Here is a 72,089-nt window from a genome sequence, read left to right on the forward strand (position 1 = left end):
GGGAAAACTTTGAAAGTGTCCCCAAGTGCAGTCACAAAAACCATCAAGTGCTACAAAGAAACTGGCTCACATGCGGACCCCCCCAGGAAAAAAAGACCAAGAGTCACCTCTGCTGCGGAGGATAAGTTCATCCGAGTCACCAGCCTCAGAAATCGCAGGTTAACAGCAGCTCAGATTAGAGACCAGGTCAATGCCACACAGAGTTCTAGCAGCAGACACATCTCTAGAACAACTGTTAAGAGGAGACTGTGAATCAGGCCTTCATGGTAGACTATCTGCTAGGAAACCACTGCTAAGGACAGGCAACAAGCAGAAGAGACCGGCCCTGGCAAGCGCGGCTAACTACTCCCGTCGGGATACACAGCGCGTGGGCACCAGCGGACAGGTAGATCTCTTATACCGAACATCCATCCAATCACCGCGCCTATGCACTGTGGGGGTAGGGAGATCTGATGGCCATTTGTTCTCTTAAATCTCCCTACCACTCACTGCTCACGCGCGATGTCTGATCATCTGGAGCCATCGTCGTTGTGCGCCGGCGCGGCACACCTTTTTCCAAAGCTGGGAACATTATGTCCGGTGCGGCTGCGTCACAACAGGAAGTGGCGAGGGTAGGGAAATTTCACGGGTAGGGGAAATATCACGGAACACCGGATCCGCATTAAGCGTTCCGGCAAAACGGATCCGGCTTTCCGGTCTGCGCATGCGCTGACTGAAAAAAGTGCAAACTTTTTTTATACCGGATCCGTTTTTCCGGATGACACTGGAGAGACTTATCCGGCATTTCAATGCATTTGTCAGACGGATCCGTCTGACAAATGCCATCAGTTTGCTTACGTTTGGCCGGGAACGGAACTGCCTGCTGGAATCCTCTGCCGCAAGTGTGAAAGTACCCTAAGGTGTTATGAAGGGTGATGCTGTAACTTATCTTGCACAGAGCCCGTCCATGAGGTACCCGCTGGTTTTAGGTTAATGCATCAGATGATTCATAGGTGTTTGCTATTCTGATTTAGGACTTTGAGTGCAAGATGTCACCCAGCCCTTCTAAATCAGCTTGTTTTAACTGATTCTTGCACTCTTTTTTTTTTTTCATAGTATGGTTCCTCTTCACCTGTGTGAAGTTGGCACCCCATGTTCTTAAATTTCAAAAAGAAATACACCATTCGTTTGTGCTGCGTTTGTGCTGGTTTGTGCCGCAAAAATGAACGTTTGTGCCGGTTCGGTTCCTGAGATATTGCGCGTTAGATTTTTATGAAGCCCCGCCCATTTTCCACCCCATGTTCTTAAATTTCAAAAAGAAATACACCATTCGTTTGTGCTGCGTTTGTGCTGGTTTGTGCTGCAAAAATGAACGTTTGCGCCGCTTTGGTTTCCGAGATATTGCGCGTTTGATTTGCTGAAACCCCGCCCACTTTCCACCCCATGTTCTTAAATTTCAAAAAGAAATACACCATTTGTTTGTGCTGCGTTTGTGCTGGTTTGTGCCGCAAAAATGAACGTTTGTGCCGGTTCGGTTCCTGAGATATTGCGCGTTAGATTTTTATGAAGCCCCGCCCATTTTCCACCCCATGTTCTTAAATTTCAAAAAGAAATACACCATTCGTTTGTGCTGCGTTTGTGCTGGTTTGTGCAGCAAAAATTAACGTTTGCGCCGCTTTGGTTTCCGAGATATTGCGCTCGATTTGCTGAAACCCCGCCCACTTTCCACCCCATGTTCTTAAATTTCAAAAAGAAATACACCATTCGTTTGTGCTGCGCTTGTGCTGGTTTGTGCTGCAAAAATTAACGTTTGCGCCGCTTTCGTTTCCGAGATATTGCACGCTTGACTTGCTGAAACCCCGCCCACTTTCCACCCCATGTTTTAAAATTTCAAAAAGAAATACACCATTCGTTTGTGCTGCATTTGTGCTGGTTTGTGCTGCAAAAATTAACGTTTGCGCCACTTTGGTTTCCGAGATATTGCGCGCTTGATTTGCTGAAACTCCGCCCACTTTCCACCCCATGTTTTTAAATTTCAAAAAACAATACACCATTCGTTTGTGCTGCGTTTGTGCTGGTTTGTGCAGCAAAAATTAACGTTTGCGCCGCTTTGGTTTCTGAGATATTGCGCTCGATTTGCTGAAACCCCGCCCACTTTCCACCCCATGTTTTTAAATTTCAAAAATAAATACACCGTTCGTTTGTGCTGCGTTTGTGCTGCAAAAATTAACGTTTGCGCCGCTTTCGTTTCCGAGATATTGCACGCTTGATTTGCTGAAACCCCGCCCACTTTCCACCCCATGTTTTAAAATTTCAAAAAGAAATACACCATTCGTTTGTGCTGCGTTTGTGCTGGTTTGAGCTGCAAAAATGAACGCTTGCGCCGCTTTGGTTTCCGAGATATTGCGTGCTTGATTTGATGAAACCCCGCCCACTTTCCACCCCATGTTTTTAACCCTGACTCTAGACCCCCCAGGTGTGCTGCAGCTTGCCCCCCTCCCGCCCCCTTTCACAACTTTTTTTGGGGCACAAGCATATTATATATTTTTTTCTGCGTACGCTGACTGTGGCCGGGATTCTTAGCGTCACTGTTAGCGCATCGCACGCCCCACCGCTGATCAACTTCGGACGGTTGATCAGCGAGTTTGAATTAAAAAAAAAATCGAATTTTTGGGCCTTTTTTATTTTTTGGTCTGTAAGGTTTAGGGTAAGTTCCCGAACACTCGTCCCCACACACACCAAATAAAGTTTATCACACACACTCCCCTATGGCCTGCCGGATGTTCTAGGCGGCATATGTAGTGTACGGGAGAGTAATACCCCGTCACTACTGAAGGGTCACTTGGGTACTGTCGTTTCCCCTGTATTTTTGGGGAGGTTGGTATAGAATATCTTATAATGTCATGCTATGTATTTTCCTGTTACTGTGAAACGTGCATTTGCAGGCCGGCTAGGGTGTAGTTCCAGCTCTGAGTCACTAGAGGGAGCTAGGGAACCCTAGGTTATATAAGGCCCAGTCAGGAAGTAATAGCAGGAGACAGACTGTGGGAGCAGAGGTCAGAAATGATCCTGTGTCTGAGAGAAGGCCAGGCTATGGGCCTGTGAGAGCATAGCAGGCCTGAAGCCTGCCGGCTAGGAGAGGGTAGTAAAGGCCCTGTAACCGGGTTCCGGATCCAAGGAAAAGGTTCCCCTCCTGAGTCACCATCCGTTCAGCTGAAGCAGCATAAGCGAGCCACAAGCCAAGACACAGAATACCACAGGGGCCGATCAGATAAAGCGAGAGGTACTCAAGATAACAGAGGAGGTACTAGATAAGGACAGCTTCAAGGGTACGCCAGATAAAGGGCATTAGACCTTGGAGGAAATTCACATGTAGCGGGACCAGTCAGGAATAGTGTGCAAGCCGCCTGTACTGCATCTCCTGTAATTAACACTCTGTATAATTCATCGCTAAGACCGGCCTTTCTGTAATGTCAAGAACCATCTGTATTCTTCTAAAACCAACCGTCTTTTATGGAACTGTGTACTACCAGTGTCCGTGTATTATCCTGACTGATATTCAGTAAAAGTTCCAGTTTTTGTTGGCTATCCTGTGCTTGCTCATTCTTCCACCATACTTTACACGGCGTGTCACCGTTTAATTGACACTGGCGTCACGAACTGTTAAATACCTGCCTGTTCCAGTATTTGCCCCCATTGAAGACGACAGTGGATCCCAGGTTAGTGGTCAATCTGCACTACAAAGCCCAGCATACACTACGGACCCCCTGGGACACTGCTTCGCTCTTTTTGGCGTCACGAACAGGATTAGCATACTTCTGAAGTGCAGAGAAGTGTGAACTGTGTGCTTTAATTACTCCACCACCGTATTACAAAGACTGCAACCTTTATTCCTAACTTGTGGATTGCAATTGTGCCTGGGAGGAATTGGAGGCGCTGTACTGTGTTGCGCTACCCCCAGAGAGAAAAATCGCATTTGTGGACTGTGTTTTACTGGACTTTTCATCATCCTGCTTGCTGTCAGTGAATTGCAGCATCAGGAAACCTAAAATGGCCGCCGTCGCCATGAGGCTTTTTACTGCGCCATCAGGATGTGCAGAGGCGCGAAAATTTGGCGCCGAAAGCTTCCCAGAAGAAGGAGGAGACGATTGCCCTGGAGCGCCACCCACCTTGAGGAGTGACGACGCGGCTGACTACTTTGAAGAGCTACGCCTGGGAGGCGGGGCTCAGATGGAGATAGACTGGCCCAGTGCGTGGGAGGAGTCAGAGTCGATGCAGCAACCAGGAAGAGAAGAGATGGCGTGCGCTGCAGAGAGAGAGGCTGAGACCACGTGCGAGTGGGGCGCCACTCCACCGGACTTTCCGGAGTTGGGGCCGTGGGATCCTCTAGCCTGGACGGCCACCCCCTGGGCCCAGGCCATGGATCTAAGCATCACCCGACCTGAGTCCCCACCGATCCGTCGCCGGCACGCAGAATGGCCGGCTATTATGGAGGAGTTGAGAGCCGCGGTGGCGAAAAAGAACACCAGCCGGAAGAAGCGGTTCGAGGAGATGGCTAAGTCCATACAGGGAGACTCCTTTCCGGGTAAGCCCCAGCTAGAAAGGCGCCGCGGGATCGTGGTGTCCTTTGATAAAGAGAAAGGCTATGGGTTTATCCAGGAGTTGGGGACTGGCCGGGACTTCTATGTCAACCGGCGATCGGTAAAACGGCACTACCTCCCAGAGCATCTCCACAATCTAACTATGGGGGAGATCATAGAATACACCCCTGCTGAAAGTCTAAGGGGCCCCTACGCCACCGCAGTGACTCGCCCGAAGGCGCCGGCTGAGAACTGGGACTCGGAGAAAGAGAGGTCAGAGCCAGTTGCGACAGGGAGAGCGCATGTGGAAAAGGCCCGGACCACCCATCTACAGAATCAGACCTACCTCAGCCCCGACGTTTTCTGGGAGCCCATCGTGCTGCAGGGGCTGGAGGAGCGGTATCCCCCTCCGGATGCAGTGAGACGAGAGGAGGAGAAGGAGCGACAGGACAGCTGCCGGAGAGCAGAGGAATGGGCTGAGGCCCGGCGCCAAACCGCAGCTGCCATTGTTACCCCAGCGGCCGGACCCCCTGGACCTCCGGTAGATCCGACCACCTGCACTAAAGCGGAACTAGAGGCCCTGCGCAAGCGGGTGTACTGGGTGGCGGACCTTGGCTGCGCTGGAGGAGTGCAGTGGTTTCCATTCCCGAGGACGGAGGCTGAAATGGAGGCCGTGAAAGATAAACCTCCCCCTCTAAAAATTGTCAGGGGAGACGGGTTTCAAATGTGGCCGTCCTTGCCGGAACAACTGCTGCAGGTTCCCTATGTCGACTCGTCATCTGAGGAAGAACATGATACTCGTCTGTGAGTACTTTTGCCCTCTTGTTCATCTCCTTAATGGCCGTTTGTCCCTCCAGTTGGCAGAGCTGGTGAAGCTCGCTGCCAGTTACCCACGGCCGGTGGCCTCCTAGTTGAATGATGTGCCACTGTGTATCAATGCTTCCAGCTGCCTTTGTTTTGTTTGGGACATCCGGTTTGCTGCTGAATTCCCGGTTGTGCCTTGAAGTTTTTGCACAAATTTTATCCCTTTTCACCCCCATTTCAGGTTGAAAAGACATTTTTATGTCAGCAATATTTTAAAGGGTAAGCAGGACTTGCCAGGATAACATGGCCCTGGTATTGTCAGAGTCCTGTATTGTCATTTTATATATGTGCTGCTGACAGTATTTAATAACCGGTTTTCTTATTCAAGTATATGTGCCCAGAGATGGACTTCCTATGTGCGAGCCTCTGAGAGGTTAATTTATTGTGGACTTATTTATTGTCATGGACTATCCTGGTTCTTTCAACATCCGCTGTGCCAGGTCAGCGCCCCCGTTCCACTCATTATCCTGAGAAGAAGAGAACGACGCCCCTTGTCACCGCACTTCACCATTTCCAATTGGGTCTGATAAGAGTGTAATTGACATATATGTATGCATGCATGTGTCTTTCTCTATTTCAGGTCATGATTCCAGTTGGGCGGGCCCTGATGGAGTACGAGGTCGTACTCAGCTTAAAGCAGCGGGGTATGTAGTGTACGGGAGAGTAATACCCCGTCACTACTGAAGGGTCACTTGGGTACTGTCGTTTCCCCTGTATTTTTGGGGAGGTTGGTATAGAATATCTTATAATGTCATGCTATGTATTTTCCTGTTACTGTGAAACGTGCATTTGCAGGCCGGCTAGGGTGTAGTTCCAGCTCTGAGTCACTAGAGGGAGCTAGGGAACCCTAGGTTATATAAGGCCCAGTCAGGAAGTAATAGCAGGAGACAGACTGTGGGAGCAGAGGTCAGAAATGATCCTGTGTCTGAGAGAAGGCCAGGCTATGGGCCTGTGAGAGCATAGCAGGCCTGAAGCCTGCCGGCTAGGAGAGGGTAGTAAAGGCCCTGTAACCGGGTTCCGGATCCAAGGAAAAGGTTCCCCTCCTGAGTCACCATCCGTTCAGCTGAAGCAGCATAAGCGAGCCACAAGCCAAGACACAGAATACCACAGGGGCCGATCAGATAAAGCGAGAGGTACTCAAGATAACAGAGGAGGTACTAGATAAGGACAGCTTCAAGGGTACGCCAGATAAAGGGCATTAGACCTTGGAGGAAATTCACATGTAGCGGGACCAGTCAGGAATAGTGTGCAAGCCGCCTGTACTGCATCTCCTGTAATTAACACTCTGTATAATTCATCGCTAAGACAGGCCTTTCTGTAATGTCAAGAACCATCTGTATTCTTCTAAAACCAACCGTCTTTTATGGAACTGTGCACTACCAGTGTCCGTGTATTATCCTGACTGATATTCAGTAAAAGTTCCAGTTTTTGTTGGCTATCCTGTGCTTGCTTCATTCTTCCACCATACTTTACACGGCGTGTCACCGTTTAATTGACACTGGCGTCACGAACTGTTAAATACCTGCCTGTTCCAGTATTTGCCCCCATTGAAGACGACAGTGGATCCCAGGTTAGTGGTCAATCTGCACTACAAAGCCCAGCATACACTACGGACCCCCTGGGACACTGCACATATGCCCAGCTTGCCTCCGAGAGCCCCAGTGAGGACGAGGATAACCCCACTTTCCTTTTGTCATCCGCGTCCTCCTCTTCATCTAGCAATGATGATGAGCCCCCAAGGCGGCGGAGACGCCGCCAGGTGGAGCAAGGAGACTGCCATGCTAGGGACCCTGTGGCCCACACTAGTACGAGAAGGTCTGGGGCTCGTACTAGTTTTCCGGCCCACCAGTTAAGTCCACTGGAGCCCCCTACCGGTGAACTTGCATGGTGTACCCCAGAGCGTTTTGAGCCCGTGATTCCTGATTTTGTAGGCCAACCAGGAATCCAGATTTCCACAGTGGGCTTCACTGAATGCGACTACTTTAGTCTTTTTTTCAGTGACTCCTTTGTGAATCTGATGTTGGAGCAGACGAACCTGTACGCCCCACAGTTCATTGCTCAACATCCGGGCTCCTTTTTGGCTAGGCCCGGTGGCTGGACTCCGGTCTGTGCAGCCAAGATGAGGACGTTTTGGGGCCTCGTGCTGCATATGGGCCTAGTCAAGAAACCTAGTGTCAGGCATTACTGGAGTGCGGACATCCTCTACCAGACCCCACTTTACAATTATGCAGATAATGCAGCATGTCCCCCCCAAGGTGATCCTGCCTATGGCCGCCTGTACCAAATCAGGTCGGTCATCGATCACTTTGGGGCCAAATTTGTGCAGGTTTATGTACCTGGAAGGGAAGTCGCGGTTGATGAGTCTCTCATTGCTTTCAAGGGGAGACTCATTATCCGCCAGTATGTTCCCTCTAAGCGGGCGAGGTATGGTGTGAAGCTGTACAAACTTTGTGAGAGTACCTCAGGGTGCACTTACAAGTTTCGTGTGTACGAGGGGCGAGATTCCCGTATTTAACCCCCAGAAGGTTCCCCCACTCTGGGTGTTAGCGGGAAACTTGTGTGGGACCTTATGCACCCACTGCTAGATAAGGGTTACCACCTTTGTGTGGATAACTTTTATACTAGTATCCCCTTGTTCCAGTCTCTCGCCGCCAGATCCACGTTCGCTTGTGGGACTGTGCGGAAAAATCAACGCGGCCTCCCTGCCCACCCCCTCCAGGTACCTATCCCTAGGGGTGCGACCCGTGCACTTACCAGTGGAAACCTGTTGCTGGTCAGGCATAAGGACAAGAGGGATGTCCTTATGCTGTCCACAATTCACGGTAACGGCATCACCCCTGTCCCTGTGCGAGGTACCGCAGCAACGGTCCTCAAGCCTGATTGCATCGTCGACTACAATCGATATATGGGAGGAGTTGATCTCCCTGATCAAGTCCTCAAGCCATATAACGCCATGCGCAAAACCCGGGCATGGTATAAAAAAGTTGCGGTCTGCTTGGTGCAGGTTGCCTTGTACAACTCTTTTGTGCTGTCCCGGAGCGCTGGCAACATAGGGACATTCCTTCAGTTCTATGAGGCAGTCCTCAAGGACCTGATCTTTTCTGACCGGGAAAGAGCAGGTCGGAGTACCCCAGGAACTGGAGGCGCCCGGATCGTCCCTGGCCAACACTTTCCAGGTGTGGTCCCCCATACTGGAAAGAAGGGCGGACCCAAAAAAGGTGCAGAGTGTGTCACAAGAGGGGGATACGGAAGGACACCACTACTCAATGTGACACGTGACCCGATCATCCGGGCCTCTGCATTATTGGTTGCTTCAAGGAGTACCACACTTCCATGGAGTACAAAATTTATGTTCCCCTTCCCCATTTTAGCCACTGACAATCGGATATAAAACTATGGGGATACTAGTATAAAAGTTATCCATGTGCAGGTGGTAGCCCTTATCTAGCAGTGGGTGCATAAGGTCCCACACAAGTTTCCCGCTAACACCCAGAGTGGGGGAACCTTCTGGGGGTTAAATACGGGAATCTCGCCCCTCGTACACACGAAACTTGTAAGTGCACCCTGAGGTACTCTCACAAAGTTTGTACAGCTTCACGCCATACCTCGCCCGCTTAGAGGGAACATACTGGCGGATAATGAGTCTCCCCTTGAAAGCAATGAGAGACTCATCAACCGCGACTTCCCTTCCAGGTACATAGACCTGCACAAATTTGGCCCCAAAGTGATCGATGACCGACCTGATTTTGTACAGGCGGTCATAGGCAGAATCACCTTGGGGGGGACATGCTGCATTATCTGCATAATTGTAAAGTGGGGTCTGGTAGAGGATGTCCCCACTCCAGTAATGCCTGACACTAGGTTTCTTGACTAGGCCCATATGCAGCACGAGGCCCCAAAACGTCCTCATCTTGGCTGCACAGACCGGAGTCCAGCCACCAGGCCTAGCCAAAAAGGAGCCCGGATGTTGAGCAATGAACTGTGGGGCGTACAGGTTCGTCTGCTCCAACATCAGATTCACAAAGGGGTCACTGAAAAAAAGACTAAAGTAGTCGCATTCAGTGAAGCCCACTGTGGAAATCTGGATTCCTGGTTGGCCTACAAAATCAGGAATCACGGGCTCAAAACGCTCTGGGGTACACCATGCAAGTTCACCGGTAGGGGGCTCCGGTGGTCTTAACTGGTGGGCCGGAAAACTAGTACGAGCCCCAGAGCTTCTCGTACTAGTGTGGGCCACAGGGTCCCTAGCATGGCGGTCTCCTTGCTCCACCTGGCGGCGTCTCCGCCGCCTTGGGGTCTCATCATCATTGCTAGATGATGAGGAGGACGCGGATGACAAAAGGAAAGTGGGGTTATCCTCGTCCTCACTGGGGCTCTCGGAGGCAAGCTGGGCATATGCCGCCTAGAACATCCGGCAGGCCCATAGGGGAGTGTGTGTGTGATAAACTTTATTTGGTGTGTGTGAGGACGGGTGTTCGGGAACTTACCCTAAACCTTACAGACAAAAAAAAAAAAGGCCCAAAAATTTGATTTTTTTTAAAATTCAAACTCGCTGATCAACCGTCCGAAGTTGATCAGCGGTGGGGCGTGCGATGCGCTAACAGTGACGCTAAGAGTCCCGGCCACAGTCAGCGTACGCAGAAAAATATATATAATATGCTTGTGCCCCAAAAAAAGTTGTGAAAGGGGGCGGGAGGGGGGCAAGCTGCAGCACACCTGGGGGTCTAGAGTCATGGTTAAAAACATGGGGTGGAAAGTGGGCGGGGTTTCATCAAATCAAGCACGCAATATCTCGGAAACCAAAGCGGCGCAAACGTTCATTTTTGCGGCACAAACCAGCACAAACGAATGGTGTATTTCTTTTTGAAATTTAAAAACATGGGGTGGAAAGTGGGCGGGGTTTGAGCAAATCAAGCGCGCAATATCTCGGAAACCAAAGCGGCGCAAACGTTAATTTTTTCAGCACAAACCAGCACAAATGCAGCACAAGTGAATGGTGTATTTCTTTTTGAAATTTAAGAACATGGGGTGGAAAGTGGGCGGGGTTTCAGCAAATTGAGCGCAATATCTCGGAAACCAAAGCGGCGCAAACGTTAATTTTTGCAGCACAAACCAGCACAAACGCAGCACAAACGAATGGTGTATTTCTTTTTGAAATTTAAGAACATGGGGTGGAAAGTGGGCGGGGTTTCAGCAAATCGAGCGCAATATCTCAGACACCAAAGCGGCGCAAACGTTAATTTTTGCAGCACAAACCAGCACAAACGCAGCACAAACGAACGGTGTATTTCTTTTTGAAATTTAAGAACATGGGGTGGAAAATGGGCGGGGCTTCATAAAAATCTAACGCGCAATATCTCAGGAACCGAACCGGCACAAACGTTCATTTTTGCGGCACAAACCAGCACAAACGCAGCACAAACGAATGGTGTATTTATTTTTGAAATTTAAGAACATGGGGTGCCAACTTCACACAGGTTTCCTCTTCGGCTCCATGAATATGATTTGTGACTGGTCTGAGAAGAGCACAGCTACACTGCTAACAGCAATTACCATTGAAAACCACTCTATGGTTAGCAGTTAAGCCTGATGGATATATGGTATTTATAGACTGCAACATGTAGCACTTTATAGCATAGCCTATTATCCATCAACTACACAACTGTATTTTACAGTTGAGAATGTCTATAATTTGGGATTTTGCTGCACATAGGCTTTTAATAGATCTTTATGATATCCTTGGATTTTTCTATGCACATTATTTTTTTTTGTGAGAATCCAACCCAAATATCTCAAACATTACCTTATAATTTAAAATTCACTTTCTGAAATGTGTCAAGATCAACTATGTACTTAAATACACCAGCACACAAGTGTTCCCTCTAAGCTGTGTGGTCTGGAAGGAAGAGGGTTAAAACTTTTTTGCAGCAGCTGCCGTGCACCAGATGTTTACACTAGTGGTGCATCTACCGTAGGGGCAGACCAAGGGACTGCTTCCCATCACAGCTTCCCATGACCGCAGCCATCAAGAACTGAGATTCACTGCATACAGATTTTTACACTTCTATTGAGTTTAATAGTAGCTGTATGGTGAGCTCCCTCTAGTGGTGACTGCTCATAGCCAGAGTTTAAAGGGCATCTGTTGGCAGATTTGTAGCTATGACACTGGCTGACCTGTTCAATGTGCACTTGGCAGCTGAACGCATCTGTGTTGGTCCTATGTTCATATATGCCCGCGTTGCTAAGAAAAATTATGTTTTTATATATGCAAATTAGCCGTTACTCCTAGAGGCTCTTCTCTCTCTGTAACTGCCGCACCCTCTTCAGTTTGACAGGGCCAGGCAGCAAAAATGTCATCACCCCTGTCAATCAAAGTGTAGAGGGTGTGGCATTTGCAGAGAGAGCAGAGCCTCTCGGTGTAACGGAAATGCCCCTGTTTCTCCTAGAGAACCATTTGCATACATTAAAACATCACTTTTCTCAGGAATGCGGGCACATATAAACATGGGAACAACACAGATGCTGTCACGAGGCACCAGCTTCATGTTTCCCCTCCTCTGTAGCGCCGGCGCCCTGCGGCTAGTACGGAGCAAGGACGTGCGCTGTGTCCTCATCTCCACAGCAACGGGGGGCGGGGAGGACCTGGCCGCACTTACCTCCTTAGCGCGGTCGGCGTCCTCCACTCCCATGGCAACTGTAAGGAGTCCGAGTGCCGAGCTGAGCACTCGGCTGGTGGCAGGGGATTAGTCATGTGGTGCTGGCCATGTCACATGACTCCTCTTGCTGGGAATGAGTCATGTGGAGCTGGCCATGTCACATGACTCCTCTTCCCCACTATATATACAGGCAACCTGCTGACCACAGGTTGCCTGTGAATAAGGTCCTATCCAAAGTTCCTAGTGTGATTCCGTGGCTTTTGACTCCCGACTCGTTGATCGTCTCCGTCCTTGCTTGCTCCTTGTGTCTGCTTCTCTTCTCCTGGTTTTTGACTTTGGCTTGTTGCTTAACCTCTTGTACTGTAGTTACTTCCTGGTCCTGACTCGGCTTGTTGACCATTCTATGTTTGTCTGTCTTGTTTGTCCCTCCGCACTTACCAAGGCTAGGGAACGCCGCCCAGTTGCGCGCCGTTACTTAGGACGGATAGTGCAAGTAGGCAGGGACAGGGGTGTGGGTGGAGTCAGTGGTGCACCATCCCCTGCCAAGCGCACATGTAACAGGTCAGCCAGTTTCATAGGTACAAAACTGCTGACAGATGCCGTTTAAGAAGATGCAGATTTGGAGTACGGTGTGTGAATAAACTGTCTTCTGTAAGTAAAATGATGGAGTTTTTTTCTATTGAGCCTTGTGACTCCTTTGTACTCCCAGGCTTAGTAGCATGTTCAGAGTAAATATGTCTATTAAAGTAACTCATTGACCAGCTGATGATGGCATAGAAAAGGTTGTAGAAAATATAGATTTTCAAACTAGACAAACCCTATCTTAAAAGTACCTTTTTATGTGATATGTTGATATGCTGGCTGGACCATCCAAGATGGAAATGTCATCTGTGTCCTAATTTACCTTATAATGGCCCAATGCGCATTATGTTGAATTCACAGATGAGCTGGGTCCTTCAGAAGGAGTCTGCTTGCAGTGGGTCTATACTGTGGCTTATAGGGGGTGTCTCCCGAAATGGGAGTTTATAATGAAATGGCATGTCAACTCTGAAGCCAGAACAACATAGAAACACCGAGCTAGTGGTGGGTCAACACTCCAGGGGTTCACAGCGATGTCAGTTAGAACTGGTGTAAACCTCAATATTGGTATGCAGGCTACTGAATGTTTTTCAGTGCTACTCATATAAATCATGTAGGTATTATAGCATTTGTGCGCTTTCATTTCTTTATCGCTCCAATGAATGTAAAATGAAAAATGTAATGACTTAGAATTGATTAAAGGAAACCTGTCACCATGAAAATGCAAAGTAATCTGCATACAGCATGTTATGGGGCAGCTCCTGCTCTATAACTTACTGCCTGCAGCTCAGAATCCATGCTCAACCTGTCAGGTTCCCTTTAAATCATGCAGCTGGTTTGTGTATACAGCTCCCATGCAGACATCTGGGTCTATTGGCTACGATCAAGGCTTGACCAGATGTTGTCAGGAGTGCAAGTTTTCTAGACTTGGCCAGAATCTGTGTGGAGGACTTATTTTTTTATTTTTTTGTAGTTTTTGACCAACAGTTCCAACTTTTGCTGGAAGACCAACGGGATTAAATAAAAAACACCATCTGTTTGTAAGTCGATCATGAAGACTCTGTGAAAAATGGCCTGTACTACTTGGTTCAGGAGATCAGACTAGAGAAAACTGGGTTTGCAAAATCTGCAATTTTTGGCATCCAAGACTTACATCTCCAGGGGACTTATGAAGTAATCTTTGTGGATGAAGGTAGGTGCCTTCTTGTTTTTCAGTGTCTGAGAAACCATAATGATGATGTACTTCAGAGTGGTATGAAGATTTTAACTCTTTTTGGACTTCAGAAGTAGGTGTGCATGTGTATAACCCATATAGGTGTCCATAGTGTCAACTTCTTGATCCAACAATGTTAGCTTATTGTAACTTGATATTTAGTTGTAAATATGTTTGTCGGAAAACTTCAGATGGATCCCAGGTGCAAAACCCTCCAGCTTATTTCTCTGTTACTGGAAATAGGTGCTTTTGACATACAGTATGTCAGGAAACCTACATACTGTAGGAATTGCTTTGAATTGGGTCACATAAAAAAGACATTGTGAAGGGGATGGTGTATAAGAACTGTTAGGGCATTGGCCATCAAGCTAAGAATTGTCCTAAACCCAGATCCTGTGACTTGTGTGGTGCGGGGGACAATGTGTATAAAGAGTGCCCAAAGAGGTGGAAGAGAGAGAATGAGGTCAATAGAAGGAGAGCAGAAGAGAGGAAAAGGCAAAAAGAGACTGTTCAATAAAAAATGGAAAGAGAGTGTGAGGAGGAAGGTGAATACCCAAAAGCTTTGGGAAATAACTGTGACTGCAGAAGCGATTGTGGCAGAAGTCATAAGGCATCTGGAGGAGGTCATCAAGGGGTGGAAAGTCTAGTTCACCTCTCAGACCATGTCACATTAAAGTTTTTCCTCTGCCTTAGGCCTCTTTCACACGAGCGTGATGGATTAGGTCTGGATGTGTTCAGGGAAAATCGTGCAATATTGCTTGCGAGTGCTGTCCGTTTTGTATGCGATTGCATTGCGTTATTGTGTTTTTTCTGCGAGTCGGACATGCGTATTGCATGCGTTTTTAACGCTCGTGAAAAAAAACCTGAACCATTCTCTAGATTCACCTTTACTGCCAACATATATCAAAACCCCCAGCACACATTATATTTGTGGAAAGCTCCATTTTATGTGGGAGTTTTGGTTGTGTGGCTGGTTTGTGTGTTGGGTGATAGGTTTTTATTTTATAAGAATATTTTTTTATTTTAACACGGTATGTGAAATATGTACTAATACCGCATTACCGTAAAGATGAAATGTAAGCACTAATAAATGTATGCCAGTATCACCATCATAATTAATAACGTTGTAGTTGGCCTCATTATCAATTACTAACAACTATCATTACATGTGTCATGTCACTAAACCCCATCTGTATTGTCTAGACCAGTGATGGGCAAACTGCGGCTCTCCAACTGTTGTAAAACTACAAATCCCATCATGCCCTGCTGTAGGCTGATAGCTGTAGGCATACTGGGCATACTGGGAGTTGTAGTTTTACAACAGCTGGAGAGACGCAGTTTGCCCATCCCTGGTCTAGACTATCGTGTGCATAATGGACATTAAAATGTTTTAAGTTACTTTTAAAGATATGTATTATAAAATCCCAAATGTTGACTCAAGTCATTCAATTGGTTGATATTGTTTTTAATGAAATTAATATGTATGAGGATAGATGATCAGATACATACTTCAGTGGCGTTAGCGGATGATTTATTATTACTGATCACTAACCCCTCCAAGGTGTTCCCGCACTTACTTTATTTGAGACATTTGGGAAGTTCTCAAATTTTAAAGTAAATTACTCAAAATCAGAAGCCCTAAATATTTCAATTTCAAGTAAAGTAGAGACCTCACTGAAAAGGTAATTTCCATTCACGTGGTCCACTTCCCAACTGACATATTTGGGTATTCATCTCACAAAAGACCCGAGCAAGCTGTATCAAGCAAACTTTGTTCCCCTGATACAAAAAGTTAAAACACAACTAAACACATTAAATATTCTCTATGTATCTTGAATTGGGAGGAAGAATCTGCTGAAGGCATTTATTATGCCCAAGTTTCTATACCTCATGCAGATGGCCCCCATCGATCTCACCAAGACCTTTTTCACACAATTAAAATCAATGTTCTCAGCTTTTTTATTGCAAAGAAAGAGACCGCGTATTTCTTACGATAGACTAAAATTGAGATGGGAAATGGGTGGTTTCGGCCTTCCGGACATGCTAACATACTACAGAGCAGTTCAACTGCGGCGCTGGGTATACTTATGCAACACTAATATCCACATTCTGGGCACAGATATAGAGCTGAAATTGCTAAGGGGACAGCAATTGGCTAGTTTATGGGGATTAACGCAAGGGAAGAACATAACAAATTGCCTCTCTAGAGGAGTAGTGAAGACGATCCAAGCCCTAAACCATGACTTAGGTTTGATAAATAAGCCACCTTCTATGCTTCCAGCCTCTCTAATTCCTTTCTTGATTAGGCCTGAGTCAAGTAGTTGTGCCGGGATTTGGTTGAAATTAGGTGACCGAACATTGGCCTCAATCTGGCAAACACTAAGAGATGAGGGAGGAGTAACGAAATTTTGCGCTGATCTCTGTCCCACGAGTAGTTTTTTGGGACATGAGGATTTGACCTCTACCCTATCTGGGTTAATGTCAAGGTATCAAGTTCTGCCCTCTAGCACTTGGTTAGAGAAACTACTTCAGATTCCCTCACCTCCCCGAAGGTTGATCTCTAGTCTATACAATAACCTAATAACAGAAGGGAGACAGCATACATCAGGACGTGGGAGAGGGAGCTTGATAGATCCTTCAATGAGAAGGACATCATGTGGATGCACAGTAAATTGCATGGATTCTCTAGATGTGTGAGAATACAGAAACATTCCTATAAGACTCTCACACAATGGTATAAAACACTGAGCCAGCTGTACAGTAGAGGATTGGGTGACTCTGCCACTTGTTGGAGATGTGGAATGGAGGAAGGGACTTTGAGCCATATTTTCTGGCTATGCCCAATCATCCAAAAGTTTTGGAGGGACATCGGAGATGCAATAAACGCTCTCTGCACCACAGATATACACTTTAGTCTCGAATCGGTGTTGTTGTGGCCTCCAGGGTCCCCTCCAAGAAATACCTACCCACAATGTTCATACAGGCGGCAAGACCGTTGAAATGGCTCAGCAAAGATCCACCCACAATACAAAGGTGGATAGAGAAGGTAGACTTAATATGCAGACTTGAAGAGTTAGTAAGTTGGGGAAAAAAGAACACACCAGTCTTATTCCAAATTATGGGCACCTTGGAAAAATTACAGGTCAAATACTTAAATACCGTAGATCAATAGATAAAAAAAATTTGATAAGTAATATGGATGATCCTAGACCTTGATTTGGATCTAAACATATAATATAGCTGTGAAATGCTCTCGTCTTTGTTGTTGCTGTTGGAACCATTAAGACGTTTATAATTAGTGTGGTTTACAATTTTATCGGCTGTATTGCATCAGAGGTCATAGAAATTAGCTTGTAATCCTAATTAATTCCTTTCTTGTGGATTTAATGTACAATTTGTATAATTGGCGCCTCTGTTGAAGTGCTGTCATTTGGCAGTGTCAAGGCATTTATCATTGTCAACGTTAATGTGCAACACTTTGTAAAATGCATGTACATTGGCTATGTATGTTTTTTTGATGACTGCGCAATAAAAAGATTTATACCAAAATTAATATGTATGTGTGTAAATGAATTATCAATCATGTTTATATAGTTACGTGTATTTAGGTTCTATTAATTTATAGGAAACATGTACAATTGTTAATGTGTTCTATGTGTTTGTGCTACATAAATATAATTATTTTATGTGTAGAATAAAGACAGCAAACAATCAAATAAATGAAAATAAAACTCTGTTTATTTTGGCACAGAGTACTCAACAGATTTTTGTTGTAAAAAAAATTACATAAACAATAAATAGAAATTAAAAATTAAAGATTCATAAAATGGCTGGGTGAGCCTGGGGGGGCTGAAAATGTGACCCAAGGTAGGTGCTTTGGGAAAGAGGGACAGAGTGCTGGGATATGGGGCAGCTTGGGAGGAGGAGAAGGGGCCAGGCTGGCCATATGAAGGCTCGCCATACGGTTGGCTGTATGTCCTACTTTGTGGCCCATAATGTTCCCTAATTGTAGGGTTTTGGGGCGGCCCCTGTGGAACCTGGGAAATTTGCCGGGGGCCAGACATGTGCCCATGGGAGAGCCAGTTTTCCAGGGCCAAATAATTTCTGATGTATCATGAGGAGGAGGGGCTGCCTCAAGAATGATGCCAAGAGCTGCTTGAGTTCTCTGCAATTGTTTTGGCGGCACACTCCTCAAATGTTGCTTCAAACTTCGACCAAAATGGTCAATGTGGTCCTCCTGCCGGGCTCTAGCCAAGTACTCCAGGACCTGGCTATTGATTAGAGTCTCGGCAGGAGGCATGGGCCGTCTTCTTGGCTGGCTGGATATGGGTAAAGTGGGGGGGGGGATTCTGTCTTGAGGCAGCAGGACCCATGGCTGCTGATGTGGTTGGTCTCTCTGCACTCTCTGCAGGTGTGCCAGAGATAGTCTCCTCCTCACACGTGGTCGAGTGCTGTGGTGGAGATTCATCAGCTTACTCTTCAAGGCTGTCCTCCGTTCTTTAAAAAAAGAAAAAACATTAATATATGACCACTACAAAAAAAAAGTCACATCACATGTTACTATCATTGGCCAAATACATTTACCACATTGTACTACATTAACCCCTTCTACCCCAGGCCAGTTTTCACCTTCCTGCCCAGGCCATTTTTTGCAGATCTGACACTTTATGTGGTAATAACTTTGGAACGCTTTTACTTATCCAAGCCATTCTGAGATTGTTTTCTCATTACACATTGTACTTCATGACGGTCATAAATTTGAGTCAATATAGTTCACCTTTATTTATGAAAAAATCAAAAATTTACCCAAAATTTTAAAAAATTTACACTTTTCAAAATTTAAATTTTTCTGCTTTTAAAACAGAAAGTGATACCTCATAAAATATTTATTACTTAACATTCCCCTTATGTCTACTTTATGTTGGTATCATTTTGTAAATGTCATTTACATTTTTTTGGGACGTTAGAAGGCTTAGAATTTTAGAAACAATTCTAAAAATTTAAAAGACATTTTCCAAAACCCACTTTTGAAGGACCAGTTCAGGTTTGAAGTCCCTTTGTGGGGCTTACATAATAGAAACCCCCCACAAATGACCCCATTGTAGAAATTACACCCCTCAAGTTACTCAAAACTTATTTTGCAAACTTTGTTAACCCTTTAGGTGTTCCACAAGAATTAAAGGAAAATAGAGATAAAATGTAAAAATTTTACTTTTTTGGGCAAATTTTCCATTTTAATAAAAAATTTTCTTTAACATATCGAGGGTTAACAGCAAAACAAAACTCAACATTTATTACCCTGATTCTGAGGTTTACAGAAACACCCCACATGTGGTCGTAAACTGATGTAAGGGCACATGGCAGGGCGCAGAAGGAAAGGAACGCTGTATGGTTTTTTGAAAGCAGATTTTGCTGGGCTGGTTCTTAGACACCATGTCTCATTTGGAGCCCCTCTGATGCACCACTACAGTAGAAACTCCCATTTTGGAAACTAGGGAATAAGGTGACAGTTTTATTGGTACTATTTTGGGGTACATATGATTTTTAATTGCTCTATATTACGTACTTTGTTTTGGCACTGTTTTTATTTTTATTATTTACACCGTTCATCTGACAGGTTAGTTCATGCACTATTTTTATAGAGCAGGTTGTTACGGATGCGGTGATAACAAATATGTCTACTTTCTTTGTTGATTTGTTTCAGTTTTACATAATAAAGCATTTTTGAAAAAAAATATTTTGTGTTTTGTGTCTCCATTTTCTCATATTTTTTTATTTTTTTCTGTCAATCGTCTTGTGCAGGGGCTCATGTTTTGCAAGAAGAGCTGATGTTTTTATTGGTACCATTTTTGGGTACATATAATTTTTTTGTTCATTCATTATTACACTTTATGAGGCAAGGTGACCCAAAAAATGTGTTATTTTGGCACAGTTTTTATTTATTTATTTTTACAGCGTTCACCTGAGGGGTTAGGTCATGTGATATTTTTGTAGAGCAGGTCGTTATGGACGGGGCAATACCTAATATGTATACTTTTTCTTATTTAATTAAGTTTTACACCATAATAGCATTTTTTAAACAAAAAAATTTGTTTTAGTGTCTCCATAGTCTGAGAGCCATAGCTTTTTTTTTTTGACCAATTGTCTTAGGTAGCGGCTCATTTCTTGCGGGATGAGATTACTGTTTTATTGGTTCTATTTTGGGGGGCATACGCCTTTTTGATCATTTGGTGTTGCACTTTAAATGATAGGTGACAAAAAATGGCTTTTATGGCACTGTTTTTATTTATTATTTTTTACAGTGTTCACCTGAGGAGTTAGGTCATGTGATATTTTTATAAAGCAGGTTGTTACAGACACGACGATATCTAACATATCTACTTTTTAAAATTTATTTCACTTTAACACAATAGTAGCATTTTTTTAAGCAAAATTAAATAATATTTTAGTGTCTCCATTGTCTGTGAGTCATAGTTTTTTTCATTTTTTGGGAGATTGTCTTAAGTAGGGTCTAATTTTTTGCGGGATGAGGTGACGGTTTGGTACCATTTTGGGGGGCATACGCCTTTTTGATCGCTTGGTGTTGCACTTTTTGTGATGTAAGGTGACAAAAATGGCTATTTTTTAAACAGTTTTTATTTTTATTTTTTTACGATGTTTATCAGACTGGGTGGATCATGTGATATATTTATAGAGCTGGTCGTTACGGATGCGGCGATACCTAATATGTGTGTTTTTTATTTTTTCTATTTTTTTCTATAAAAACAGGTGAAAAAAACAGGTATTTTTTTTTTTTAATTTATTTTTTACTTGAAACGTTATTTTCTTTATTAAAAACTATTTTTTTCACTTTTTTTTTACTTTATTTCTGTTCCCCTCTGCAATGCATTAAAACACATCTGTATTGTAATGCATTGCCTGTTCGTGTACTACAGTGAGTAGTACACAAGCAGGTTGCCTAGGAGATGGACCTGGGCAACCGTAGAAGGCAGGTCCGTAGAAGGCAGGTCCCAATGCCGTGCAGGGCATTGGGCAGCCTCTGCACAGCATCGGGCTGCCTTGTCACCCATCGGGTCCCCACCACAGCAGCGCGGGGACTCAATGGGCTCCCTAACCCGCCTCAAATCCCTTCTATGTTGCAGTCAGCGGTGCAGTTGTGGCATAGAAGGTGTTAATCCTTTGGCATCGGCGGATACAGCAGGGGCCCGGTTATCAGGGACTGCTGGACCCCTGCAGTGATCGGGCGCGCACTGCTCCGGTGCCCGCCCAATCACCATGACGTAACAGTATGTCAAATGCAGGAACGCACCTACCGCCATGATGTACTATTACGTCATATGTCGGGAAGGGGTTAAAGGGGACCTTTCACCACTCCTGACATGCCTGTTTGAATAGCTTAATGCATTCCCCATTTAATAACGATTCAGGACCATCTATTCTTATGAATCAATGTAGTGGCGTTTCTTTATTATTCCTGCTAAAAGTTATAAGGGAGGACAGCGTATGCCATGTGCTATGCTAGGGAGGACAGCGTATGACATGTGCTATGCTAGGAAGGACAGCGTATGACATGTTTTATGCTAGGGAGGACAGCGTATGCCATGTGCTATGCTAGAGAGGACAGCGTATGCCGTGTGCTATGCTAGGGAGGACAGCGTATGCCGTGTGCTATGCTAGGGAGGACAGCGTATGACATGTGCTATGCTAGGGAGGACAGCGTATGACATGTGCTATGCTAGAGAGGACAGCGTATGCCATGTGCTATGCTAGAGAGGACAGCGTATGCCATGTGCTATGCTAGGGAGGACAGCGTATGACGTGTGCTATGCTAGGGAGGACAGCGTATGCCATGTGCTATGCTAGGGAGGACAGCGTATGCCATGTGCTATGCTAGGGAGTACAGCGTATGCCATGTGCTATGCTAGAGAGGACACCGTATGCCGTGTGCTATGCTAGGGAGGACAGCGTATGACGTGTGCTATGCTAGGGAGGACAGCGTATGCCATGTGCTATGCTAGGGAGGACAGCGAATGCCATGTGCTATGCTAGGGAGGACAGCGTATGCCGTGTGCTATGCTAGGGAGGACAGCGTATGCCGTGTGCTATGCTAGGGAGGACAGCGTATGCCGTGTGCTATGCTAGGGAGGACAGCGTATGACATGTGCTATGCTAGGGAGGACAGCGTATGACATGTGCTATGCTAGGGAGGACAGCGTATGACATGTGCTATGCTAGGGAGGACAGCGTATGCCATGTGCTATGCTAGGGAGGACAGCGTATGCCATGTGCTATGCTAGGGAGGACAGCGTATGACATGTGCTATGCTAGAGAGGACAGCGTATGCCGTGTGCTATGCTAGGGAGGACAGCGTATGCCGTGTGCTATGCTAGGGAGGACAGCGTATGCCGTGTGCTATGCTAGGGAGGACAGCGTATGCCATGTGCTATGCTAGGGAGGACAGCGTATGCCATGTGCTATGCTAGGGAGGACAGCGTATGCCATGTGCTATGCTAGGGAGGACAGCGTATGCCGTGTGCTATGCTAGGGAGGACAGCGTATGCCGTGTGCTATGCTAGGGAGGACAGCGTGAAGGGGCACAATGGGCATTACTACTGTGAAGGTGGCACAGAGGGCATTACTCCTGTAAAGCAGGTGGGCATAAGTTATGGGCACAGAGTAGTCATTGTTACTGTGAAGGGGTCACAATGGGCATTATTGCTGTTATGGGGGCACAGTGAGGGCATAACTACTGTGAGGGGGCACAAAGAGGGCACTACAAATTTGAAGGGGGCAGAGATAGGGCATTACTACTGTGAAAGTTGTACAGTGAGAACATAAATACTGTGAGGGGGCACAATATGGGCATAGCTACCGTGAGGGGGCACATATCTGGACAAAACTACTGTGAAGGTTGTACAATGAGTGCAATACTACTGTGAGGGGGTACAATTATTTTTAAGTATTGGGGGGTGCCAGAGATAGGACCCACCCCGGGTGCCAAACACCCTAGGCACGCCACTGCCAATTGGAGCCCTGCGGTTTCACTGTGGGGGCTCTGATCGGAAGGCAGAGAGAGTCTCATGCCTCTGCCTTACCTCACAGATGCCGCAATCTCCATTGCTCACGATATCTGAGGGGTTAAAGGATAGGATTTGGCATTGCAGTCGTGGGCCTGCTGTATTATATAACACTGCCACTGCTGTACAAAATCAGCTTTTTAGGAAATGTAGACAATTACTATGATGCCGGTTGCTCCCTTTTATTTTCCATATAGACTAGCACTTCAGTACAAATCAGTAATAATAATAATAAAAATAATAATAAAAAGTCACTCACCTTGTGTCCAGTAATTGACAGCAGCCGTCAAATGAGTGGGAAAGTCATGTCATCACATTTTGACCAAAAACGGAGGGTATTGGAGCTGCAATACTAGATTGATCGCCACCTGAACACATCCGGACCTAATCCGTCACGCTCATGTGAAAGAGGCCTATGGCCCCTTTCACACGGGCGAGTATTCCGCGCGGGTGCAATGGGTGAGGTGAACGCATTGCACCCGCACTGAATCCTGACCCAATTACTTCAATCAGGCTGTGTACATGAGCAATGTTTTTCACGCATCACTTGTGCATTGCGTGAAAATCGCAGCATGTTCTATATTCTGCGTTTTTCACGCAATGTAGGCCCCATAGAAATGAATAGGGCTGCGTGAAAATCGCAAGCATACGCAAGCGAGTGCGGATGCGGTGCGATTTTCATGCATGGCTGCTAAGGAGACAAGGGATGTATGACCCAGGACCCCATTTACTTTATTATTTTCCATTATAACATGATTATAATGGAAAATAATAGCATTCTTTAATACAGAATGCTAAGTATAATGTTAATTGAGGGTTACAAAATAATAAAAACATAACTCACCTCATCCACTTGATCTCGCAGCTGGGATCCTCTTATTTGTTCTTCTTGGAGGACCTGCAAAAGGACCTTCGCTGACGTCATCGCACTCACCACGTTGTGAGTGCGGTGACGTCAGTGCAGGTGTCACGGATGGTGTTGCAGAAAGCTGGAACTTATAAATAAACATCCGACTGGCTTGAGCCCAAACTAAGGAGCATATGGGTGAGCCCTATAAAACCCCTAGAGCTCTCCCTGACTGCTATGCCCATGCAAAGATCTTTATGGTAGACAATTGCATGCCCTCATACCTTATACTATGTGACACCTGAAAACCCTACAATAGTGAGGGGACACGACCACCGGCTCCCTGCACTTAATACGGACGGAGTGAGGGTCACCTACAATCAAGCCAGCAAGAAAACACAAATAAAGGAAACAGACTTATCTGCGGAATCAGGAGAAGCAGCCTCTAGCAGTGAAGACAATCCAGGAAGAAGTATAAACCGCAAAGTGAGGCAGTATGGGAGGGAATATAAAGGGAGACAATCAGTGCAAATAGGTGACAGCTGGGAGAAGGAAAGGAGATAGAAAGTGAAACCAAAACAAAGAACATCATACAACAGGTAGAGAAGAACATCTGCCAGATCTTCTCACAGAGCTGGCGGTGACAGCAGGTCCTGCTGAATGAAGATAGAAGGATCTTCTATCTTCATTCAGCAGGACCTGCGCTGACGTCACCACGTGGTGAGCTCGATGACGTCATCAAAGGTCCTTTGGCAGGTCCTGAAAGAAGAAGAAAGAAGATGATGCCGGGTGCGCGAACACGTGGATGAGGTGAGTCAATTAATTTTTTATTTTTTAACCCCTCAATCTACATTTTAGTAAGCATTCTGTATTAAGAATGCTATTATTTTCTGTTATAACCATGTTATAAGGGAAAATAATAATAATTTACAGAACACCTAACCCTAACCTCAACTTCAGTGAAGAAGTCCGGGTTCGGGTTTGGGTACCACATTCATTTTTTTTTCACGCAATGCACTTGCGCGTAAAAAAACTGATCAACGGAACGCAATCACAGCCAAAACTGACTGAAATTGCGTGCCTACTCGCACGATTTTACCTGAACGCACCTGCATCGCATCCGGCCCTCACCCGCGACGCCCGTGTGAAAGAGGCCTTACAGATTATTTTACATAGATGTGCACCTAGCCTTTCTGCTGCCTGAGGCGAAAAACTGAAACAGCGCCCCCATGCCAAATATGTAAAACAGTGATAAAATACTAGCCAAATACCAGACTGTGAATATGTGGTCGATATCCATATATAAGAGTGAAGGCAAAAGATCAAGGGACATACGATTTATTAAAATATTTTTGTGTCTTGGAGACCATTTTACTTTAAAGCAACCTGTTAAACAGAGATGGGCAAATTATTCTTATACAGTACAAAGGCTATCTGTGAGTGTTTATCCATGTACCACCTTAGTGCAATCTGAAGTTATCACATACCTGGTTATTATCTATACACACAAGACACATTTTGGGCCTAAAAAGGCATAGCAATGCCCTGGTAGATGTTCTTCTACAGTGACAAATGACATTGTGAAGTAGTAATTTGCCCATCACTTTTATTAGCCACCAATATTCCAATAGATACCATTTGTGAACCAGGTCCATAAAAAACATTGTACGACAACGCCGTCATGTATCCATAATTTCCCTAGAAGGAGACTGCTCGTGGTTGACTCCTTGTGTATTGTGAATTGTCTGATTGTGTGAAATTGAATTCTGCTGTAGTTCTAACGCAATAGTATTTTGCGGAAATTCCTTAACTTGCTTTTTGTATTCCAAGAAAGTGCAGACCTTAGTGGATATTGCAATAATATTTTTGCCGATGAAGATGGTAGAAACTCGACTGTCCTGAAATAAAATCATGTTGACCACCCTAATAAAAATAGTAACAATGTTGATGGTCACCAAACTTAGGACGGGATAAAGCATCATCTTCTGAGGAGCAATGTGCTCCCCTTGCATGCTTATTTCACTCAAAGAGACGCAAGGTAAAATCAGAAGTAAGATGTAGCAGTAAAAAAACATAAGTCCTTCTGCCCAGATGGGAAGTCCTGTTTTATGCGGCTCCCACAAGTTAGCTTGAATATCCAAAATGTCAAGTAAATCAAGAGCAACCCAAAAGAGACGACCCCTCAGATCTTCCTTTTTCCTGAATGTCCTTACATACTCCATGCTGTCTAGTGACACCAGAACCAAGTATAATCCTGGGACAGAGATGGATAAGAGTAACGTCAGTGCCTTTCTAGCTACAGTATCTAAATTTTTCTTATCAGCTTTGTAATTCTGAAATATAAAATATAATTTAATTTCCAAAACAAATATGTACAGAAACCACAAAATCATTGCATATCCTCGCTTGGCTGTTTTTACTTCAGCTCCGACCCAGACAGCCACATAGCGCAGAACGATTAAAAAACAAATGTCTCCAACCAGCACAATGATGCATACTCCAATCTTCCTCGGGCCTTGGTTTTGCTCCACAAGATATGCATCCATAAAGGCCATGCTGGTCATAATAACGATTGTTGTAAGACACACATGACGCTTGTCTGGAGGTGGAAGAACCATTTTTTTGTCACTATATTTCGGGTTCTCATGAAGAAAGTACAGTTCTAATGCATCATCAGAAGGTGGTCAATGTCCGTCTACTTCTTCAGTTGTTTCAAACATTTGGTGGCTTTCATCTCCTAACCTCCATTTACAGATGGTTCATGTTGCAATCTCGAATGCTTTCTTCTTCTCATGAGGCTTCAGTTTAATATGTAAGGTTACAGTATAAAAAGTAGACAATATAGCAACAAATCCACATAAAATATTAATATTTATTTAGCTTTGTTTTCCTGAGGTGGTGTCCAGGGTTACATGGAGTCATCTGATAAGGTGCAGACTCTATTTATTTTCTGTGCTTGCCTCAAAAACATTGTTTTTAAAGTCTGAATTGGTGGAAAAGGATTTGTAGGGAATGAAATCCTTCAAGAAAACATGGTGAGGGAACAGCAAACCATGGGTAGATCAAAGTTCTTCCTTGGTTGCGAATAACGTAGATCTTGATGGAATCCCACTACTCATAATCTCAAGTATTCTGATTTCGTGTTTATTCCAGTTCTGAAAAATAAAATAAAGTAATTAATTCAAGATGCTCCTCTGAACTGCAACATTTCACACTGAGGCTCTGTTCACACTGGTATCATGGCATCTCTAACAGGATCCATAATGGATCACTTTATGGCCCACTTCAAAGATTTATGATGATCCATTTGGTAGATTGGTCAACATGCATTATGACCCATTACATGTTTCTTTCTAGATAAAATATTACATCATACTAATTTATTCTGGCTTTCCAAAAAAAAAAAAAAAAGGTTGTATCAAGTAGATTGTAATAGTTTGTTGGGAAGTTGTGAACAGTGATGGCCAGTTCGCAGTGTTCGCCAGCGAACACATGCGGGCTGCCATCTTGTCCAGCGATGCATAGGTGAGCCCTTACCTGTGCCTGTGCCGCGAGCCGGTCTGAAATGAAATGCGGTCACCTGGAGCAGGCAGTTCCGAGAACAGCCGCCGGGGGCCTGTGCATCACCGGACTTGTGAGTCAAGATGGCAGCCCGCATGTGTTCGCTAGCGAACACTGCGAACTGGCCATTACTAGTTGTGAACATGCAGTAAATATCTGAGACTTTTTTGCCTATATAGTGCAGCAAAGGCTATCATTAAATAATAATATAGAGGCGCTTGCATATGCCTTGCGTGTAAATGTTTTAGTTGATGTACCAGTTTTGGGTTCTTTGCCATCTTGGTTACTCCTTGCTCTCTGATATAAAGCAAACCTACATTTCCCATTACAACTCAGGCTCTTGAGAGACAGAGGGGATGGCGTTTCATCACATAGATCAGTGACATATAACTTCTGCCCCCTATTTCACAGTGTAGAGTCTATGTATCCTATGTGATGCAGCTTCAGCCTGTCTCTCCTGCATGTGATAGGCTTCTCCATGTCAGCTCTTATAAACAGGAGTCAAGGGGGAGCAGTGTGAAGCTGCATTTCATAGAGTACACTGAAGATTCTGCACACAGCACACACAAACAAATAGTATAGGCAACCAGTGTGAGTCAGGAGAGCTTTATCATTTGCAGCTAATGTTTATATGGAGCCACCTATGATATTTCTAGCAGCATACTATGTAAGGAGGAACATACACAGCAACAAGGTGAGTACCTGAGAATTGCTAAAATGGATTTTATAGATGATGATGTAATTCCGTATTTCAAAGGATGTCTTACATAATAACCTTCAGTCAATAGGGGAAAACAAGGTCTGGACTGGTAGTCAGGCTGAGATCACAAGATACAGCTGCCCACAATGAAAGGCAGAATATTAATGGTGGGTTAGCAATTAGCATTATATATCCAAAAGACAAGAAAGTTCCCATACTGTACTAATACTTTGTAATTCTGGAATACCTGAGCAGAATGTACCAGGGTAATGTATCTAACACCTTGAACTCTCCTGGGACTACAGAATGATTACAATGGCCAACTTTTTCTTGTGAATTCTGTTTAGACTTCTGTGTAATATTTCCTGGAGTCTAAAGTACCATTACCAGAAGTGATGAATGTCCTGCTTGCACCTCACTATACTGCTGGCTTTCTAAAGGATTACATGCGTATACTATTTATACCTCTGAATACATTCACAGTGTGAGCACAGGCATTCTCTAATAAAAGCCTGCAACACAAAAACATGAGACGTGCACAATGGAGAGAGATGTATAGAGCTCAGATCTAGCGTGGACACCACAGAATCACAGAGGCACTGGTTCTACAGTGATGAAACCTTCTTTAGTAATCATTACCTTGATGTATTCAGAGACTGAGCTGACTGAGGTCAATTCACATATATACCAACCTGCACCTGAGCTTCCATTTTTAAGTCAGTAGTCAGATTCATATTCAGTTTCACAGGGGCGTTGCTAGGGTCTGAAAACATTCGGGTCACAAGCCCACGGTGTTGAAATTGCACATTAAAGGCATGCTTAAAGGGGTGTTCTGGTTTACACAAATTAAGCCCAGGAATAGCCAAATTTTTTTAAAAATTGTACCAGGCCAGCATAACATTCGGGGCACTGGACAAAACATCCGGGGCTCAAGCCCCGAATGTTTTGACCTAACGACGCCCCTGAGTTTCTTCTCCCCATTCTCCTCTTCCCTCCCTCTGTAGCCTGATCTGTTTAGGTATTCATAGGAACTCAAAGCAAGCTTGCTGGTCCACTTCAGTCTAGTTGTGTATTAGGACACTGGATTCCTTTTTGTGTGTGGACCAACTGTGCCAGTGAATGCATTTGGCACAGGGCTATTCATGATGGCTTTGTTAAAGTGGTCTCTTGGTATTCCCCCCTTCCCCACAACCTCATATGGAGATCTGAATTTCTCTTCAGGAGCCACCAGGCCGCTGCTTGTAGAAGCAGTCTCTGTTCAGAGGCTGGTGATCCAGGAAGGTCAAGAGACACCGATGCGTGGCACCAATGGACAAGAAGAAGTGTTGTCAGGGGGCAAGCCAAGGTCAGGACAGGCAAAGTTTGTGCAATACAATAAAACAGACAAGAGGTCAGGGCAGGTGGCACAGGGTCAATATGATATACAGGCAGAGGTCAAGACAGATGGCATAGAGTCAAAATTGTTATCAGGCAGAGATCAGGCAAGAGAGGTTAGAGTACACAATGGCAGGAGAACCGTGCAGGAACTAGGCATCCTGGGAACCTTATTGCTAAGGCACCTTCCCATAGGGAAAGGTGAAATACTTACACCATGAAACGGGGTCATAGGCTGGGGACAAGTTAGTCAGTTCATGTGCTGATCCTTTAAGAGCCAGGAAGAATGAGTGTACACACTATGGGTACATGCACAACCACAGCAGGAAGAGGCGGTGAGCACGGCACAGAGGAGGGGTGAGTACTCCGGAGAGTACTGGAGAGTAGAGGAAATTTTTATAATAGTGGATTTTGGAGGGATGGGAGACAGTTTGTACATTTATAATATGTGAGCAGTTAAGGGAAACTCACTTTAAGATCATTCATAGGGCCATTATCTTGGTGAGAGACTGACTGCCTGCCACAGATGCCAGGGTTCACTGTCTTAACTTGTGGCATGGGATCCAGGAGTCTCCTAACATTCAGAGGTTTTGGGGTCAGTATTCTATTCAGACTCTCTGTCTGCCCTAGGGGCAGATGGTCATACTAGGTGGTATACCTCCACTGATTCATGCAGTCCTGTCAACAAATGGCTGTCTGCAGATAATCCCGCACTCTCTGATATTATAATTCAGGTGTATTGGTTTTGATAGACTAGACATAGCTAAGCACAAAGAATAACAAGTCAAGAAGTGGAAACCATTTATTGTAAGACATTGGTGTAAAGAAGACTCGATCAAATTGATGGAGTCAATACACACAGTGGTATCTAACAGAGAGCCTGCAAGGTCTTTGGGACCACTTGCATTGAGGGTGCTGAGGGGCTCCTCGAGAATACAGTGGGAGGCTGTTTTCTTTGGGACCTGATCAATAGGGTAACAGATGGTCATGGTAGGGAGTGGGGCGGGGAACGGTTGGGTTTCTTCAACCTTTCTTCTTTCCCTTTGACATCTTTATCATGCTTTCTTTATTCGGTGCCTCTCCTGGTTGTTACTTTAGTGGCTCTACAGCGGTCTGGGGTATTGTTTTATTATTTGACGTGTTCTGCCTCTTCAACCATCTCTCCTCATAGTACTTGCTGGTTTATGGCTAGAACTACATTGGTAGTAGTATTGGTATTGTAGTATTGGTAGTTGTATTTGGACCTATTGTACATGATAATTCTGTATTGAAAATTCAATAAAATGTTTCATAAAAAAATACTACAAAGACACCACAGCCAGAGAAGCTGGGTGACCTCAGTAGAAAAAATCTATACTAAAAGTTCAGCCATCCTATGCCAAATCATAAATCACAAACTACCAGGATGCAAGGCTCACTGACTGATGACCACCCATCCAAAAACATAATATCAACAGTAATAGTTATCTGGTCACTGTATGAATGAGCTAGGCTTTATAAGAAGAGCATATCCACTAATACCTTAAAAGTTTGAGCTCACTAGACATCCATTGTAAGTATTGTGGCACCACTATTCAGTTTATCGACTGTACATTTAATTAAACGCCATGTACACCTTCGGAGGCAATTTTTCTATGATTGCATGTTACTCATTTTTTTCAATTTTTTTTTTCAATTGGCTTTTATTAAAAATATTGAGCTGTTCTGTCACAAAGTTTTAACTGTTTTTCTTGCTGTGTGACTGGTACTTTCACTTTGTGCTGGCCATCTAATCAACCTTATCTCTAAACTACTAAGAGGTCATAAACACTTATTTAAGCCACATTCTGAGCTATAATGCGTGTTTATAATGTCAGAAAGAAGAGACTTAAACCAAAAAAGACAAATCAGATTTATGAAAGTATAATAAATGAGGTGCAAATGACTGGTGCATGGACTATGTGGTGAGCATTTTCTTAAAGGTCTCAGAATGAAAACTGGCTGAAGGATTGTGTCCAGAGAGCGGTGGTTAAAAGATCATGTAGAATGCCGACAACCAAGATGTCGGTAGGTTCTGTCCAGGTGACTTCAGCCAGATATTTATCTATGTAGGAGATGTAGAGTTCTGTACCAGAGGAAGCTAGGACCACTCTAGGGTAAAGGACAACTGGTTTAGTTGCCCATAGCAACCGATAAGATTCCAGCTTTCAGTTTTTGGAGCTCTTTTGGGAAATGAATTTGATTGGTTGCTATAGGCAACTCATAAATCTCACTCAGAGTCTTTTGCTGGCGGAACGTGGTGCAGGTTCTGAACCAAACAGCTGCTAGCTTCTGCGCGAAGCCCACCTCCCATTGTTTTCAATGGAAGACCCTGCTGAAGTTCATGGTGCCATGGTTTATAGACACGTCCTTTCTTGGCATGCTGGAAACTGTGGTGGATGTCCGCTTGCAGTTTAGCAAACCAGAGGGGTTTTGGCCACAGATTATGCCTTATTCATAGGCCTCTTTCACATGAGCGTGACGGATTAGGTCCGGATGCGTTCAGGGTGGGTTCAGTGAAACTCGCACAATTTTGCAAGCAAGTTCAGTCAGTTTTTTCCGCGGGAGTGCAATGCGTTTTTCACGTGCGTGATAAAAAAACGGAAGGTTTACAAACAACATCTCTTAGCAACCATCAGTGAAAAACGCACCTGCTTGAGGATGCAATGTGTTTTTCACGCAGCCCCATTCACTTCTCTGGGGCCAGGGCTGCGTGAAAAGCGCAGAATATAGAACATGCTGCAATTTTCACGCAACGCAGAAGTGATGCGTGAAAAACAACGCTCATGTGCAGGGACCCATTGAAATGAATAGGTCAGGATTCAGTGCGGGTGCTGTGCGTTCACGTCACGCATTGCACCCACATGGAAAACTCACTCGTGTGAAAGGGGCCTAACAGTCAGTGGGAGAGATTTATCAAACCTGGTGTAAAGTAGAACTCACTTAGTTGCCCATAGCAACCAATTAGATTCCAGCTTTCATTTTTCAAAAGAGCTCTGGAAAATGAAAGCTGGAACCTGATTGGTTGCTTTAGGCAAGTAAGCCAGTTTTTCTCTTGATAAATCTCCCCCTCCCCCAAGTGTTTGGTCAGTGATTGTGAGCCAAAATCAGAAGCAGGTCTAAACACAGAACAGGTGCACAGCCTTCCATTACATCTTATCTCTGTGGAGGCTCCACTCCTGGCTTTGGTCCACAATCACTGACCAAACATCGATGTCTGAATAAGGCCTTACACACCAGATTTTGCTTTGCCTTTAAATTTGCTGATTATTTTCACCAGGTCAGCCCCAGGCAATAGGGGAAGTTCTCCGGTGGACATGGCGGCGGCATGTATCTCTGACAGCCTATTATAGTATATCTCAGTAGGATATGGGAGCGTGCAGACCCTGCAGGTGTCCATCCAACCCCTCAATTTCCTCTGCATTGTCTTCTGAGCTGTTCCACTTATCCTTCCTACACGAAGCAGCTGCATCTTAATCTGCGGCCTGTAGACAAGCGCTTCTGCTGCTTGCAGAAGGTAAGACATTCATGCGGCATTCCCAATGGAGTGGAAACACAAGCTAACGTGATATCCAGATGATCAGCAGAGGCTGGAATCGATAGTCCAATGCTTAGAGGAAATTTCCACAGGTGCATTCATGCGGAGGTGGAAAGTACGGCATAAACAGGTCAAAATGACACCACCTTACTAGTAGCAGCAGGATACATCTACACCTTTATATATAAAATGGCAGCAAAATTCGTATTCGTTTTTGCCATGTACCTTAAAAGACTATAATAGACAAGCAGTCATCATATCTGGACAGGAGGCTTTTTTCGGTTGAAGGAGCGATAGTGCTGCCATGTTCACTCCCATTGTTTTTTATGTGAAATCTGTAAGTTCGTTTATATGGAGCGTGCCGATTGATAATCCGTGTTGTTGACAAAAAGAACAAGCATGTTCATTCTTGGTGTGGAAATAAACAGGAGGCCTTAGGCCTCGTTTATATCTCAGTTTCTGTGATCCGTCTGCCAGATCCGGAGCAAATGCCGGCAGCACGCATCAAGTTTTTTGTCCGACCAAAACCCGGCATTTATGCCAGATCACCGCCAGACCTGATGGCAGTCAATGGGAACCCAGCGGTGAAAGTAGAGGATCTGGCAACGCCTATGCCGGAACAGCCTGCCAGAGCTAAAAAAAAAAAATGGAGATGTGAACAAAGCCTAAAAAACGCATCAAAATCCACATCAAAATCTGCATCAAAAGTTTCACATTTACTAAGGGACTTGTGAAACTTTTAGACGTAAAAAGTGTTGCAAGTCCCATTTTTCCGTACGGCTATGCAACATATGGCCATGAACGCCAATTGGACGTTATAGGGACATGTCAGGGGTAGTGTCAGGGCCAGCCCCAGCAAATTTACTTACATTTACCACAACTGTTAGCTAAAAACTATGCCAGCCAGGTGCATAGTCATAAACTAGGCAGTTCTTGCGCCTGGCGTAGTTTTTTTACACTTACATGTAAAACCAGCTGTGCGACTAAATATTGTCGCATGGCCGGTTAAAAAATGGGACTTGTGACTATTTTACTACCAGATTTGTGACTTTTTAAGGTGTAATTGTGCCCCAAAGTATTGAATTCAATGGAGATGAATTGCAAGTGTTTTCAGCATGGTTTGTGATTGCGGAATCGGCACCAAAATCCATGTAAAAAAACTGTGTGAACAGACCCTTATCCTTCCGTTAAGGCTCTTTCTCACAAGCGGGTTTTCCGTCCGGATGTGATGCCATTCATTGCAGTGGGTCTGTGCACATGAGCGTTGTTGATCACTGATCATCTCTATGTTCAGGAAAATCGCAGCGTGTTCTATACTGTGCGTTTTTCACGCATTCCTGGCCCCATAGAAATCAATGGGACGTGTGTGAAAAACGGAAGGCATTCAGATGCATTATTCTTCCGTTTTTCTCCACGCGTGTGAAAAACGCATCAAAACTGATACAATCTGGACAGGAAAAAATGCAAACATTGAACGCAATCGCAGAAAAAAATTATTGAACTTGCGTGCAAAACCATTAGTTTTTCCGGAACAGATCCTAATACAATCCATATCGCTCTTGTGAAAAAGCCCTAATATTTCCGATTCCTTTCAAATCATTTCTGGCTTTGGCTGAAAACCTGAAGGGAAACCTGCTTCAAAAACCTCCATGTGAACCTACCCCAAATGGAAACTCACATAAGAAAAAAGCCAATATGGAAAGCGTGTGGAATTTCACATAACTTTTTAGCGTGCTAATATAACCATGTGAACATAACCTAAGGGTGCATCAAAGTGAGCATCTCCTCTGAGGTGAATACGGCAAAGTGAGTGCACCTTCACTGACAACCAAGTGAGGTTTAACCCCTTCAGCCACCTTGACGTACCGATCTTGTATAGAGCGGGCTACTGCGCTGAGCCTGCTTCATACACAGCAGGTGCTGGCTTTACAATAAAGCAGGAATCGGGCTGCAATGAACAGGATCGTCGATGACTCAGAAAACGGTAATTTAATGCCTCAGATGCCGCGTTCAGTAGCAATTGTGGCATCTGTGAGGTTAGGAAGAGGGATGCGGCTCCCTCTGTCTTCCAATTGGCACCCCACAGTGAAATCGCAGGGCTCCAATCGGTTACCATGATCTTGAGCCCTGCTAAAGCTTCCCAGGTCTACCATGGTCATCTGCCTGCAGAGCTGCACACGAGGCACAGCTCAGCAGGTAGAGTGGCAGAATCCCATTCACCATATTAGGCCTCCTGCACATGACCGTTGTGTGCACCTGTGGCCGTTGTCCTGTTTAACGTGTTTTTCTGCGGTCCCATTGACTTTCAATGGGTCCGTGGAAAAATCGGAAAATGCACCGTTTGGCAGCCACATCCGTGATCCGTGTTTCCTGGCCGTGAAAAAAATAGGACCAGTCCTATTTTTTTTCACGGCCAACGGTTCACGGATGCACACAAGATTGTCGTCCGTGATCCGTGTCCATCTTTTCTTATCATTTCAATGGCAAACTTGACTTAGATTTTTTTTTTCATTTTTCATGTCCGTGGATCTTCCAAAAATCACGGAAGACCCACGGAAGAAAAAACGGGCACGGATCACGGTACAACTGAACCACGTTTTGCGGGACGTTAAAAAATACTGTCGTGTGCAGGAGGCCTTACACTGAGCAAAAATATAAACGCAACACTTTCGGTTTTGGCTTCCATTTTGCATGAGCTGAACTCAAAGATCTGAAACATTTTCTACCTACACAAAAGACCCATTACTCTCAACTACTGTTCACAAATCTGTCTAAATCTGTGTTAGTGAGCACTTCTCCTTTGCCGAGATAATCCATCCCACCTCACAGGTGTGGCATATCAAGGTGCTGATTAGACAGCATGAATATTGCACAGGTGTACCTTAGACTGCCCACAATAAAAGCCCACTCTGAAATGTGCAGTTTGATCACACAGCACAATGCCACAGATGTTGCAACGTTTGAGGGAGCGTGCAAGTGGCATGCTGACTGCAGGAATGTCTACCAGAGCTGTTGCCCATGCAATGAATGTTCATTTCTCTACCATAAGCTGTCTCCAAAGGCGTTTCAGAGAATTTGGGAGTACATGCAACCGGCCTCACAACAGCAGACCACGTGTAACCACACCAGCCCAGGACCTCCACATCCAGCATGTTCACCTCCATGATCGTCTGAGACCAGCCACCCGGACAGCTGCAGCAACAATCTGTTTGCATAACCAAAGAATTTCTGCACACACTGTCAGAAAACGCCTCAGGGTAGCTCATCTGCATGCTCGTCGTCCTCATCGGGGTCTGGACCTGACTGCAGTTCGTCATCGTAACAGACTTGAGTGGGCAAATGCTCACATTCGTTGGAGTCTGGCACGTTGGAGAGGCATTCTGTTCACGGATGAGTCACGGTTTTCACTGTTCAGGACAGATGGCGGACAGCGTGTGTGGCGTCCTGTGGGTGAGCGGTTTGCTGACTTCAACGTTGTGGATCGAGTGGCCCGTGGTGGCGGTGGGGTTATGGTATGGGGAGGCGTATGTTATGGACAACGAACACAGGTGCATTTTATTGATGGCCCATTGTGCGATTCATCCACGACCATCACCTCATGTTGCAGCATGATGATGCACGGTCCCATATTGCAAGGATCTGTACACAATACCCAAAAGCTGAAAACATCCCAGTTCTTGGACGGCCAGCATACTCACTGGACATGTCACCATTGAGCATGTTTGGGATGCTCTGGATCGGCGTATACGACAGCCTGTTCCAGTTCCTGCCAATATTCTGCAACTTCGCACAGCTATTGAAGAGGAGTGGACCAACATTCCACAGGCCACAATCAACAACCCGATCAACTCTATGCGACGGAGATGTGTTGCACTGCGTGAGGCAAATGGTGACCACACCAGATACTGACTGGTTTTCTGCACGGTGTTCAAAAAAAATTAAAACATGAGATTTGTCAATTTCGGTCACCTTATTGCCCCCAAATATTGAATAAGGTCTCTTTAACACGAGCATGACAGATTAGGTCCGGATGCATTTAGGGAAACTCGCACTATTTTTCAAGCAAGTTCAGTCAGTTTTGTCTGCAATGCGTTTTGATGCGTTTTTCACACGTGTGATAAAAAACTGAAGGTTTACAAACAACATCTCTTGGCAACCATCTGTGAAAAACGCATCGCATTCACACTTCCTTTGCGAATGCAATGCATTTTTCACTGAAGCCCCATTCACTTCTATGGGGCCAGGGCTGCGTGAAAAACGCAGAATATAGAACATGCTGCCTTTTTCACGCAACGCAGAACTAATGCGTTAAAAAAAAACCACTCATGTACACAGACCCATTGAAATGAATGGGTCAGGATTCAGTGCGGGTGCGATGCATTGCACCCACGCGGAAAACTGGCTCGTGTGAAAGGGGCCTAACAGTGATCAAAAAGTTGTATGTAATCCAAAAAATGGTACCAATAAACTACAGCTTGTCCCTCAAAAAAATCAAGCCCTCATACAGATCTGTGGAATGAAATCTAAAAAAGTTATGGCTGTTAGAAAATGGCAATGCAAATAATTTTTTTAAGTTTATCACCGCTGCCTGCTCAAATCATTGAGCAGGCACCTTGGCTAAATGCGCGGGGGTCCCGTGACCCCCCTGTGTTGGCAATCGCCGCAAGACCTGCGGTTTGTGGCTTTTCTAAGTTGCAGCGGGCGCAGGTGCCATCGGGTCCCTGTGGGGCTGTAGGGAGGACCCGATGGCATGGAAGGCAGCACGATGCCTTCCTGTGACGTGCCTGTGAGATCCAGCCCCCTGGATCTCACAGCCCGGAAGCTGTATGGGTAATACTCACTGTATTACTCATACAGCCAATGCATTTCAATACAGAAGTATTGGAATACATTGTAAAGGATTAAACCCCCAAAAGTTGAAGTCCAAAAGTGAGACAAAAAATAAAAGTTAAAAAAAAAGTTGAAAAAATACCCCCCTCCCAAAAATTTTTGTTTCAAGTAAAAAGAAACAAAAACGTCATTTTCCCCAAATAAAGTGGAAAAAAATTGGTAAAAATAAGGGGGGGAAAAATTTGACATATTAGGTATCGCTGCGTCCGTATCGACTGGATCTATAAACATATCACATGAACTAACCCCTCAGATAAACACCGTAAAAAATTAATAAATAAAAACTGTGCTAAATAAACAATTTTTTTGTTACCTTACATCACAAAAAGTACAACAGCAAGCGATCAAAAAGGCGTATGCCCACCAATATAGTACCAATCTAACCGTTGAGCCCCTACCTCAGACAATTGCCCAAAAAATAAAAAAAGTATGGCTCAGAATATGGAGACACTAAAACATTTTTTTGTTTTAAAAAAGCTGTTATTGTGTAAAACTTACATAAATAAAAAAAGTATACATATTAGGTATCGCCGCATCCATATCGACCGGCTGTATAAAAATATCACATAACCTAATAGTGTAATAGCAAGCGATCAAAAAGTCATATGCACCCCAAAATAGTGCCAATCAAACCGTCATCTCATCCGGCAAAAATCTTACCCTATCCAAGATAATCGCCCAAAAACTGAAAAAACTATGGCTCTCAGACTATGGAAACACTAAAACATGATTTTTTTGTTTTAAAAATGAAATCATTGTGTAAATAAAAATAAAAGAAAGTATACATATTGGGGAATCGCCGCGTCCGTGACAACCTGGTCTATAAAAATACCACATGATCTAACCTGTCAGATAAATGTTGTAAATAACAAAAAAGAGCAACCAAAAATCATATGTACCCTAAACTAGTACCAACAATACTGCCACCGTATCCCATAGTTTCAAAAATGGGGTCACTTTTTTGGAGTTTCTACTCTAGGGGTGCATCAGGGGGGCTTCAAATAGGACATGGTGTCAAAAAACCAGTCCAGCAAAATCTGCCTTGCAAAAACCGTATGGCATTCCTTTCCTTCTGCGCCCTGCCGTGTGCCCGTACAGCAGTTTACGACCACATATTGGGTGTTTCTGTAAACTACAGAATCAGAGCCATAAATATTGAGTTTTGTTTGGCTGTTATCCCTTGCTTTGTAACTGGAAAAAAATTATTAAAATGGAAAATCTGCCAAAAAATGAAATTTTGAAATTGTATCTCTATTTTCCATGAATTCTTGTGGAACACCTAAAGGGTTAACAAAATTTGTAAAATCGTTGAATACCTTGAGGGGTGTAGTCTCTAGAATGGGTCATTTTTGGGTGGTTTCTATTATGTAAGCCTCGCAAAGTGACTTCAGACCTGAACTGGTCCTTAAAAAGTAGGTTTTTGAAAATTTCTGAGAAATTTCAAGATTTGCTTATAAACATCTAAGCCTTGTAATGTCCCCCCAAAATAAAATGTCATTCCCAAAATGATCCAAACATGAAGTAGATATATGGGGAATGTAAAGTAATAACAATTTTTGGAGGTATTACTATGTATTATTATGTATTATAGAAGTAGAGAAATTGAAACTTGGAAATTTGCTAATTTTTCTAAATTTTGGGCAAATTTGATATTTTTTTATAAATAAAAATGAATTTTTTTAACTCCATTTTACCAGTGTCATGAAGTACAATATGTGACAAAAAACTGTCTCAGAATGCCCTGGATAAGTCAAAGCGTTTTAAAGTTATCACAACATAAAGTGACACTAGTCAGATTTCCAAAAAATGGCCTGGTCCTTAAGGTGAAAATGAGCCCGGTCCCTAAGGGGTTAAAGTAGCAAAACAATTTAAAAACTATACAAATTTATTATGGCCGTTATTGTATTGACCCACAAAATAAGGATGTCATGTCATTTTTTGGCCCACAGTAAAAGCCGTAATATCAAAACCCAAAACACCTGTTTTCCAAAGAAAATATATTTTTTCCAAAATTTTTTTTTATAAGTAGTAAAACAAAGATACAAATTTGTTATCAACATAATCATATTGAGCCGCAGAATAAGGACGTCATGCAATTTTTTAGCGCACAGTAAACACTGTAATATCAAGACCCAATTGTAATTGTTGTTTTTAATTTAACCGTACAAAGATATTTTTTGCCATTAAAAAATATAACTTATCCTGCAAAAAATAAGCCCTTGTATGGCTATATGGAAATGGCAAATTTAAAAAGCTATGGCTATCTTAACATGAGAAGGAAAAAACTAAAATGCAAAAATGAAACTGGGCCTGGTACTTAATGACGTGCCATAAAAATATATAAACTGAAAACCCCTGCAAAGCAAAGGTACCAATGTTGTAAAAGAGTGCATTCTCTGCAGTGGAATATGTGTGCAGGGGCGCACCTAGCCTTTCTGCTGCCTGAGACGAAAACTAAAACGGCGCCCCCCCCCCCAATGCCAGTTTCTTGACGTAGCCCCTTTGCCACAATGAAAGTGCTCATTGCCCATGCTCCTTTCACTGCCCCCCCTCTTGCCCCTACCTGGTGCTGCCTGAGGCGATCGACTCACCTGGCCTCATTGGTGGTGCACCCCTGTATGTGTGTACCATGTGTGTGTATGTCATATGGCCTGCAGATGAATGTGCAGTCTCTCTCCTGACAGATGTGATATGGCAGAAGAGAAGTTCCATGTGACGGGCTGTGAAGGATCACATCGGGAAACGTGTTATGGCTGACGACTGTGGCTGGTATCGGAGTGTCATTCTGACTGGCAATGGGAGGACACTACGATTTATCAAGGTGGGGGACACACGGCGGCCTCCTGCACAGCACAGGAGGCAGGCGCGTCTAGAGGAGCTGTCACCTCTGCTGACATGTCTGGTTTAGTAAGTAATTTTATTTCCTATTATATGACAAGAATACTTTCTTAGAACGCTGTGTAGTGCCAATCCTCTGTTATTCCTCTTAGTAATTTACGAATAGCTTGATAGCTGGGTGTTACCAGTTGGACAGTCTGACATTGTGCCGTGCTGCCAGTGAATCAGATTACTTTCTAAATGTATCTTTATAGCATGATCAAGTACAGGATCCTACTGCATACTGTGACCTCCAGTCACTTTTTTTATTGTAAATTTTTAATATACAGTACAGACCAAAAGTTTGGACACACCTTCTCATTCAAAGAGTTTTCTTTATTTTCATGACTATGAAAATTTTAGATTCACACTGAAGGCATCAAAACTATGAATTAACACATGTGGAATTATATACATAACAAAAAAGTGTGAAACAACTGAAAATATGTCATATTCTAGGTTCTTCAAAGTAGCCACCTTTTGCTTTGATTACTGCTTTGCACACTCTTGGCATTCTCTTGATGAGCTTCAAGAGGTAGTCACCTGAAATGGTCTTCCAACAGTCTTGAAGGAGTTCCCAGAGATGCTTAGCACTTGTTGGCCCTTTTGCCTTCACTCTGCGGTCCAGCTCACCCCAAACCATCTCGATTGGGTTCAGGTCCGATGACTGTGGAGGCCAGGTCATCTGGCGCAGCACCCCATCACTCTCCTTCATGGTCAAATAGCCCTTACACAGCCTGGAGGTGTGTTTGGGGTCATTGTCCTGTTGAAAAATAAATGATGGTCCAACTAAACGCAAACCGGATGGAATAGCATGCCGCTGCAAGATGCTGTGGTAGCCATGCTGGTTCAGTCAATTTTGAATAAATCCCCAACAGTGTCACCAGAAAAGCACCCCCACACCATCACACCTCCGCCTCCATGCTTCACGGTGGGAACCAGGCATGTAGAGTCCATCCGTTCACCTTTTCTGCGTCGCACAAAGACACGGTGGTTGGAACCAAAGATCTCAAATTTGGACTCATCAGACCAAAGCACAGATTTCCACTGGTCTAATGTCCATTCCTTGTGTTCTTTAGCCCAAACAAGTCTCTTCTGCTTGTTGCCTGTCCTTAGCAGTGGTTTCCTAGCAGATATTCTACCATGAATGCCTGATTCACACAGTCTCCTCTTAACAGTTGTTCTAGAGATGTGTCTGCTGCTAGAACTCTGTGTGGCATTGACCTGGTCTCTAATCTGAGCTGCTGTTAACCTGCGATTTCTGAGGCTGGTGACTCGGATGAACTTATCCTCCGCAGCAGAGGTGACTCTTGGTCTTCCTTTCCTGGGGCGGTCCGTATGTGAGCCAGTTTCTTTGTAGCACTTGATGGTTTTTGTGACTGCACTTGGGGACACTTTCAAAGTTTTCCTAATTTCTCGGACTGACTGACCTTTATTTCTTAAAGTAATGATGACCACTCGTTTTTCTTTACTTAGCTGCTTTTTTCTTGCCATAATACAAATTCTAACAGTCTATTCAGTAGGACTATCAGCTGAGTATCCACCTGACTTCTCCACAACGCAACTGATGGTCCCAACCCCATTTATAAGGCAAGAAATCCCACTTACTAAACCTGACAGGGCACACCTGTGAAGTGAAAACCAATTCAGGGGACTACCTCTTGAAGCTCATCAAGAGAATGCCAAGAGTGTGCAAAGCAGTAATCAAAGCAAAAGGTGGCTACTTTGAAGAACCTAGAATATGACATATTTTCAGTTGTTTCATACTTTTTTGTTATGTATATAATTCCACATGTGTTAATTCATAGTTTTGATGCCTTCAGTGTGAATCTACAATTTTCATAGTCATGAAAATAAAGAAAACTCTTTGAATAAGAAGGTGTGTCCAAACTTTTGGTCTGTACTGTACATGTGAAGTACTCCGGGGACACAAGTGAAAAACATTATACAGTTTATAAACCAGCACCTGGACCTGAATAGTTTTGTAATTGCATGTAATTAAAAATTTTGCATAGTCACTGAGTTATTCAATAAAATGTATCTGTATAGCGCCACCTGCTGTTTTTTCCTTTTTTTTTTTTTTTTTGTCCTGCTCACTGAGAAGGCCGCACATGCTCAGTTTCATTCAACTGCCTCATGAGTTGTGAAAGGGAGAGAGCTGCAGCAGAAAGGACATGCCCTTAGATCTGTCAAAAGCTTGATAAAAATCTAAAGTATAGAGGGTATATGGTGGCTCACCTGTTGTGGCAAATGGTTCTGGGGCTCTGTTAAAAGAGTTTTCTCTGAGAACCCAGTAGACTAAAAATGTAAATGTTATTGTATAACAGGAAACTCAACCATCCAGAACTGCATCGGTATGAGACATTATAGGCAAGATATAACCAATTAATTGTGGTACAATCACTTATTGATTATTTCAAATAGTGTATAATTTCATATATCATTTCAATTAAAATTGTAGGATTTTATTAAGATATTGTATGCTAATATAAAAAAAAGGTGTATAAAAAATATATTAAATATATATACAAAATAGTATGAATTATTAAAATAGATAGTCCTATTGTAGTTTTGATTTAGTTCATTGTGTCCATATAGCAAATAGATATATCCAAAACTGCGTTCATCAAAATGGGGAAAAAAGAGAAAAAAAAAGATCGTTCCAGTGATTAGTGAATAATATAAATAAATAACTAAAGTGGAATTTTTTATATATATTACTGCTTGAGGAAAGTCCCATTGAGAGGATTGAAACGTCGCATGCTTGGTGAATAAAGTTTTTTCATTTTCTTTACTACGTGGATGTGCTGCGGAATTCTTTTATTTTTTATATATATATATATATATATATATATATATATATATATATATATATATATATATATTAGTAAACAAATTTGGTCCGGTGATTATGGGAATATAATGATAGAGGTTAGAAAAATATATGAACTCGTTCCTAATATGCAGGTATATTTATAGTGAAAGTCGCAGCAATGCTAATAGTGATTCTAGATTGTGCCGATAGGTTTTACATTTAGATGTTATAATAGTATTTTGTATCATGTATAGAAGGTAAAACGATACTTGTGTTAGCTACAATGTAGCTGATTTACCATACTGTCGGCTTTAGTATAGGTTTCCTCCCGGATAAGTCCGTGCAGCGGCGTGTAGGTGTCTGTTTCCTGGAGTTGGCGCCCCACGTGTTGGCGCGCTCTTTATTCCTGGATTGCAGGCTGCGGGGATCGCCGGGTAGTTTGATTTGGGGTTGTAGGAATTTCACCCCACGTGGGGATTGTAGGAATCTCACCCCGATCGGTTACCAGCCAGGCTGTATTACGCAGTCGGCGGTATTACTTTTCAATAGATGATTTTCGTCTTTTGTGTTCGGGCTGTACGGTGTATAAGAAGCTTCTTATCAGATTGCATTCAAATACTGGACCACAGTTTAAGTGCCGGTCCGGGTTTTGGCAGCACCTGGCTGTCCTTAAATATGCAGCTGGGCTCAGCAGAGATGTATCTATCTTTGGGATCTGAGGCTTTGTGCCGTGCTGGAGGGCTGAGAGCCGCACGCTGGGGAAACAGGCCCCCTAAAGCCGGCTGTGGACTACTGGAGGCAGAACTGCCAGCAAGGTGACTTGTGTTATATGAACTTTCCATTGTGTGTGAATTAACACGAAGACTACAAAGTTACTGCTGTTTTGTGCAATTGCCTCAAGTGTGAAAAAACACTGACTTTTGAGTTAAGAACTTGTATTTTGCCTCTGTACTGCGCCCGCTTACCCTATCTGGGTGTATAAAAAAAATTAAAAAAAAATCATGCAGGCTGTCAGTTCTCCAACTCCCCATCCCCCATCCCCCATCCCCCTTCCTCCATCCCCCATCCCCCTTCCTCCAGACTGAAGAGTGGAGGGCTGTTTTAACCCCTCATATCTCAGGATTGGTAGGAGCAGGCCTGGTCTTGTTTTGAAACTAGACTAGAGTCACAGCGTTATCTCCACTACATCGGGAGATGACATCGGGAGATGTAGCTGTTAGATATCGGGTTGGCAGTAAATGCTGCTGAAAGTAAAAGCAGGTTCTACTGCTTTCACTCCCGACCTGAATTCTAAAAGTTATATCTCCAGATGTCGTAGATTATGGTCTTTTTGCCAGTTTTCAAACAAGACCAGGCCCATATCTCTATCTGTTACCAATCCACCAATCCCAAGATATGAGCAGATAAAGCAGCCCCCCTGCCAGAGCTCTGCTTGGGCTGAACTGTTAAAGGGGTTTTCTGAGATTTTTTTTCACAATTTGTCTTTATTTTCTGATTCGTTTTTATTCTACTGATTGCACATGATTATAGGGGCAGACATCTTATCTGATGATAATGAGATGCCTGTTGAAAAGTGATCGCTTTACAATATGAAGTGTCAGCCTATTATTAAGCTCAATAGCCAGAACAAAAACTGCAAGACTACAGGATATTTTTCAAGGGGTTTTCCAAGTAATTATTACTGATGACCTATCTTCCAGATATGTCAACAGTATCTGATCAGTGGGGCTCTGACGTCTGGGAAATACTATGCAGCAGCCTCCTGTCATTCACAAAGACAGGGGCTGCTACACACAAACTCCGGCTCCTCCGATCACCGCACGGGTGAGCCGGAGCATCACCGGAAGCACGCTCAGATGCCTTGGTAAGGATTGACCACGGCATCTGAGGGGTTAAATGTCCGTGATTGGCATTACTGCCGATTGTGGACATTTGCCGCGGGTATCTGTTATAAGAAACAGCAGGCCACCTGCAGCTATGGCACCCTCTCCGCTCAGGAGTGGGTGCCATCTTTAAAGACTCGGCCAATGCCATACTAGTACGGCGCTGGTCAGGAAAGGATTAAACCAGTGGCCATACCATGCTACAGTCACTTGAACTGCAGTTACCCAGCGTGGCCACAACACTATGAATGGAGCTGTGCATCTAGCAATGTTCAAAGTACTAGTTACTCTGCTGGAGGCTGCAGGTAACAGCTGATCAGTGGGGGTGCCGAGTGTCGAACCCCCACCGATGAATTGATGACCTGCCCTGGGATAGCACAGTAAATGACAGTTCAGTTTATAACAATATGCATTAAGCTCTTATGCTGCGTAGGGTGGCTGCTGCAGACAGCCAAGATATTACGTTCTGAATCTATATCTATGCAGGAAATTTGGAGCTCTGTGTCAGAAAGATAAACCAAAATTTTTATGTTGTGGCATTCCACGTGTCATAGCAATTAAGGATGAGCGAATCGACTTCGGATGAAACATCCGAAGTCGATTCGCATAAAACTTTGTTCTAATACTGTACGGAGCAGGAGCTCATACAGTATTAGAATGTATTGACTCCGATAAGCCGAAGGTTTTGCTTTGCGAAATCTCGTGAGACTTCGCGTAATAACTTCATAAATTAATTTGTACTGTAAACCGAACCCAAGTACCACTTGGAACCGAACCCAAGTTCGAGAAATGTTTTTTTACAGTAAAAAATGTATTTATGAAGTTATTACCCAAAGTCTCACGAGACTTTGCGAAGCAATAACTTCAGTTCATCGGAGCCAATACATTCTGTAACACCCCAGAGGTGCATTACCACCTTTGCACCTTGCTACTGTCTCTAATGGGCTAGTATAATATCATACTATGTATTAATTTCCAGGTCCTGCAAAATGTGTATTCATAATCTTGTTATGTGACTGTTCACGTGTAATATGCCTGGTTCACCAGCAGGTGGCAGCAAGCATGGCAATGCTATCTTACATGGAGTGGAACCTTCCTTTCCATTCTAACTCTGTGGTGTGGTGGGGCGTTTCCCACTTCCTGCAGGGAGGGTGGGGTTCTAGTTAGAAGTCAGTGGAGAGTACCCCCTGCTAGGGGAAGGAAGCAAGAGCCCGTCCCTGTTGGATGAGCCCTGCCTAGACCAGCGGCTAACCTTGGCACTCCGGCTTCCAGCATGCTCCATTTATTTCTATAGAGTTCTGAGAGCAGCCGAGCAAGCAGGGCATCTTGGGAGTTGTAGTTTTACCACAGCTGGAGTGCCAAGATTAGCCATCACTGAGCTAGAGCATCTTCAGCTGCATCTGGAGGCCACTACTAAAAGCATCAGAAACCAGGAGTAAAGTGTTACCTGGATAAAGCTAGAGACAGACCAGATTACAAAGTGAAGTACAGCATAAAGAAGAAGCTGAGTTCTATAGCTATCCAGTTAGCACAGCAGAGTCAGAGAGTAACTGACGTAGCAGATAGGAGTTTGCCTGCCACATTTAATGCCAAAGCCTGCTGGAAACCAAGACAAAGCCTGTAGACTGTTTGGAGAAAAGTAAAGCTGTTATCACAAGATCTGGACTTTATTTCATCATCCCCTTTATCAACTACCCCCTTTGTCTGCTTCAGAGCCAATGTCTAGGGTCCAGCGTATCCAGGTAAGAGCACCGTGACACGTGCACAACACCTTAAGGGACATTATAGGCTGCCCAACATTCCTACACTTGGGTACTATCTACCATATCACTAAAAAGGGACCCTGTGCCCTTGTTGCTTCATTGCAACTGGCGTCACGACAAAACAAGTAACTTTTCTTCCTCTTAAAAGGACCCCTAGCGTGCGGCTGCGCTGCAATTCTAATACTGTACAGAGCTCCTGCTCCGTACAAAGTTTTATGCGAATCGACTTCGCAAAGTCGATTCGCTCATCCCTAATACGATTCAGGTATCCTACACGAATTTAAATTCGTGGAGCTGTATTTTCCTTCCAAAATGTGCACTTCTTACAGTTCGTGTATTCCCTAAGAAGACATGCAGCATGCGTTCTCTGCTCCGGTCTGCCTCTCCTTTAGGAAATCACTAGATATTACTTAAAAAGTTGCAAATGACAACAAAAACTCTTTTTGGAAAGAGACAAATCCGCGTCCTCCACATCTGCCACAAAACCCCATGTACAACACTGGGATGTAACGCTAGCTAAAAATACACAGTAATTTCCACTTGCAGATGCTGAGTCGCGGTCGTCTTGCTGGTTGCTAAGTGATGTTGCTAGGGGAGGCGATTTGCGCAAAGCTTTTTAGCTCGAAAAGGGGTTATACTCCCATCCAGAAGAGAACAGCTATGCTGCTACGTAAATTAAAATAATTCCGTTTTTTGACAATGACCTTGGAGGCTCGATCTGAGAGACGTTATCGCTGCTTTGACTCGAACCGAATTACTTGAAGAGATCCTCCAGATTAGGAGTCATTTTAATGGACTTCAGCGAGGACCTATAGGAATATCTGCAGCACAAGGTCATTACAAAGTGTCCCAAAATTGTTATAATGAAGATGGATTGGAGGGTGTCATTCGCTTTAATGGGTGGGTGCCTTAGACCCCGCAGGGGGCTGTATATATTGGATTTTCAAGACTGAGTCTGACCAATGCTTCTCAAGGTAATTGAAGGCGGTTTGTCTATTCATCTATGTTAATGACGGCTAGGATCACTGAATCTGCTTGTACTGACGGTACAATAACTCTGCTGGCGGAGGGGAACCCCGCTAGTTGCACAAGTACAAAGGCTTATACTGCAAAACCACATCTTCTAAAGAAAAATATGTCCGCACCACAGGCAAATATGTCGCTTTTACCCAAATGTTAGTACCCGAATACTGCCACAAAATACCAAACTATAAAGTGTTACTTCCATAAAATGGCCACACTATAGTACCATAATACAAGGCCTAAATACCTTTTATTCAAATAAAACTACCATATAGCGCCGACATATCACTGCCATGTATTTCCCACACCATAGTACCATTCAATGCACAAATAAAACTGACATTCAGTGACTGTGTGTAAATAATACTCTCATACCATGCAGTCGCGGCGTACCTAGGAGGGAAAGATTTGGGGGCGCACTTGCAATCGGGTCCACCTCAGCAGCTTTATTTCTGCTCTTCTGCAGCTATGTAATTAGAACTGCAGGAAATAGGCCTCATGCACACGACAGTATTTTTTTTGCGGTCCGCAAAAAGGGGTTCCGTTGTTCAGTGTCCGTTTTTGTTTCCGTGTGTCTTCCTTTTATTTTTGGAGGATCACCAGACATGAAGGAAAGTTAAAAAAAAATCTAAGTCAAGTTTGCCAGGCAAACGATAGGAAAAAAGAGGACGCGGATGACAATCTTGTGTGCCTCCGTGTTTTTTCACGGATCCATTGACTTGCATGGGTCCGCGAACCGTTGTCCGTGAAAAAAATAGGACAGGTCATATTTTTTTCACAGACTGGAAACACGGATCACGGACGCGGATGACAAACGGTGCATTAGCTGAGTTTTCCACGGACCCATTGAAAGTCAATGAGTCCGCAGAAAATCACGGAAAACGGAACAACGGACACGGGACACAACAACGGTCATGTGCATGAGGCCATACACAAAGGAGTCCCAGGTTAGCTTTGCTCCATGCTGCTTCTCTCCTTTACAGATCCTGTATCCTCCCTCCTCTGCCGTTACTGTTATAACAGCAGGTGCTTCTTCTGGCTGTTGTAACTTGATACAGCTGCAGAGATGGCAGTCGGAACAGACAGGAGAGGGGTAGGGAGTGTAGAGACACATACTGTAGACACAGAAAGTCGGGAAGAATCCACAAAGTACACTCCTGTCCTTTTCTCACAGTCCCCCCACCCCACCCCAAGCTCATTTTTAAAATAGTAATAACTTTCTTCTACTGCTGTGCTGGATTGAGGCAGGGGGACTATTACCCCACCAGGTAATACACCTGCTGCATAACAGAAAGAGAAGAAGAAGCTCACAGGCATCATGTGAAGTTGCAGCCTGGCAGATAGTGCCTTGTTGACTTTGCAGAGGTAGCGGCCCACTGCTCGGTAACGGTATCCCTCTGGCCTTCTCCCCTTGTGGCAGGGCAGGGGCGTAGCTATAGGGGGTGCAGAGGTAGCAGTCGCTACCGGGCCCAGGAGCCTGAGGGGCCCCAAAGACCCTTGTGCCACATGAGAAGACACCTGTTTTTATTGAAGGTGCATGCTGGTCAAGTTACACCTCTGGCTGGAGGGAAGGTGTTAGGTCAAGAATTTGGCATGGTGGGGGGGTGCAGTTTGAATTTTTGCCTCAGGCAGCATATGTGCTTCCCTGGCCACAAAGCAATGAGGGATGGGGGGCCCAATCTAAACTCTTGCACCAGGGCCCATGAGCCTTTAGCCACGCCCCTGTGGCAGGGGTTGCACTGAGGAGATGGAGAACATGGCTATTTTTCCACTCTCAACTTCTTGTGAGACCTAGCCCCCTCTGCCATGGAAGTGTAGAAGCCAGTCACTGTCTGAATTGACCCATAGCATTGTGGGGTTTCCATTTTGGAGATCTTTGGAGCATTGCTTCATCTCCACACATCTGCTATGGCTATGGCTCTACATGTTACAGTCAACAATTCAATGTAGACAGGCTATATATCACAAGGATATGCAATCAGAGTCTGATAGTTGCGGGCCCCACGTCTGGGACCCACACCTTCCTCCACAATGGGTCCCCCAAAGTGGAGGTGAGCACACAGCGCAAGTGCGGCCACCATACGCTCACCACTATGGGAGGTCCAAACATAGCCGAGCGCTGGCTTGGCCATTTCCAGCAGTCCCATAGAGGTAAATGGAGAGGTGACTGTGCATGCATGGGGCACTCTCGATTCATTCCTATGAGACTTTTGAGAAAAGATGAGCCCACTCGCTTGGCTATTTCCGGAACTCCAGCAAGCACAGTGTGCTCTCCTTTACTTCCAGTTACCCTTTCTGGAGATGGGTACGGGTCCCAGAAGTGAGGCCCGCCCCTACCTAGTGATAGGCCCTCAAAGTGTGAGATGAGACAACCTCGGTAATAAATGAATGAATTGTAGATTTGTTGCACTTGGAATCCATACTACACAATAATGAATCAGTCTGTGTCATGATTGCCAGAGCTCCTTCACAGCTTCTTGGCTAAGACTGAGGATGCAGTGGGCGTCTGAAACGCGTAGGATTTGTGCCAATAACCCGGTTTGAAAAAGAAAAAATTTCATGCATTTGAAGTATTTTCAATGACATTTTTCAAGCAATTTACGGTGTTTCTTTTTTATTTTTGTTTTGTTTTATAAATGCTTTTTTTTAAAAAAATCTTAGAAGCCTATGGGAAAAAAACTGAAAATAAAGGCAGTCTTTGACATTGCACTTTGCGGTATTATATGGTTTAGCTTTCTTCATCACTATTTGATCTTGTTTCCTCTGACAGAAGCTTCCATTATAATTTACTTTGGATGCCGACACTTGAAATCCCCAATGACTCATCTTTTCATGTTGACATTATCAGCAATGATAATGAACATATTCATTAAAGAGTCACATCGCTTCACTATATCATCAGACATAGCAACCTAGGAAACCGAGCAGAACGCATCAGCTGGGATAATAGCGTATTTTATTTTTGGCAGAATTCGTGGGTTGGTGTCCTGGAAAGTTGGTTCACAAGCCTTAGGCCTCATGCACGCGACAGTATTTTTTTGCGGTCCGCAAAAAGGGGTTTTGTTCCGTGATCCGTGTCCGTTTTTGTTTCCGTGTGTCTTCCTTCAGTTTTGGAGGATCTCCAGACATGAAGGAAAGTAAAAAAAAATCGAAGTCAAGTTTGCCATGCAAATGATAGGAAAAAAACGGACGCGGACGCGGATGACAATCTTGTGTGCCTCCGTGTTTTTGACTTGAATGGGTCCGCGAACCGTTGTCCGTGAAAAAAATAGGACAGGTCCTATTTTTTTCACGGACTGGAAACATGGATCACGGACGCGGATGACAAACTGTGCATTAGCCGAGTTTTCCACGGACCCATTGAAAGTCAATGGGTGCCCGTACTGGCCACCAATGCTTTTAATACTGGGGAGGGAGGGAGGGGGGGCCGCACTGGCCACCAATGCTTTTAATACTGGGGAGGGAGGGGGGTCTGGCCCCCTGCTGCCTGGCAGCACCCGATCAGGGGGCTGAGATCCGCACAATTAACCCCTCAGGTGCGGCACCTGAGGGGTTAATTGTGCGGATCACAGCCCCCTGTAAGAGATCGGGTGCTGCTAGGGCAGCAGGGGGCAGTCATGTCCACAGTTCTTAGTATATTCTAACTTGAAGCGTCCCCATCACCATGGGAACGCCTCTGTGTTAGAATATACTGTCGGATCTGAGTTTTTTTTGACGATAGTGAAAACTCAGATCTGAAAAAGCTGTTATGCAGACGGATCCGCACCTAGCGCAGGTGTGAAAGTAGCCTAAAATAGGGACTCCTGACTTTACATTGAAAGTCAATGGGGACGGATCCGTTTACAATTGCACCAATATTGTGTCAATGTAAACGGATCCGTCCCCATTGACTTACATTGTAAGTCAGGACGGATCCGTTCGGCTCCGCACCACCAGGCGGACCCCAAAACGCGCCAGCAGTCTCAGCATTACGTGGCACTGCCAGTCGTCTCAGCCACCAGTCAGTGCCAGCAGTTTGTGCCAGCCATCTCAGGCACCAGTCACAGTGCCCACAGTCTCAGCACCACCAGTCAGTCCTAGCAGTCAGTGCCAGCTGTATCAGCCACCAGTCACAGTGCCAGTGGTCTCAGCACCACCAGTCAGTGCCAGCCGTATCAGCAACCAGTCACAGTGACAGCAGTCTCAGCACCACGTGGCACTGCCAGTCGTCTCAGCCACCAGTCAGTGCCAAGCGTATTAGCCACCAGTCACAGTGCCAGTAGTTTCAGCATCACCAGTTAGTGCCAGCTCTATCAGCCACCAGTCACAGTGCCAGTGGTCTCAGCACCACCAGTCAGTGCCAGCCGTATCAGCCACCAGTCACAGTGACAGCAGTCTCAGCACCACGTGGCACTGCCAGTCGTCTCAGCCACCAGTAAGTGCCAGCTGTTTCAGCCATCAGCTGCAGTCTCAGCACCACCAGTCCGTGCTAGCCATCTCAGGCACCAGTCACAGTGCCCACAGTCTCAGCACCCCCAGTCAGTGCCAGCAGTATCAGCCACCAGTCACAGTACCAGTGCTCTCAGCACCACCAGTCAGTGACAGCTGTATCAGTCACCAGTCACAGTGCAAGTGGTCTCAGCACTACCAGTCAGTGGCAGTCATATCAGCCACCAGTCACAGTGCCCGCAGTCTCAGCCAAAAGTCAGTGCCAGTGACGCATATTACAGCTACATATAAGTCAGTATTACAGTAAGAGAAAATATTATCTATACTAATAAAAGCCCTGTGTACGTGCTCAGGGCTGGTGTCCGTGCGTGTGTGCCGATTATAGAAGTGCGCATGCGCAGCGGACGGACACACATACACACATACACACACACACACACACACACAGGCCAATCCAGGTCACAGAGCCGGGCTCGGGGGCACAGCGGTGGGACAGCAGCACTCAGGGAGGACGACGCCGGGAGCCGGGCACAGCGGCTTTCAGAGTTATACTCTCCCCGGAGCACACAGGACAGCGCAGCCGTCACAGATCCCGGGGAGCCGTCCACACTGAGAGCCGGCTATCTTACTCATTATGCCGCACTGCGCATGCGCCCGCTTCCCCACATGCGCAGTGCGGCCAGACGCCGCTCCATCGGCACACACTCCACGGACTCTACATGTGCAGCATCCTATTGTAATGGCAGCGGGGGGCAGTCACTGTATTGCACCGGCCCCGATCACTTACTACATGGTGAGGCAGGAGGCCGGGCGGGCGGCCAGGCACTGGTAGCGTAACTCACTAAGTGACGCCCCTGCTCCGCCCACTGCATGAATGAAGCAGGCAGCGCAGGCGCATGACATAGTGAGTTACGCTGCCAGTGCCTGGCCGCCCGCCCGGCCTCCTGCCTCACCATGTAGTAAGTGAAGAAGTGAAGATCGTTATTATTATTACAGTTATTCAAAGTATTACTACTCTGAGCAGGGCCGGTGCAATACAGTGACTGCACCGGGCCCCGCTGCCATTACATTCACACTAAACAGCGACACTGTTATGGGGGGATCTGTGGATGACACATAGCATAAGATGCTATGTGTCATCCACAGATACCCCCATAACAGTGTCAGCCACAGACCCCAATAAGTGTCAGCCACAGACCCCAATAAGTGTCAGCCACAGACCAGCCCCATAACAGTGTCATCCACAGATACCCCCATAACACTGTCATCCACAGGTTCCCCCATAACAGTGTCATCCACAGATACCCCCCATAACAGTGCCATCCACAGATCCTCCATCACAGTGCCAGCACTACTGTTCTAGCGCCCGTTATTGTAACGGGCTTAATGTCTAGTACATGTATACGTATATGACGATGTTTTATTGACCACTATCTTTATTAGCCATTTTTCCTACACCTATGGACATGATCTTTTGTGTTTCCAATACTTCATGTTTGCTATCAATATCTTTTTCAGATCCCTTGAAAAAGGTCAGTTTTGACCGAAACTTTGGGACCTTCCTTTTTATGGCCAATAATCTACCTTTATAGTCTCTATATCTGGATGACAATTGATTATGTACAGATATACAAGATGTATTAAAGCACCACTTCGCAAGACAAATCGTTGGTGTGCCATAGATTATTTTGAGATATACATTGACTACGGTCCTCTATGAGCACCCAAGTTTAAAACGGGTGTGCAGAACTCATTCTCTACAAATCTAACAGTAGATAGGGCTGGTGGCAGTTGAAGGATGGAACTGAGCATGTGCGACCATCTCAGCAAGGTGGACAGAGAAATGAGGAAATTAGCAAACAGCAGGTGGCGCTACACAGATACTTTTATTGAACAACCTTGTGGCTATACTAAATGTTTAATTACATGCAGTTACAAAAGTATTGAGATCCATTAGCTGGTTTGAAGAATGCAGAATATATTTCATGGGACAATGTGAAGATCGATTCTAATGGTTTGGTTTGAATAATCAACAGGGCTTCTTTATCTCTTGGGGGATGTCCCCTCACGTAAAGAAACGCTCACCTGCTGCAAGACTGACAGGGCTGGATATTTGGCAGGAAATTGTATTTTAGCCCAGCCATGTCAATCTAGGGCCTGGTGTCACTTCTTCATCATGAGGTAGAGCCCCCCCCACAGGTGAAGAAGGCCTGCTGATGAGACGAATCTGTTGGCTTATACCCTCCGATGAGCAACCAATTATTGGGAAGGAACTGTTCCTTCCTGACAACTGGCTGCTTGTTCAGTGGAGGTGAAGCGCTGCCCTTACATGCAGCAATCGCCTCCATTGTATCAGGATGGGTGATGGCTACTGCCATTGTACATCCTCATACAGATTCATTGTTTCTGGGCAGCAGACTGCTGTTTAGACAGCCCCATCTGCTGCCCAGACATCACCATATAATTTACGTGTCTGCAAAAACTATTGTTTCATCCGCTGAACAAGCATTTCACTCAATCATTGGGTGATCTGCAGCACCGTTAGACTGGCATATTATAGGGAACTGCAGACTATAGGGAACAAGTGTTCGTATGAATGTTCATCCCCGATAACAATCGGGCACTGTAAACCCGGTGTAACGTTATATTTCCCTACCTCGTGAGATTCCCCTACCCTCGTCACTTCCAGTCACACCGGACATGACGTTAGGAGGTGTGCCGCACTGCGCAGGAGCACAACAACTGGGTTGGGAAACTTCACAGCAGAGTGCGCATTCGCCGGGAGCCTCGCCAGCGTTTAGGGTAGGGAAAAATTAAGGGTCAGTGCACAGGCGCGGTGATCGGATGGATGTTCTCAGATGGACACCGGCCGACACTGCGAATGCGCCAGGAGCCTGACCAGCGGTTAGGGAGGGGAAAAATTGCGGGCCAGTGCTTTTTCCCTACCCCCCTAACCGCTGGTGAGGCTCCCAGCGCATGCGCAGTGTCAGCCGGTGTCCAGCTGAGAACATCCATCCGATTACCGCGCCTGCGCACTGGCCCATAATTTTTCCCTAACCGCTGGCGAGGCTCCCGGCGCATGCGCACTCTGCTGTGAAATTTCCCAACCCCGTCATGTCCGGTGCGACCGGAAGTGACTAGGATAGGGAAATCTGACGAGGTAGGGAACATCTTCAGGACAACCCCTTTAAATAGTGTAGAATATAGAGGAAATGAAGTGTACGAGACTATAGGTCCACTTGAATTTACACTGGGCAGAAAGAAAAAAAAACAGTATCAGTACCAGCACGGTGCCCGAGCAGTATAGTGAAATTAAAAAGACAGGAGAGTAGCATTAAGGAGTGTGGCTTAACAGACCAGTTTTTATGTGCCACATGGATTTAAGACAATTTTAGATGTTAGTCTGATGGTTTGAAGGGTGGGAATAGGTTAAGAAGAAGGTGAGGGTTGGTTTAAAGGGGAACTAAACACAGAATCCAAATACACAAAAAAGAACAACCAAAGATATCAGTTTCGTCAGATATCACAATTACAGACCATGAAAAATATAATTGAAAAGCAGTTTATTGTTCTCTCAGGCTGCTGCCATGTCTTCTCCCCCCTCCCTCTTTCCCTCTGATGCTAGCCCACGTGAGACAGGAAGTTTAGAAGGAGGGGGGATAATTGATGTCTACACAGTCAGCACAGCTATTTTGTTGGCAGGAATCTCCTAGTTACTAATAATACAAAATAGATTTGTAACTGTGCCAGCCATAGTGCCAACTGTACCATCTTTAGTATAGTATAAACAACTAAATAGCTAATCTGTCCAGTTACGCAGTGATAATTCCTCCCTTCACAATTGTGCAGATTTGCCTTTCAGCAGCTTCGGGGAGCATGTGGAGGTATGCTGGAGCTCAAACTACATATATACTATAAACTCATGGTGATCCAGATAGTATATTTATGGATATAGTATATGCGGAATGTATGTACCAAGCCTGGCCCCCATTACATCTCTGCAGAAATTGTTACGCAGCTTTCCCAGACTGCTGAATTACAAATTTGGCTAGTTATGTAGTGATGCATCCCTACATATAGCTAGACCAACTTGCTGTTCAGGGTTCTGGAAAAGCTGGGTGACAAGACAACAGATTACGTTGCCTTGGTACCATATGATAGACACAGTGTATCAGGGCAGCATTGTGTGTATTTTATATAACCAATATGCCCCCATTACTGCCCTACTGAGATAGTTATCCAGACTGCAGAATGCCACATAGGCTTATTTTAAAAAAAACTGGCAAGTATTGTAGAATAGAACACAAGTATAACGTGGCTCACCCGTGTCTGTTAGTGTGGTCAAGGTGCTCTGTTTTAAGGATGTTTCACCTGACCATCCAATATATTGATTGCGTAATAAAGATAAAAATAAAACAGGCACTCAACAGCTGGTATGTCTATAGTAGAATATTTATATAATAAAATGTACAATAAAATATCACATAAAATTTATAAAACATATAGAGTATAACATAATAGTAATTGCACTGAGCTTATTTAGCTTGTCTATGACAAGTGCTAATAGAATTCAGAAAATTGCTTACATCAATAAATAAATTGTGACATTAATAAGTGAATATTGTGAAATATTGATAATAATGAAGTATTATATTAATAAAGTATTATAATGATCTTTGTGAGAAAAACGAAAAGAAATAGTAGTGATGAACTGTGTCCATATAAAATTGTTGTAGCAACTTATTGATTTCCCTGCATCAATTTGAGTCCAGTATTTAATAACCCTGTTGTAGCAGAGTGAAGATACAAATGTAGCATACAAATGTAGCAGCAACCAGAGTCCGCACTCCAAGTACAAGGATATAAGGTAATATTCGGGTTATTTGAATGGGGCGTCCCCCTCACTGTAAACCCTCTTACCTTGACTTTTAGAATGCTTATCGCTGTGTAAGGTGCTTTATAGCGCTCAATTCTAGGACTTTTAAACTTCCCGCTTGTTGCTCTCCGGTCTCGGCGTTACCACGTGATGTTAATGTTAATGCGTGTCACCTTCCAGGAAGCAGCATGCAGGGATCGCGTAATCTCGCGATAATTTCAATCAGCTCCTCTATTACTGGTATCCAGAGGCTTATGTTCGCTGATAGTTGTGCCGATAATTTGTAGATCTATTTCCTCGGATTCTGATGGGTAGTATAACACTCGCAGGACCAGCCAAACGCGTTTCGAGGGGTCTCCCTCTTCCTCAGTGGCACTGAGGAAGAGGGAGACCCCTCGAAACGCGTCTGGCTGGTCCTGCGAGTGTTATACTACCCATCAGAATCCGAGGAAATAGATCTACAAATTATCGGCACAACTATCAGCGAACATAAGCCTCTGGATACCAGTAATAGAGGAGCTGATTGAAATTATCGCGAGATTACGCGATCCCTGCATGCTGCTTCCTGGAAGGTGACACGCATTAACATTAACATCACGTGGTAACGCCGAGACCGGAGAGCAACAAGCGGGAAGTTTAAAAGTCCTAGAATTGAGCGCTATAAAGCACCTTACACAGCGATAAGCATTCTAAAAGTCAAGGTAAGAGGGTTTACAGTGAGGGGGACGCCCCATTCAAATAACCCGAATATTACCTTATATCCTTGTACTTGGAGTGCGGACTCTGGTTGCTGCTACATTTGTATGCTACATTTGTATCTTCACTCTGCTACAACAGGGTTATTAAATACTGGACTCAAATTGATGCAGGGAAATCAATAAGTTGCTACAACAATTTTATATGGACACAGTTCATCACTACTATTTCTTTTCGTTTTTCTCACAAAGATCATTATAATACTTTATTAATATAATACTTCATTATTATCAATATTTCACAATATTCACTTATTAATGTCACAATTTATTTATTGATGTAAGCAATTTTCTGAATTCTATTAGCACTTGTCATAGACAAGCTAAATAAGCTCAGTGCAATTACTATTATGTTATACTCTATATGTTTTATAAATTTTATGTGATATTTTATTGTACATTTTATTATATAAATATTCTACTATAGACATACCAGCTGTTGAGTGCCTGTTTTATTTTTATCTTTAAGTATTGTAGAATACCTATCTGCTTTTGCTAGCCAGGAGCCTGGAAAGGCGGAGTATTTGCAAATTCAAAGCCTTTCAGGTTTACTAGAAAAGCTGGGTTACCACCATGTGGAACTGTAATAGACTGCAGAATACCAAATCTATTAGGATAAATCCCACTCCCTATTCCTAAATAGTGCCATAGCTAGGCAAATTTGCTTTTCAGGGTCCTGGAAAAACTGGGTAACCATAATGTGCAATTGTAATAGAGAATACAACATGCTAAATCTACCCAAGAGAAATCCTCTCTCACTCCTAAGTAGTTCCATAGCTAAGCAGATTTTCCTTTCAGGGTCCTGGGAATGCCGGGTTACTTGTACAATGAAGGGTAACATAATCAAGATAGTGTGTACAGCTCTGCAAGACTTGTAATCCAGGTCTTCAACACTGATGGATGTCAGATTTGTCTAGGCAGACAATGAAAAATCCTTCGTACTTCTATAGGCAAACTTGACATTTACTCTGCACCTGGTTTCACGTAGAAATAAAGCGTTATAAGTATTAACTATTTTATTATAAGTGCAATATATATTAAGATGAAGATAACATGCAGTGCAAAAAATCTTTAAGAATAAGAAGGGGAGGGATGAATAAAAATAGGGGTTCAAATAAAAATGATAAAACTTTGTCCTTAGGGCAAGAGTATCTCTTGTAGGTGCAAGATGGGGTTAAGAACGTTGTGTCTTCCGAAATGCGCACACAAAAGAGTTTTTTGCAAAAGTCTTCCAGCCCTACAAACATACAGTTATTGACCGCATGTGTGATGACCTGGGTCAAAGTTCATTATAACCATATGCGGTATTTGGGGTCAGGGGTTCAATATATGGATATCCACAGATATAAATGTCTGCAAATGGTTCTCTATATCAGTTGAAATTCACAAAGGTAGATATTGGGTTTCATAAAAGTAAATTTGAATGTTGAGGGGGCACAATGTGGGCATAACTACTGTGAGGGGGCATAATGTGGGCATAACTACTGTGAGGGGGCACAATGTGGGCATACCTACTGTGAAGGGGGCACAATGTGGGCATACCTACTGTGAAGGGGGCACAATGTGGGCATAACTACTGTGAAGGGTGCACAATGTGGGCATAACTACTGTGAAGGGGGCACAATGTGGGCATAACTACTGTGAAGGGGGCACAATGTGGGCATAACTACTGTGAAGGGGCACAATGTGGGCATAACTACTGTGAGGGGCACAATGTGGGCATAACTATGTTGTCAGGACACAATGTGAACATAATTACTGTGAAGAGGCACAATGTGGGCATAACTAACTTTTGGGAACACAATGTGGGCATAGCTACTGTGAAGGGGGCACAATGTGGGCATAACTACTGTGAAGGGGCACAATGTGGGCATAACTACTGTGAAGGGGCACAATGTGGGCATAACTACTGTGAAGGGGGCACAATGTGGGCATAACTACTGTGAGGGGCACAATGTGGGCATAACTACTGTGAAGGGGGCACAATGTGGGCATAACTAACTTGTAGGAAAACAATGTGCGCATAACTTCTATGAGGGGCACAATGTGGGCATAACTATGTTGTCAGGACACAATGTGAACATAATTACTGTGAAGGGGGCACAATGGGGGCATAACTACTGTGAAGGGGGCACAATGTGGGCATAACTAACTTTTGGGAACACAATGTGTGCATTACTACTATGAGGGGCACAATGTGGGCATAACTATGTTGTCAGGACACAATGTGAACATAATTACTGTGAAGAGGCACAATGTGTGCCTCTTTGTGATTTTCAAAACTTGGGAGGTATGTGATAACAGCCTTTCTCTAGCCGAAGATAGAGAGGCCGGGAGGAATGAGGGACTTGTCTGACTGCAGGAAATCTATTAAAACTGCTTTCTGCAGCAGTTTGAAGATGTCGAAGTGGAAATGGGTAAAGACCAACTTTACTCAGCAGGTTATGGTTTTTGTTTTCTCGTTTTTCAGGGTTTAGGGGTCTTTTAATATGTGTAATTGGTGGTGCATTTTTTGAGGTGTAATACTGATTAATGCAGTACTTTGGGGACAGGGACTGATGGGCATGATGATCACTGTACAGTGCCGTGGAATATGTTGGCGGTATATGAGCAACTGGATATAAAAACGGTGAAAGTTCCACTTGTATAGTATTACAATATGTGACACCATGGATGAAGGGGGTAAAGATTGCAGTCCGTTACTTGTAGATAGGAAGCTGAGGACACATGGGCAAGCTCAGTATTTGGGCCCATTGCACTCTAATAGCTCATAGAGCATCTCCTTGTATTGCTATGACATTCATTAGCTTGGTCACTTAGGCTACTTTCACATTAGCGTTTTCAATTCCGCTATTGAGATCCGTCATAGGATCTTAATAGAGGAATAAAACGCTTCAGTTTTGTCCCCATTCATTGTCAATGGGGACAAAACTGAACGAAACGGAGTGCTCCAGAATGTATTACGTTCCGTTTGGTTGTGTCACGGAATGTGTACAGGTAACAAGGCAAAGCAACATGTATAAACGACTCGCTGGATCCAAAAACTAAGGAACCAAGGGAGACCCCTGCAGAAGACCTGGCACTTTCCCTGGCTGCTCAGCCTATGCAAAGATCCTAATGGTGGAGGTTTGCATATCCACGAACCTTGACTATAAAGCCCTGAGCACCCTACTATAGTGAGGGGACACGACCACCGGCTCCCTACACAAGACACGGAGGGAGTCAGGGTCATCTGGGATCCAGCAAACAGATATAAACATATGAAAGTACACTTAGCTTAGAAGCAAAGAGGAGGACAGATCAGCGTGCACACACACTCCAGGAGGAAATATAAGCCGCCCAGAAAAGCATTCTGAGGAGGCATTTAAAGGGAAGCAATTAAGACATGACAGCTGAGAGAGGCTGACGAGAGGAGGAGCTGAATACCACAACACAGAAATTCAAGGAGGAGGTTCTGAAAGGCCTCTGTCAGAGCTTCTCAGCTGTCTGGTTGTGACAGTACCCCTCCCTCTACGAGTGGACTCCGGACACTCAGAGCCCACCTTCTCAGGATGGGACCTATGGAATGCCCTGATGAGACGAGAGGCCTTAATGTCCGTCACTGGGACCCACATCCTCTCCTCAGGACCATACCCCTCCCACTGAACAAGGTACTGAAGAGAACCGCGGACAAGACGAGAATCCACAATCCTAGAGACCTGGAATTCAAGATTCCCATCAACCATAATCGGAGGAGGAGGCAAAGGCGAGGGTACAATGGGTTGAACATAAGGTTTCAATAAGGACTTATGAAAAACATTATGGATCTTCCAAGTCTGAGGAAGATCAAGACGGTATGCAACAGGATTGATGACAGACAGGATTTTGTAAGGCCCAATAAACCTAGGACCCAACTTCCAGGAGGGAACCTTCAATTTGATATTCTTGGTAGACAACCACACCAGATCACCAACATTCAGGTCCGGACCAAGCACACGTCTCTTATCAGCCACACGCTTATATCTCTCACTCATGCTCTTTAGATTCTCTTGAATCTTTTGCCAAATAGATGACAAAGACGAAGAGAATCTGTCCTCATCAGGTAAACCAGAAGACCCCTCTCCCGAGAAAGTCCCAAACTGTGGATGAAACCCATATGCACCAAAAAATGGTGACTTATCAGAGGACTCCTGACGACGGTTATTTAAAGCAAACTCAGCAAGGGACAAAAAAGAACACCAATCCTCTTGATTCTCCGCCACAAAACAACGCAGATATGTCTCCAGATTCTGATTGACGCGCTCTGTCTGGCCATTCGACTGCGGGTGGAAAGCAGAAGAGAATGACAACCGAACCCCCAAGCGAGAACAGAAAGCCTTCCAGAATCTGGAAACAAACTGCGTGCCCCTATCAGAGACTATGTCTGAAGGAATACCGTGCAACTTGACAATGTGATCAACAAATGCCTGCGCCAGCGTCTTAGCATTGGGCAAACCAGGAAAAGGGATGAAATGCACCATTTTGCTAAAACGGTCCACCACCACCAGAATCACAGTCTTCCCCGAGGAACGAGGCAGGTCCGTGATAAAGTCCATGGACAGATGTGTCCAAGGACGGGAAGGAATGGGTAAGGGAAGGAGAGGACCTGATGGCCGTAAATGAGGGACTTTGGCACGAGCGCAAGTCTCGCAGGCTGCCACAAAACCCTCAACCGACTTACGAAGCGCAGGCCACCAGAATCTCCGAGCGATGAGATCCAGTGTGGCTCTTACCCCCGGGTGCCCAGCAAGGACCGTATCGTGGTGTTCTTTAAAAATCTTGTGTCTTAAAGCGAGAGGCACAAACAACCTCCCAGGAGGACAAAGATCAGGAGCCTCTGACTGGGCTGCCTGCACCTCTGCCTCCAATTCAGGAAAAAGAGCAGAGACCACCACACCTTCAGCCAAAATGGGACCCGGGTCTTCAAAATTCCCGCCTCCCGGAAAACAACGTGACAGGGCATCTGCCTTCACATTCTTAACTCCAGGGCGGAACGTGACAACAAAATTAAACCTAGAAAAGAACAACGACCATCTGGCCTGTCTCGGGTTCAGACGCTTGGCTGACTCCAAGTAGGCCAGATTTTTATGGTCAGTAAATACGGTAATAGGGTGTCTGGCCCCCTCTAGCCAATGGCGCCATTCCTCAAAAGCCAACTTGATGGCCAACAATTCCCTATCTCCCACATCGTAATTTCTCTCTGCGGAGGAGAGTTTTCTTGAGAAAAAGGCACACGGTCGCCAATTGGCAGGAGAGGAACCCTGAGACAAGACCGCCCCCACACCCACCTCAGAAGCATCAACCTCAACTATGAAGGGTAATGAAACATCAGGTTGCACCAAGATGGGAGCGGAAGCAAAACTCTCCTTGATATCAGAAAAGGCCTTACGCGCCTCTACTGACCAAGAAGAAAAATCTACCCCCTTTCTGGTCATATCAGTGAGTGGTTTAACAATAGAAGAATAATTCAAAATGAACTTCCTGTAATAATTGGCAAAGCCCAAAAAACGCATCAGCGCCTTTGATTCTCAGGAAGCTCCCACTCAAGCACAGCGCGGACCTTCTCGGGGTCCATGCGAAAACCAGAAGCGGAGAGAAGAAACCCCAGAAATTGAATTTCTGGAACCGCAAACACACATTTTTCCAGTTTCGCATATAGTTTATTCTCCCGCAGGATGAGCAAGACCTGACGTAAATGTTCCTTATGAGTTTTGAAATCGGGAGAAAAAATCAAAATGTCATCCAAATACACCAATACAAATTTTCCCATCAAATGATAAAAAATGCTGTTCACGAAATGCTGAAAAACGGCTGGGGCATTCATCAACCCAAAAGGCATAACCAAATTCTCAAAATGGCCCTCAGGGGTATTGAAGGCCGTCTTCCATTCGTCCCCTTCTCTGACCCTGACCAGGTTGTATGCCCCTCTTAAATCTAATTTGGAAAAGACTTTAGCCCCAACAACCTGGTTAAACAGGTCCGGGATCAGAGGAAGCGGATAAGGGTCACGAATTGTGATATTGTTCAGCTCCCTGAAATCCAGACAAGGTCTTAAAGAACCATCTTTTTTCTTAACAAAGAAAAAACCAGCGGCAACAGGTGACTTCGAGGGTCGTATGTGTCCTTTTCTCAGACTCTCAGAGATATAAGTACGCATAGCGATCCTCTCAGGTTGGGAAAGATTGTATAAACGAGATTTAGGCAGCTTGGCGTCTGGGATGAGATTAATAGGGCAATCGTACTCCCTGTGCGGGGGCAAATCCTGAACTCCACTCTCAGAGAAGACATCCGAAAATTCAGAGAGAAAAGATGGTACAGTCTTAGTAGCATCCTCAGAAACAGATGTCGTGAGGCAATTCTCTCTGCAAAAGTCACTCCAACCATTTATTTGCCTTGCTTGCCAATCAATGGTGGGGTTATGTTTAGTGAGCCAGGGTAGCCCCAACACTAGAGGAGTCGGCAAACCGCTAAGGACGAAACATGACACATCCTCAACATGAGCATCACTCACAATTAAACGGATATTGTGAACTATGCCCTTTAATGATTTCTGAGAAAGTGGAGCGGAATCGATAGCAAATACAGGAATATCCTTTCTCAAAGCGCACACCTGGAAACCATGAGTTATCGCAAAGTGATTATCAATGAGATTAACCGCTGCTCCACTATCCACAAAAATCTCACAAAAAATGTTCTTGCTCTCTAGCGCCACCCTAGCCGGCAGGACAAAACGGGAACTACAAGCAAACGGAAAATCTTCAATTTCCGCCTCAATCCTGCCAATAGTAACAGACGGAACTTTTTTCAAAGATTTTTTCCTCTTTGTTTCTTTATTATACCCAGAGAACTGCCTGAATCTCCTAGAGGGACAAATATTTGCCAAATGATTAATACCTCCACAACAAAAACAAACCCTCTCATGCGGGCTGAATCTTCTATTGTCAGAAGCAATCAACCCCAGCTGCATGGGCTCCTGCTCAGAAGGGGCTGACGGCGACTGAGACCCCTGCGCAGAGAATGGGACCGCTGCACAGTCCTGGGACTGAGTATGACAGGAAGGAGAGATCTCTCCTCTCTCTCTAAGACGCCTGTCAATACGAACGGCCTGAGACATAGCAGAGTCCAAAGAAATAGGCCTTTCATGAAAGGCAAATGCATCTTTCAATCCCTCTGAAAGACCATGGCAAAATTGACTTCGGAGTGCAGCATCATTCCAACCAGTATCAGCTGCCCAACTCCGAAATTCTGAGCAGTATATTTCTGCGGATTGTTTACCCTGGCATAGGAGACGTAGTCTAGACTCCGCCAGAGCAATACGATCCGGATCATCATATATCTGACCCAGGGCTAAAAAGAATTCATCCACTGAACGGAGGGGCCGTGCCCCCTCCGGCAGCGAAAAGGCCCAGGACTGAGCGTTACCCCTGAGCAGCGATATAATGATCCCCACCCTCCGTTCCTCATCACCAGAAGAATGGGGAAGAAGGCGAAAATGGAGTTTGCAAGCCTCTCTAAAACGCACAAAATTCTCACTACCCCCGGAGAACGTATCCGGGAGCGAGATCTTAGGCTCAGAACAAGCTCCATGAACGCAAGCTGAACCGGTCACTTGAAGCTGAGACAAAGTCTTACGGAGGTCAGCTACCTCCAATCAAAGACCCTGGAAGCGTTCAGCCAAAAGTGAAACCGGATCCATGCTTAAGACGGTTTTGGCGGCTTATAATGTCACGGAATGTGTACAGGAAACAAGGCAAAGCAACATGTATAAACGACTCGCTGGATCCAAAAACTAAGGAACCAAGGGAGACCCCTGCAGAAGACCTGGCACTTTCCCTGGCTGCTCAGCCTATGCAAAGATCCTAATGGTGGAGGTTTGCATATCCACGAACCTTGACTATAAAGCCCTGAGCACCCTACTATAGTGAGGGGACACGACCACCGGCTCCCTACACAAGACACGGAGGGAGTCAGGGTCATCTGGGATCCAGCAAACAGATATAAACATATGAAAGTACACTTAGCTTAGAAGCAAAGAGGAGGACAGATCAGCGTGCACACACACTCCAGGAGGAAATATAAGCCGCCCAGAAAAGCATTCTGAGGAGGCATTTAAAGGGAAGCAATTAAGACATGACAGCTGAGAGAGGCTGACGAGAGGAGGAGCTGAATACCACAACACAGAAATTCAAGGAGGAGGTTCTGAAAGGCCTCTGTCAGAGCTTCTCAGCTGTCTGGTTGTGACAGGTTGCTTCCCCATTGCGGACAGAATAACGCTGCAAGCAGCTTTTCTCTGTCCGCGATGTGGTGCGGAGCAAGACGGATCCGTCCTGACACACAATGTAAGTCAATGGGGACAGATCCGTTTTCTCTAACACAATAGAAAACGGATCCGCCCCCCATTGACTTTCAATGGTGTTCATAACGAATCCGTCACGGCTATAGAAGACATAATACAACCGGATCCGTTCATGACGGATGCATGTGGTTGTATTATTGTAACGGAAGCGTTTTTTTTTTCAGATCCATGACGGATCCGCAAAAAACGCTAGTGTAAAAGAAGCCTTACATGCCATCTAATACAGTGGGCCTACTGGACCCATGGTTTCACATATGGCCTATCTGCTCCTGACCTAAAAATTGGGAACTCACGATTGCCCATGAAAAGCGAAGCATCCATATGTTTGCTGTTTTGCTTATCACTAGTGATTTCATACAAGATGTCTGCCCTCGCTTACCACTGGTATGTGTGGGCAGGATTAGAAGTCTCAGGCTGAATGACAGCATTTTCCAGAAGACTACCTGTCTATGCTCGACTCCATTTGGAAAAAAAATGGATTTATATAATCCTATGGATGGTGTGTAATAGACACCACATGACTTAGTTCCTAATACCCCATTGTGGATAAAGCTCCAGTCTCAACAATAGATGTATTAGCTATGAGCCCCAGATACACCATGTTCATTACCATTGGTAAGAAGGCGAAACAGTTCTGAGCCCTGGTACAAACACTAGGAAAGATGCTTTGCATGTTTCAAAACCTAACCTGGGTTCTATCACCTAGTACCCAAATCGGGGTCAGAATGCTTAAAGGGGTTCTACACTTTTTTTTTTGATGATGATCTATCCTTTGCATAAGTTATCAGCATCTGATTGGCAGGGGTCCGACACCTAGGACCCCTGCCAATCAGCTATTTCAGAAGGCAGAGGCATGTGCCTCCTGAGAGTAGGTGGGCACCTTTCTTTATAGATAATGGGGGTCATTTATCAAATACTTTTTTGCGCTGGTCTTTGATATCCCCTGTGCTGCAGGACTGCTTCATTCATGACAAGGCACAGGCCTCATTATAAATTAGGCATATCTTCTGCCAACCTACGTGCTTTGATTGAAATCTATTCCAGCCCCTAGGCAGAACTTGTGTTGATGTTAGTGTATTTCCTGTTGAGGGCGGCATAAAAACACTGCACAGGCATTCAAAAAGCTGCAAAAAAAGGGCCATATGACTTTTGTTGTAGAAATATTAATAGTTGTAATCTGCTGTCCAATATCTTTGTGTAAGGAAATGTAAACCCCCTTTCCCTCAGCCGCAGTCAGAGCCAGACCCAGGTGTTACCATCTTGAATTCTGAGCAGCTCCCTTCCCCCTGCTCAGTCTGTTTCTTTTATTTACTCACAAAAGGTGTAAAAGGGGCTGGCCCAAGACAAGGATACAGGAAGTGATGACATACAGGAAGTGATGACATACAGGAAGTGATGACATGTCAAAGGACAGGGAAGGGCGTCAATGTGGCTGGACAGACAATGCACACACCCCATCCCTGTATAAGGAAGGATGAGTCATGTCCATTGTCTGACCAGCCAGGTGGCCGCCTATCCGCCATCCACTGTCAGCATGGACCTCTTTCAATACTGCTCAAAGCGACCAGTATCTAGTGAAGATCATTCTACTGGTTCTTATAGGTTTGAGATTTTTTTTGACAGAAGTTTTTTTGAGTATAATAAATTACCCCCAATGTGTCGGTGGGGGTAATTAATACTGTGGCCTTTCCATTATTTCTACCCGGTTCCTTTTAGCATTTGTCATCTGACGAGCCAATGTGGGCACATAATAGCTTTGTGCAAATTTGATAATGCACTTAAATGTGAAGCGTCATGAGTTCACGGGAACTTTTTCTTTTATAAATGCATGACATGCTCGTAAAAATGAAGTTGTTTGGATTGATGGATTTCTCGGTACACAGTGGCCGGGCCAGCGAGCTAATAGTCATCCTGCTCCATGCAGTTTAATTTTATTGTCCATTATTAGATCCACTTAGGACAAATGTCATTAAGTTCCGCCACGTGACTTCATTAGTGCTCGGAGAGCTTCACTTCTTCATTAATTACCTTTTTGTTCTCTGTTTTTGTCACTTTGACCGAAAACTTGTTATAAATAAAGTGCACTTGCCATTTTTATTTGAATTTGAAAATTGAGTGTTTTACTAATACTAAAGCTATTGATGGGGCACATTGTCAAGTCGTCAAATATCAGTTTGGTTTTTATAGCAGCACAGTCTACTTGATGGAGCGATCGATAACTAGAATGGCAGTGGGCCAGGAGTGGAGCGAGATGGGGGACTGTCCAGTTTCCTTAATTATACCATTAAAACAAAAATACCCATTAATTATTGCCTCAGGTGCGGTTGCCGCGGATAACAGGCATGCGTGCGGTTGCCCTTGGCAACGTGTTTTATGTGCACTCCCTTTGTCTGTTTGTGGTGCACGAGGTGGTGTTTTGTATGCACGTAGACACCTTCCTTCACCTGCGGTTGTCCGCGGCAACGTCGGTTGTTGTGTGCATGTGGTGGAAGGGTCTCGGCCTGCTGGCTGTTCCCCAGAACGTGGTTGCCACGCATGCCGTTGCTGGCGGTAACAGGTGAGTGTGTTTGTGTGTTTTATGGATTGTGTGTACTTCCCCTTTTAGTTGGTGTTTTCCCTTTCCTGTGGTGCTGGAAGGGTTAATTCTCTTCCCAGTGTGTGTGATGTCACTGGGTGTGTTCTGACCGGTGGGTGTGGCCACCTAGGCCTATATAGCCTCGTTCTCTGGCTTGGCTCAGTAGGTTGCTTTCAGCCAGGCATAGCTGGAGCAACCTCCTGTACATTACCATCTACCAGTGGGGGCCTCCCTTCTGGTCATAAAACTATGTTTCACGGTGTTATGAAGGTGTGTGTGGGGTTTACTTATTATTGCAGCTTATGGTCCGGGTCCCTGTGTGATGTCTGTGTGTGCTGTCATTGTTGGTGTCCTGAACAAACAGCACCTGCACATGGGTTCCTGGTTGTGTTGTTCTGTGGCAGGTGAGTGTTGTGTTGATTCCGTTTGCCTGTCACTGCCATAAGGTGTTTTCTGTTTCCCCTTGTTGCTTGGCCATTGAGACTCCTGCTCCTCCGTGCCAAGGAGGAGTAGGTCGTCTCACCCAGCTCCTAGGTCAGGGATCTGCGGAGGGTCAGCAGGGATCCGAGGTTCCTGAGTATGGGCCCTCCTACCATCAAGGTCGGCCCATGCAGGTAGGAGACAGGGTCAGAGTTAGGGACGCAACAGGAGGTGACCTGCTCCCTAATTCTGTGTTGTTTGGCCAAGTGGTAACCCTACCATCTCCTGGCACCGCACGGCTGGGGGTTTCCCCCACCTCCAGCCGTGACATCCATATATTGGGGACGTAGACAAGGCGGCACTGTTCAAAAATCCATGCCAGTGCCCAAATGGAGCTTTTTATCTCTCTGATTTTGTAAGAATTGTCCCATGTTCCATCGGATGCTGTATTATGGGAGTCGGAGAGAATATTTCCGTAATATAGTGCTATACCAAGCATTCTAGGGTTAAATTTGGATTTGTGAAAACATTTCTTGACTGAACGCACATACCAAAGATAAAACAGGATTTGGGGGGGTACTACCTCTCCTTAATCGGCTTGAGGAGACCTATAGGCCATACACGCTCCTCTGGGAAGAAAGGGATGCAAATGAGCTCTGCCTGTGATGCCACCATTTGTAAGGCAGCTACTCTATAATACAATGATCCACCCTTTTAAATAGGCCTTGAGACATGACTCATCTCATCTGCAGACAGCTGTTATAGGGTGATTGCCCCTCCTCACTGCAGAGCAGAGAGTACTGGCTTAACTGGGTAAGAGGCCTAAGTCAGGATTTGGGGGGTACGATCTCTCCTTGCGGAGAGCACCTTAATCGGCTTGAGGAGACTTATAGGCCATACATGCTCCTCTAGAATTTTGGGAAGTAGGGATACAATCAAGCTCTGCCTCTAATCCCACCAGATGTAAGGCAGCTATCCTATAAGTCAATGTTCGACCTTGAGAATGGCCTAAAAGTCTCCTAATATCCAAGTCATGAGAAGCAAAACTGAGCATGTGTCCATCTTGGCACATTTACTGAGGTGGACACAGAAAGACTTCAATTAAAAACAGCAGGTGGTGCTATACTAACATTATTCCTGGAATATCTGAGAATATCAGCATTCTTATTGTGTAAATTCAAAAATGTTTATAATTAGGGGCTGAACTATTGACTATTTTATATGAAATCTCCTAACTTTGACACTTTTAACCCCTTCGCCTCTAGTGCCGTACCTGTAGGGCGCTGGAGCGAAGTGCAAACATGGCGCCCACTTGCGCGTACAGCGGGCGTCATGGCCAGCGGATCTCCCCTGTTTCAAACAGCAGAGACCCACAGCTAATGACCATGACCGCCAATAATGCCTATTGCGGTCATTAAAGCCTTTGGATGCCGAGATCACGGAATCTATAGGGTGAAAAACCCAGAAGCTTGTGCTTCCGGGCTGCTTACCGGCATCCTGTCGCCAATGAGGATGTGTCACAACCAGACAGCTGAGAAGCTCTGACAGAGGCCTTTCAGAACCTCCTCCTTGAGTTTTCTTTGTTGTTGTATTCAGTTCCTCATCTCGTTAGCCTCTCTCAGCTGTCATGTAGTTGGACTGATTGCTTCCCTTTAAATTCCTCCCCATAATGCTTTACTGGGCGGCTTATACTTCTTCCTAGAGTGTGTGTGCATGCTGATCCTGTTTCCCAGTCTGCTACAAAGTTAAGTGCTGTACATTTATCTGTTATTTTCTGTTTGCTGGATCCCAGGTGACCCTGACTCCCTCCGTGTCTGGTGTAGGGAGCCGGTGGTCGTGTCCCCTCACTATTGTAGGGTGTTCAGGGGTTATATAGTCGAGGTATGTGGATATGCAACCATCCACCTTTGGGATCTTTGCATAGGCTGAGCATCCAGGGAAAGTGCGAGGTCTTGTGCAGGGGTCTCCCTTTTGGTTCCTTAGCTTTGGATCCAGTGAGTCATATATGCATGTTGCTATGTCTTGTTTCCTGTACACCGTCCGTGACAGGATGCCGGTAATTGACTTCAATGCACTGGGTGTCTCAGAAGAGACCCAGAACATTAAAGCTGCAATTCTTATTTTGGCCTGCAGGTGCAAGGCCAACATAAGAAATGAGCAATTCTGTACAAATAATGGATCTAAAAAATCCATGATTATTCAGAAGTGAAAAAAAAAGGATTTTCTAGGCTCAAAAACGAGCTTAAAAATATATAAAGAATGTTAGGAAATATAAAAGTTTAAATCGCCCCCTTTCCGTAGAATAAAAAATGAATACATAAATAACAAAAAATGTAAACATCATGGGTTTCAACGCGACCGAAAACGCCCTTACTATTAAAATATAAAAAAAAAATTCCAACATGGCGAATGGCGTAACGGAAA

General features: G+C 44.7%; 1 protein-coding gene across 1 annotated transcript; it reads right to left on the reverse strand.

Moving 5' to 3' along the window:
• Positions 1-25,474: 25,474 nt before the first annotated feature.
• TMEM121 (transmembrane protein 121) lies at positions 25,475-26,575 on the reverse strand. The gene has a single exon (XM_044271435.1). It carries the CDS (start codon positions 26,411-26,413, stop codon positions 25,475-25,477), a length of 939 nt encoding a protein of 312 aa, XP_044127370.1. The 5' UTR covers positions 26,414-26,575.
• Between the last annotated feature and the right edge of the window lie 45,514 nt (positions 26,576-72,089).

This window comes from Bufo gargarizans, chromosome 11, assembly GCF_014858855.1.
Source record: "Bufo gargarizans isolate SCDJY-AF-19 chromosome 11, ASM1485885v1, whole genome shotgun sequence".
NCBI lineage: Eukaryota > Metazoa > Chordata > Amphibia > Anura > Bufonidae > Bufo > Bufo gargarizans.

Coding starts and splice junctions, on each gene's coding strand:
- TMEM121 (XM_044271435.1), bottom strand. CDS start 26,413: ATGGTTCTTCCACCTCCAGACAAGCGTCATGTGTGTCTTACAACAATC.